Source organism: Ambystoma mexicanum, chromosome 2p (genome assembly GCF_040938575.1).
Source record: "Ambystoma mexicanum isolate Mex_15411 chromosome 2p, UKY_AmexF1_1, whole genome shotgun sequence".
Lineage (NCBI taxonomy): Eukaryota > Metazoa > Chordata > Amphibia > Caudata > Ambystomatidae > Ambystoma > Ambystoma mexicanum.
This window is the reverse complement of record NC_090923.1, coordinates 1,259,495,374-1,259,567,071: the sequence shown is the minus strand read 5'-3', so window position 1 is coordinate 1,259,567,071 and position 71,698 is coordinate 1,259,495,374. Positions and strand designations below refer to the sequence as shown.

Genomic DNA, 71,698 nt, shown 5'->3' with positions numbered 1-71,698 from the left:
GTTTTTTATGGCCCACATGCCTCATATCCCGTTGCTCTTGATAAACTCACATCATCTCCCACCAATACAAGCTGTAAAAGATGTCAAGGGCATAGCCAAGGAAACTAGACGTGGGCTGAAGGTTGAGCAATCCTTAAATCAGCAGCAAAAATAACATTGAAATCAGCCTCAGAATATCTTAAAGGATGGGCCAACACTGGTTGCTTGCAGGGCGCAATCGGGCAGCCTCTGGTGCTGACGCCTTAAGGCAAGCGCAAAGGGAGAGCCAACCAAACCATTGATTAGGACCTCCGGACTTTCTGCTCTTTGACATAAGGACATTTGTTATGGCAAACATTTGACCAAACCCCATTTAGATGTCGGATGTTATGGGATTAAGCGGCAAACAGCAATTCATCAGCATTCTTTGCTGCTGTATTGATCTGGTCCTAAAGGGTTTGGTTTAATGCCAATTATATTTAAAGATAAAAAGATTCATGCTCAAGGGTGCTTGCAAATCGACACCCCCTCCCCATCACGATGGCTGTGTGATGCAAGCGTAAGAGCATCACAGAAGACCCATAGACATGAGAAACACTCTGTACCTCTGAGTGTATGTGGGCCCATGGCTGGATCAAGGACAAGGCAAGAACAGGAGATGGCTTAAGGTGTCAGCACCCAGGCTGCCCCATTGCGCGCTGCCAGCAACAGATATTGGACCATCCTTTAAGAGATTCTGAGGCTGATTTCAATGTTAACTTTGCTGCTGATTAAAGGATTGCTCAACCTTCGACCCGCGTCTAGTTTGCTTGGCTAAGCCCTGAAAATCTTTTACAGCTTATATTGGTGAGAGATGATGTGAGTTTATCAAGAGCAACGGGATATGAGGCAAGTGTGCCACAGAATGCAGGTCTAGGATCTTTTATATGAAATCCACTTTGGAAAACCCTACTGAGAAAAAAAGGATTACACAAAAGGAAAGGGGGTCAGTGGGTCAAGGGATAGCACATCTAACTGTTAGTTAATTGTAAGTCCAAATCCTACCCGTTTCCACATTTTTCCAGGCTTTTTGTTTCATTTCTTAACAGATCCATTCCTATGTACCTCTGTGCTTTCAACAGAGTTTTCATTGTAATGGAGGGACATACAGTATGACTTAAACATGCCTGGGCAGGGAAGACTATGTAAAAGCAAGAGTAGCAGACAGCTTAATAAATCATCAGCAGGACCCTCTAGACCTTCCCCAAAAAAACATAACATGATTTCTATGCATGTATGTGCATTGAACAGCGCAAGTAATTTGGTTAATGTCAGTGGATAAATGTCACTTTCCCATAGCGCAGGACAACATCACTTGTACAGGCCCCTTCTGCAAAGGCATTACCGCTGTAGAAAGCAGTGAAAAAGTGAGGCAGTGTGCAGTCACCCCTGACCCTTCACTGCCCTGATCGGCCACGATCGGCCAAGGACCTCTCTATGAGAGCTGAGGGTGGAATTTTCTGGACCTCGGTAACTTACGGAGACATGGCTAGAGGGATCCTCAATCAATGGCTCAGCCTTTGCTTTGTGGCCTGTCCGTATATGTCTGTTCTCCAAATTACCTGCCACTGCCCAGGTGTCAGCTGGTGAGATGGAATGACCTCCCAGGAAGCATACTGGCAGATGATTTGCATAGGCACACCCCCTCTCCCTCTCTCTTAGCCCTGCTTACTCCACAGTAGCAAGTATCTGGGGAAAATATAGTGGTCGAGGTGGGGTAGCAGTAACTAGCAACTATGAGAAAGTAAATCTGGGGCACTTGGCGACCTGTGGGAAACAACTGCAGAGCTCAGTGCCCAGAACTTTGTGGCACAGGGAGGAGGTCTGTGGGATTTCAGTAACTTGGAGACATGCAACCTGATCGGGAGTGCTTCAGGTCTCCTTCCTTGCATGTTCCAAGCAACTCAACAAAGCATCAACAGGCTGAGATACCAGCCACAGAGCCCCTTTCCCCTTGATTAAAAGCCTAAAATCTTTTCCATGCAAATACATAGCCACCAAATACCATATTTTCTTTGTTTTCTCTCTCTCTGTCTCTCTCCTCCCTCCCTCCTTCCCTCCCTCCCTCCCTCGCCTCACTCACTCACTCCTTCCCACCCTCCCGCCCTCTCTCTTCCCCCCTCTCCCTCAATCCTCCCATTAATTTTAAGTTTTCATGCACTGCAGCACATTGTGACAATGGTATTTCACAATGGGACTGTTTGAAAGTTACAGAAATCAAAAAAGAAATCAACCAACTATAAGCAGCCACGTCCGGAGTACACTGCTCAGCTCCAATTAAAGATTAAGGCCCAGAAGCAAGTAAAGCTGTAGTTCAGAGCGATCTTTGCAAATATCACCTCAAAGCAGTTTACGCTGGAGTGCAGAACAAGGGGGAAAGTGATAATACTGAGTTTGGTAGAATGGGATAAAAAAAAACAAAAGAAGCATGCCACTTCTAAAAGTACAAGTCAAGAAATTCAAGGGGTCGTGGCTGTTCATTCAGTCAAGAGGATTCACAAGTAAAAGGCTCCTGAGGCATTAGTGTTGAATTTGGCGCAAAATGTATTGTGTTGTCGTGTAATATGAATGAACATACAATTTCAATCTTCATTAAAAAAGATCTATTAAAAAATAAAGACTTGCAAATTAAGAAAGTTTCTGTCCTGTCATGTGCCAAAAATAGTGAATGCTTTACGAATGTGCGTGTCATCCTTTAGAGCAGGGGCCAATTTAATTTTCCCATTATCATTCCAATATTAGTACATGTGTTGCAGAAGCAAGCGCAAAGGGAGAGTCAATCAAACCATTCATTAGGATCTCAGGTCAAAGGTTTGCCATTCCAAATGTCCTTATGTCAGAGGGCAGAAAGTCCAAACACCATTTAGATATCGGGTGGTATGAAATGAAGAGGCAAACAACAATGAATAAGCATTCGTTGCTGCTGTATTGATCTGGTCCTTAAGGGTTTTAGTTTAATGCCAATTATATTTAAAGATAGAAAGATTAATGCTCCCGGGTGCTTGCAAAATGACACCCCCTCCCCATCACAATGGCTGGGTGATGCAAGCCTGAGAGCATCACAATAGACCCATAGACATGAGAAAAACTCTGTACCTCTGAGTGTATGTGGGCCCATGGCTGTATCAAGGACAAGGCAAGAACAGGAGGTGGGTAAGGCGTCAGCACCAGAGGGTGTCCGATTGAGCCCTGTAAGCAACAGATGTTGGACCGTCCTTTAAAAGATTCTGAGGCTGATTTCAATTTTAACTTTGCTGCTGATTTAAGGATTGCTCAACCTTGACCCACGTCTAGTTTGTTTGGATAAGCCCTGGAATTCCTTTACAGCTTGTACTGGTGGGAGATGATGTGAGTTTATCAACTGCAACGGGATATGAGGCTTGTGTGCCACAAAAAGCAGGTCTAGTATTTTTTATAAGAAAGCCACTTTAAGAAGGGAACTTTGGACAACCCTACCGAGAGCAAAAGTATTACACAGGAGGTAAGGGGGTCAGTGGGTCAACTGATACAATAAACTGACTCACAGTCAAATGTGCTAAATCCAAACACTACCAGTTCCGACATGTTCCAGGCTTTCTGTTTCATTTTTTAACAGATCCATTCCTATGTACCCCTGTGCTTTCAACAGATTTTTCGTTGTAAGGGAGGGACATACAGTAGGCCGTAAAACATTCCTGGGCAGGAAAGACTCTATGTAAAAGCAAGAGTAGCAGACAGCTTAAAAGAATCATCAGCAGAACCCTCTACACCTTCCCCAAAAAATATAAAATTATTTCTCTGCATGTATGTGCATTGAACAGCGCAAGTAATTTGGTTAATGTCAGTGGATAAATGTCACTTTCCCATAGCGCAGGACAACATCACTTGTACAGGCCCCTTCTGCAAAGGCATTACCGCTGTAGAAAGCAGTGAAAAAGTGAGGCAGTGTGCAGTCACCCCTGACCCTTCACTGCCCTGATCAGCCACGATCGGCCAAGGACCTCTCTATAAGAGCTGAGGGTGGAATTTTTCTGGACCTCGGTAACTTAGGGAGACATGGCTAAATGGATCCTCAATCAACGGCCCAGCCTTTGCTCTGTGGCCTGTCCGAATATGTCTGTTCTCCAAATTACCTGCCACTGCCCAGGTGTCAGCTTGTGAGATGGAATGACCTCCCAGGAAGCATACTGGCAGATGATTTGCATAGGCACACCCCCTCTCCCTCTCTCTTAGCCCTGCTTACTCCACAGTAGCAAGTATCTGGGGAAAATATAGTGGTCGAGGTGGGGTAGCAGTAACTAGCAACTATGAGAAAGTAAATCTGGGGCACTTGGCGACCTGTGGGAAACAACTGCAGAGCTCAGTGCCCAGAACTTTGTGGCACAGGGAGGAGGTCTGTGGTATTTCAGTAACTTGGAGACATGCAACCTGGTCGGGAGTGCTTCAGGGCTCCTTCCTTGCATGTTCCAAGCAACTCAACAAAGCATCAACAGGCTGAGATACCAGCCACAGAGCCCCTTTCCACTTGATTAAAAGCCTAAAATCTTTTCCATGCCAACACATAGCCCCCGAATACCATATTTTCTTTGTTTTCTCTCTCTCTCTCTCTCCTCCCTCCCTCCCTCCCTCCTTTCCACCACCCACAACCCCCCTCCCTCTCCCTCGTCCTCTCCCTACCATTACTTTTAAGTTTCCCTGCACTGCAGCACATTGCGACAATGGTAATTCACAATGGGACTGTTTGAAAGTTACAGAAATCAAAAAAGAATCAACCAACTAAAAGCAGCCAAATCCGGAGTACACTGCTCAGCCACAATTAAAGATTAAGGCCTAGAAGCAAGTAAAGCTGTAGTTCAGAGCGATGTTTGCAAATAGCACCTTAAAGCAGTTTACGCTGGAGTGCACAACAAGGGGGAAAAGTGATAATACCGAGTTTGGTAGAATGGGATAAAAAAACAAAAGCAGCGTGCCACTTCTAAAAGTACAAGTCAAGAAATTGAAGGTGGTGGGGCTGTTCATTCAGTCAATAGGACTCACAAGTAAACGGCTCCCGAGGCATTAGTGTTGAATTTGGCACAAAATGTATTGTGTTGTCGTGTAATATGTATGAACATACAATTTCAATCTTCATTAAAAAAGATGTATTAAAAAATAAAGACTTATCGGCCGCCAGGGGGCGCACGGATGCAGAACTCCTCCGTGTGAGCTCCGCTCCCCTAACCCCCAAAAGTGCCTTGAGCCCCCACTTTTGGCCCCCCCACCCGAGCAACAACGACGGACGGAGCCCCCTGGACCTGGCCCCCGACTTCTGGGCGAAACTCCGACGAAAATCGGAGCGATTTCTCCTGCGAAATCGCCCCGACAAGAGCCGCCCCCTTCGGGCCTCCTACGCAGCACTTCCTCGGGCGCCGAAGTTGCGCGAACTCGCGTACGGCCTACTCGGCCTCCCGCACTCCGAAGCATCACCTCAGTCGACCGCTGCCCCCCCTCCAGATCGCAGGAGAGCTTTCGGGAACCTCGCGGACCGGCTATCGCCAGGTCGGGTGAGTGTCTCCCGCCCGCACTACACGCGCGCTTTCCAGGGCCCCCCGGAGGGCTCCCCCTTTTCTGAGTACAGAGACTGCCGGCAACGCCACCCCACCCCGTCAACGGAGGGGCATCCCGGACCTGCAGGACGCGAAATCTCTTACCACCCCCCATCCAGCAGAGAATCGTCCCCCCCGCGCTGCAGAGCTTGGCGCGGAACTCCCTCACCAGCCAGGCAACACTTCGGACGGGGCCCCGCACCTACAAGCCTGACCCGGGCCTCTCCTAGCCCCTGAAAGTTCACAGGCACAATCCAGACAGACTCCAAAGGCCACACCGGCGCAGGACAGTGGAACCCGAGTGGCTGAGGATATTGAACCAGAGGCCACCACCGGAGACGAACAGTACGAACGGAGGGTAGAGCCCCTGATCCCAGGGCGTGTGCCTCCTCCCGTCTCCCACCCCCGCTCCCTGGGACACCCGAGTCACGCTCCCGTCCCTCACGCCGACAAGCAATCGGGCCCTGGTGCTGAGGGAAAGGCCCCCATCATAGGGGCGTGTGCCTCCTCGCACCCACACACCGTATGAGCACCCGCAGCAAACTCGCCAGGTTTGCATACATCTCCCCAGATCTGGACCCCGATAACGATGGAACAATGGCGACTGAGCACCCCGAGGCGGGTACGGCGGCCACCAAAGGGGACATAGCCGCCCTCCTAAATGAGATCAGAAACATGGGCGCAAACTTAGGAGACAAGCTCGATAGAATGACCCAGCGGGTCGATAACATAGAACAGAGGCTTGAGGGGGTCGAAAACAACCAGGCCTCGACTGATGTAATGGAAACCCAACTGAACCTCAGAATGAGCAACATAGAGAGAAGAGAAGAAGACATCCGACTGAAAATTGACGATTTAGAGAACAGGGAGCGCCGTAATAACCTCCGCTTTTGTGGGATCCCGGAGCGCGAGGGTGAGACGGAATCAGATCTTAGACACACCATAAATGATATCATTAGGATACTAGTTGCCGATGAGAATGTGGACGAGCCCGCAATTGAGCGGGTACACAGAGCCGGTGGCCCAACAGGGGGCCCGAGATCCGTCCTTGCCAAGTTCCATAGATACCAAGACAGAACAAAGATTCTCACGAAGGCTCGATCCGCGGACTCCCTCACCCTCAGCGGGGCCAAGATAACTATCTTTCAAGATCTTTCCTCGCTCACGCTGGCTCTACGACGTCTCTGTAGCCCCCTCACGAAGTGGCTCACGGACCGAGGCACGAGGTACAGGTGGGGATACCCCTTCTCCCTCAACTTTGAGCACGAGGGCAGACGAATAGCGCTCCGATCCGAAGACGACATTCGGAACTGCATTGCGGAGCTCCTGGACCCGGACCCGCGGGAGGAAACACAGAACGACTCGGCACGGGATGGAGAGAGAAGGAGACCCCAGGGCCCGAAGCGGAATAAAGTCAGGGGAGCAAGAAAATATAGACGTCCCAATGACTCCCCGGACGTAAATGGATGAGACGGCACCCACCCGTCACTTGCCCTGAAGAATCTTACTCGGAACCCATGGGCCAGGGAGTTGGTACTCAGTGGTGGGTCGACGTCATGGGCCCGCTGGACACCCTATATTGTGCACTTTCTACTGTCATTTCTGAAGATCGACCAGCGAATGACGTCCATTGTACCCACACGTATCGTTGAATTTTCTTTTCTTTCTCTATTGTATACTTAAGATAACTGTTCTTGTTGCTTGTTATCCTGTGATTGATGTTCAGCAATCAAATGGGGGGGGAGGGGGGCTCAGAACTATGATACGCTACCATGGGGGGAGGGGGTTGCGAGGCTATAACCCTCACAGGCGGTCCGCCGAAAGACCGGCTGAGTGCGTCTGGTCCAACGCGGACGCCATCCACTTCGAGACTCAGTTTCACATGGGGTTGAAAGATGTAGTACTTAGATTGGAACCGAGAACACTGGGTATGATGAACAATACCCGAAAGGAGGGGGAGGGGGGTGGGTTGATCGCAAATTCGATGCCTCGTGAGGCACGAACCATTTATCGATGTACTTCCACTGTGGCAACTAACTTCCGAAGACGACGCGACACACACGATGAACACGCTACTTGCAACAATGACCACAAAAAGTAACGTAGCAGGTGACAGGTACGGCACCCTTAAAATCGGCACTCTCAACGTCAAGGGCCTCAACTCCCCCACCAAGAGGTCTCTTGTATCGCGGGAATTCAAGAGGGCAGGCTTGGACGTCCTCTTTCTACAAGAGACTCGATACTCCAGAGGAGAAGAACGGAGAGTGTTACATCCCAAACTAGGCTCCGAACACTGGGGTTCTGGCCCCCTAAAAAAGGCAGGGGTGGGCATCCTGATCAACAAGGCCTTACAATTCGAGCTCATGAGATCCTGGTCTGACGTGAGCGGAAGATCTATGGTCCTGGTGGGCAATATACAAGGCACCGCTGTCACGCTCGCATCCATCTACGCACCAAACACCGGCCAATCCCGGTTTCTTCATCAAACGATCCCTAAGGTTATGACTGAGGCACAAGGCGAAGTAATCCTGGGTGGGGATCTCAATACGTGGATGGATCCGGAACTCGACAGACAAGCTGGCGACCCCCTTGCAAACACTCCAGTCATCGGCGCACACTCGAGGGCGGCAGATTTGATGGAGGTATACAACTTAACAGATGCCTGGAGACACCGGAACCCGTCACGCGCAGGCTACACCTTCTATTCGACCCCACACGCCACGTACTCCAGGATTGACTATATATATCTAACGCCTGCGCTCACAACGGCAATGACAGACACCGATATATCTCCGGTCACCTGGTCGGATCACGATATGGTGACGGTCACACTGGATCAGATGGCCCTCCCCCGGAGGTCGGTCAAATGGCGCTGCAATGAATCGCTTTTCAGAGACTTGGCTTTTCGAGAACAACTCGAACAGGACATCACCCACTATTTTGAGGAAAATAACACAGGTGACATCTCCACGAACACAGTCTGGGAGGCGGGCAAAGCCACCTGGAGAGGGGTGCTCATCAGAGAAGGTGCGGCCAAAAAAAGGGAACGACAACTGATAGAGAATAGGTTACGGACTGAAATCACCCAACTGGATCAACTGGCACAAACCGCGACTACGGAGAGGCTACACAAGATAGAACAAGCCAATGCCAAAAGGGAGGAACTGCGCCAACTCGAAACTGGAGCCATTGAGCATCGACTCCGATGTCTAAAGCAGAGGCACTATGAACACGGTAATAAGGCGGGGGCACTACTCGCTACCAGACTCCGAGGCCAGCGTCGCGAGAGGTGGGTGCCCGCTATACAAGAAGAAGAACCACCCAGAGTCCGCTGCCCCCCCAATATCCCCGAAGCCTTTGCCACGTTCTATGAGAAGCTCTACACCTCACAAGATGCCCCCGGCCTGGAGGCAATTACGGAATACCTATCGGCGGTTAACATGCCTTCTCTCCCAGCCGATATTGCACAGGCATTGGACTCCCCCATTACAGCAGAGGAAGTTGAAGACGCTATTAAAAGACTCCCGACAGGAAAAGCCCCTGGGAATGACGGTTACACGGCAGGATTTTATAAGACCTTTCAAATTACCCTCCTCCCCTTCATGGTTGAACTCTTTAATAACATCCTTCATTCTGGAGTAGCCCCCGCGTCCTTCTCAGAGGCCCTGATAGCAGTAATCCCCAAAGAAGGAAAGGACCCGAGGCATTGTGCCTCATATCGTCCGATATCACTGCTAAACATCGACGCCAAAATATACACAAGAATCCTCACAGCCCGTCTAGAGACGCATATGCCCTCGATGATCCACAACGACCAAGTCGGCTTTATCCAGGGTCGACAAGGCGCTGACTCCACTCGTAAGACCCTCCATCTAATACATGAATCAAGAACATCTCCGGACATGCCAACATTGCTCTCAATCGACGCGGAAAAAGCATTTGACAGGGTCGAGTGGCACTTCTTGGAAGCCACGCTGAAGCATATAGGCCTCGGACCAGTCCTCCGTCGAGCGATCAAAGCGGTCTACTCGACCCCGAAAGCCTCAGTGATGGTGAACTCCCAATTTTCGCGCTGGTTCCCACTAACCAGAGGAACGAGACAAGGATGCCCCCTCTCGGCGATACTCTTTGCGCTGTCCCTAGAACCACTAGCCAGAGCTCTCCGGGCGGACTCTGCTGTGGAAGGTATCCGAGTGAACGGAAGGGAATACAAGTTGGCCCTGTATGCGGATGACATCCTGCTGCATGTACTCAACCCCCTGTCGTCAGTCCCGAGGGCGATCCAGCTCATCGAAGAATACGGAACACTATCTGGTTTCAAAATCAATAGGTCTAAGTCCATCCTCTTCCCGCTTAACGTACCCTCCCCTGAACAACAAAGGGAGTTGGCACACCTCGGCCTGACCATACAGGAATCAACGCTGCGCTATCTGGGGATCAATATAACAAGAGATCTTACGCAGCTCTACGAGGCGAACTTCCCCCAGCTCCTAGCTGCCCTAAAGACTGACCTACTGAAATGGAAGCCGCTCACAATCTCCTGGATGGGACGCTTGAACGCTATCAAGATGGTAAGCCTCCCACGCTTTCTGTATCCGTTTCAGGCCCTTCCAGTCACGATCCCAGAACACTTCTTCAGACAGGTTAAGAAAACCATACTCGACTTCCTCTGGGATGGCAGAAAACCACGAATAGCGTACGATGTCCTGATACTACCGAAGGAGCTCGGAGGCGTAGGTCTTCCAGATATAGAAATATATTATCAGGCAACACAATTGAGGATCCTGGTCCCACACCTAAGAGACAGGAAGGACCTCCAGTGGGTCCAGCTGGACAATGACTTTCTCCGCAATGTCACCCTCGCAGAATGGCTATGGGTCCCCAGGAACAAGCTCGTAAAACCATTACGTGAACACCCGATACTGGGCGCCATGTGGAACATCTGGAAGAAGGGTAAGGCTATGACAGGAGTTACAACATGGCCCTCACCCCTGAGCCACCTCTGGTCACCTGGCATCCGTGAGAAGATCCCTGAACACGCCAGGTATCAAGCCTGGTTTGACGCAGGCCTAGAAAGAGTCGGTCAGCTGTGGAGGAAAGAGAAATTCATACCAATTTCGGATCTGGAAGACGCCCTCCAAATTCACCCGATCCCGATCTTCCTGTACCTACGGCTGAAAGGGGTGCTGTCAAGGGAGGAATGGAAAGCCACCACGCGCAGAGACCTAACGCCCTTCGAAATAATCTTAGACACGACCACTGCGACCAAAGGGTTGATATCCAGGATGTATCGAGCTCTGATCACCAAAGACCATTCCCCGATCCTCCGCCTCAAAGGAAGGTGGGAAAAAGATTTCGGCAGAGAGTTCGACCAACAGGCCTGGGACAGGATATGCCACACGCCCGCCAGAGTGTCTATTGCTACTCAATACAAACTGCACGCTGTAAAGCTACTCCACCGTTGGCAGTATGATCCGCTTCGGCTTTCAAAGATGTTCCAAACCTCCGATCCCAGATGCTGGCGCCATTGCGGAGCGAAAGCAGACTATTGGCACATGTGGTGGGGGTGCCCTAAAGTGCGCATTTACTGGCAGGAGGTTCTAGGGTGGATCAAGCGACTAGATGGCATAGACAGAGAACCCTCCCCCCTACTCACGTTGTTCGGTCTTGAGGAGGACGATGACGAATTGATCCATGTGAAAGGTCTGGTATCCCCCCTCCTTCTAGCGGCTAGGGCGGCCCTAGTTATAAAATGGAAATCCCCACGGCTGCCAAACGAGACAGATTGGCTGAAAGTTGCCACCAATATCTACACAATGGAGAAGATAACGGCGGCCCTGCACGACAAGGCCGCGAAACACGAAGAAGCGTGGGGTGACTTCGCAAGCCATTACATGTCAAGACCGAACGCCCACCCAACACCTAGCCAATAAATGCATTCACCAACTGCCTTCCACGATGTATGAAAAATGAGATCCTTATCGTCCAGAGGTCCGTGCCTGTCACACATCCGATCATGCTACCAACGATTCATGATTCACAAAGACAACGACTATCAGATGTTGCCGCGTCGCAAGTTTCTTCAGACTATAGCAGCCATCACGCCACGGAAGTGTTATGAGCAACAAAAGGGGAGGGAGGGAGGGAGGGAAGGAAGGGGAGTTACATAGTTCACTCGTCCGGAGTGGACACACGCTTGACTGTATTGTCTTTGTAGTTACGCTATTTGAATCTGAGCTGGGAGAAGATGCAGTAGCGATATATGGTTCCTATGTATGTTTGAATTTGCTTCTTGCTCATGATTCACCTTTGCTGTTTAAAACCAATAAAGTTAAATTTAAAAAAAAAAAAAATAAAGACTTGCAGATTAAGAAAGTTTCTGTCCTGTCGTGTGCCAAAAATAGTGAATGCTTTACGAATGTGCGTGTCATCCTTTGAAGCAGGGGCCAATTCAATTTTCCCATTTTCATTCCAATATTAGTACATGTTTTGCTGAGGTACATAGGAAGTTAAGTTCAGTTAAGAAATGAAACAAAAAGCCTGGAAACATGTTGAAACAGGTAGGATTTGGACTTACAATAAACTGATTCACAGTCAGATGTGCTATCCCTTGACCCACTGACCCCCTACCTTTTGTGTAATCCTTTCGCTCTCAGCAGGGTTGTCCAAAGTTCCCTACTTAAAGAGACTTTCTTATAAAAATGATCCTAGACCTGTTTTTTATGGCCCACATGCCTCATATCCTGTTGCTCTTGATAAACTCACATCATCTCCCACCAATACAAGCTGTAAAAGATGTCAAGGGCATAGCCAAGGAAACTAGACATGGGCTGAAGGTTGAGCAATCCTTAAATCAGCAGCAAAAATAACATTGAAATCAGCCTCAGAATCTCTTAAAGGATGGGCCAACACTGGTTGCTTGCAGGGCGCAATCGGGCAGCCTCTGGTGCTGACGCCTTAAGGCAAGCGCAAAGGGAGAGCCAACCAAACCATTGATTAGGACCTCTGGACTTTCTGCTCTTTGACATAAGGACATTTGTTATGGCAAACATTTGACCAAACCCCATTTAGATGTCGGATGTTATGGGATTAAGCGGCAAACAGCAATTCATCAGCATTCTTTGCTGCTGTATTGATCTGGTCCTAAAGGGTTTGGTTTAATGCCAATTATATTTAAAGATAAAAAGATTCATGCTCAAGGGTGCTTGCAAATCGACACCCCCTCCCCATCACGATGGCTGTGTGATGCAAGCGTAAGAGCATCACAGAAGACCCATAGACATGAGAAACACTCTGTACCTCTGAGTGTATGTGGGCCCATGGCTGGATCAAGGACAAGGCAAGAACAGGAGATGGCTTAAGGTGTCAGCACCCAGGCTGCCCCATTGCGCGCTGCCAGCAACAGATATTGGACCATCCTTTAAGAGATTCTGAGGCTGATTTCAATGTTAACTTTGCTGCTGATTAAAGGATTGCTCAACCTTCGAACCGCGTCTAGTTTGCTTGGCTTAGCCCTGAAAATCTTTTACAGCTTATATTGGTGAGAGATGATGTGAGTTTATCGAGAGCAACGGGATATGAGGCATGTGTGCCACAGAATGCAGGTCTAGGATCTTTTATATGAAATCCACTTTGGAAAACCCTACTGAGAAAAAAAGGATTACACAAAAGGAAAGGGGGTCAGTGGGTCAAGGGATAGCACATCTAACTGTTAGTTAATTGTAAGTCCAAATCCTACCCGTTTCCACATTTTTCCAGGCTTTTTGTTTCATTTCTTAACAGATCCATTCCTATGTACCTCTGTGCTTTCAACAGAGTTTTCATTGTAATGGAGGGACATACAGTATGACTTAAACATGCCTGGGCAGGGAAGACTATGTAAAAGCAAGAGTAGCAGACAGCTTAATAAATCATCAGCAGGACCCTCTAGACCTTCCCCAAAAAAACATAACATGATTTCTATGCATGTATGTGCATTGAATAGCGCAAGTAATTTGGTTAATGTCAGTGGATAAATGTCACTTTCCCATAGCGCAGGACAACATCACTTGTACAGGCCCCTTCTGCAAAGGCATTACCGCTGTAGAAAGCAGTGAAAAAGTGAGGCAGTGTGCAGTCACCCCTGACCCTTCACGGCCCTGATCGGCCACGATCGGCCAAGGACCTCTCTATGAGAGCTGAGGGTGGAATTTTCTGGACCTCGGTAACTTACGGAGACATGGCTAGAGGGATCCTCAATCAACGGCTCAGCCTTTGCTCTGTGGCCTGTCCGTATATGTCTGTTCTCCAAATTACCTGCCACTGCCCAGGTGTCAGCTGGTGAGATGGAATGACCTCCCAGGAAGCATACTGGCAGATGATTTGCATAGGCACACCCCCTCTCCCTCTCTCTTAGCCCTGCTTACTCCACAGTAGCAAGTATCTGGGGAAAATATAGTGGTCGAGGTGGGGTAGCAGTAACTAGCAACTATGAGAAAGTAAATCTGGGGCACTTGGCGACCTGTGGGAAACAACTGCAGAGCTCAGTGCCCAGAACTTTGTGGCACAGGGAGGAGGTCTGTGGGATTTCAGTAACTTGGAGACATGCAACCTGGTCGGGAGTGCTTCAGGTCTCCTTCCTTGCATGTTCCAAGCAACTCAACAAAGCATCAACAGGCTGAGATACCAGCCACAGAGCCCCTTTCCCCTTGATTAAAAGCCTAAAATCTTTTCCATGCAAATACATAGCCACCAAATACCATATTTTCTTTGTTTTCTCTCTCTCTGTCTCTCTCCTCCCTCCCTCCTTCCCTCCCTCCCTCCCTCACTCACTCACTCCTTCCCACCCTCCCGCCCTCTCTCTTCCCCCTCTCCCTCTCCCTCAATCCTCCCATTAATTTTAAGTTTTCATGCACTGCAGCACATTGTGACAATGGTATTTCACAATGGGACTGTTTGAAAGTTACAGAAATCAAAAAAGAAATCAACCAACTATAAGCAGCCACGTCCGGAGTACTCTGCTCAGCTCCAATTAAAGATTAAGGCCCAGAAGCAAGTAAAGCTGTAGTTCAGAGCGATCTTTGCAAATATCACCTCAAAGCAGTTTACGCTGGAGTGCAGAACAAGGGGGAAAGTGATAATACTGAGTTTGGTAGAATGGGATAAAAAAAACAAAAGAAGCATGCCACTTCTAAAAGTACAAGTCAAGAAATTCAAGGGGACGTGGCTGTTCATTCAGTCAAGAGGATTCACAAGTAAAAGGCTCCTGAGGCATTAGTGTTGAATTTGGCGCAAAATGTATTGTGTTGTCGTGTAATATGAATGAACATACAATTTCAATCTTCATTAAAAAAGATCTATTAAAAAATAAAGACTTGCAAATTAAGAAAGTTTCTGTCCTGTCATGTGCCAAAAATAGTGAATGCTTTACGAATGTGCGTGTCATCCTTTAGAGCAGGGGCCAATTTAATTTTCCCATTATCATTCCAATATTAGTACATGTGTTGCAGAAGCAAGCGCAAAGGGAGAGTCAATCAAACCATTCATTAGGATCTCAGGTCAAAGGTTTGCCATTCCAAATGTCCTTATGTCAGAGGGCAGAAAGTCCAAACACCATTTAGATATCGGGTGGTATGAAATGAAGAGGCAAACAACAATGAATAAGCATTCTTTGCTGCTGTATTGATCTGGTCCTTAAGGGTTTTAGTTTAATGCCAATTATATTTAAAGATAGAAAGATTAATGCTCCCGGGTGCTTGTAAAAATTTCACCCCCTCCCCATCACAATGGCTGGGTGATGCAAGCCTGAGAGCATCACAATAGACCCATAGACATGAGAAAAACTCTGTACCTCTGAGTGTATGTGGGCCCATGGCTGTATCAAGGACAAGGCAAGAACAGGAGGTGGGTAAGGCGTCAGCACCAGAGGGTGTCCGATTGAGCCCTGTAAGCAACAGATGTTGGACCGTCCTTTAAAAGATTCTGAGGCTGATTTCAATTTTAACTTTGCTGCTGATTTAAGGATTGCTCAACCTTGACCCACGTCTAGTTTGTTTGGATAAGCCCTGGAATTCCTTTACAGCTTGTACTGGTGGGAGATGATGTGAGTTTATCAACTGCAACGGGATATGAGGCTTGTGTGCCACAAAAAGCAGGTCTAGTATTTTTTATAAGAAAGCCACTTTAAGAAGGGAACTTTGGACAACCCTACCGAGAGCAAAAGTATTACACAGGAGGTAAGGGGGTCAGTGGGTCAACTGATACAATAAACTGACTCACAGTCAAATGTGCTAAATCCAAACACTACCAGTTCCGACATGTTCCAGGCTTTCTGTTTCATTTTTTAACAGATCCATTCCTATGTACCCCTGTGCTTTCAACAGATTTTTCGTTGTAAGGGAGGGACATACAGTAGGCCGTAAAACATTCCTGGGCAGGAAAGACTCTATGTAAAAGCAAGAGTAGCAGACAGCTTAAAAGAATCATCAGCAGAACCCTCTACACCTTCCCCAAAAAATATAAAATTATTTCTCTGCATGTATGTGCGTTGAACAGCGCAAGTAATTTGGTTAATGTCAGTGGATAAATGTCACTTTCCCATAGCGCAGGACAACATCACTTGTACAGGCCCCTTCTGCAAAGGCATTACCGCTGTAGAAAGCAGTGAAAAAGTGAGGCAGTGTGCAGTCACCCCTGACCCTTCACTGCCCTGATCAGCCACGATCGGCCAAGGACCTCTCTATAAGAGCTGAGGGTGGAATTTTTCTGGACCTCGGTAACTTAGGGAGACATGGCTAAATGGATCCTCAATCAACGGCCCAGCCTTTGCTCTGTGGCCTGTCCGAATATGTCTGTTCTCCAAATTACCTGCCACTGCCCAGGTGTCAGCTTGTGAGATGGAATGACCTCCCAGGAAGCATACTGGCAGATGATTTGCATAGGCACACCCCCTCTCCCTCTCTCTTAGCCCTGCTTACTCCACAGTAGCAAGTATCTGGGGAAAATATAGTGGTCGAGGTGGGGTAGCAGTAACTAGCAACTATGAGAAAGTAAATCTGGGGCACTTGGCGACCTGTGGGAAACAACTGCAGAGCTCAGTGCCCAGAACTTTGTGGCACAGGGAGGAGGTCTGTGGTATTTCAGTAACTTGGAGACATGCAACCTGGTCGGGAGTGCTTCAGGGCTCCTTCCTTGCATGTTCCAAGCAACTCAACAAAGCATCAACAGGCTGAGATACCAGCCACAGACCCCCTTTCCACTTGATTAAAAGCCTAAAATCTTTTCCATGCAAACACATAGCCCCCGAATACCATATTTTCTTTGTTTTCTCTCTCTCTGTCTCTCTCTCCTCCCTCCCTCCCTCCCTTCCACCACCCACAACCCCCCTCCCTCTCCCTCGTCCTCTCCCTACCATTACTTTTAAATTTCCCTGCACTGCAGCACATTGCGACAATGGTAATTCACAATGGGACTGTTTGAAAGTTACAGAAATCAAAAAAGAATCAACCAACTAAAAGCAGCCAAATCCGGAGTACACTGCTCAGCCACAATTAAAGATTAAGGCCTAGAAGCAAGTAAAGCGGTAGTTCAGAGCGATGTTTGCAAATAGCACCTTAAAGCAGTTTACGCTGGAGTGCACAACAAGGGGGAAAAGTGATAATACCGAGTTTGGTAGAATGGGATAAAAAAACAAAAGCAGCGTGCCACTTCTAAAAGTACAAGTCAAGAAATTGAAGGTGGTGGGGCTGTTCATTCAGTCAATAGGACTCACAAGTAAACGGCTCCCGAGGCATTAGTGTTGAATTTGGCGCAAAATGTATTGTGTTGTCGTGTAATATGTATGAACATACAATTTCAATCTTCATTAAAAAAGATGTATTAAAAAATAAAGACTTGCAGATTAAGAAAGTTTCTGTCCTGTCGTGTGCCAAAAATAGTGAATGCTTTACGAATGTGCGTGTCATCCTTTGAAGCAGGGGCCAATTCAATTTTCCCATTTTCATTCCAATATTAGTACATGTTTTGCTGAGGTACATAGGAAGTTAAGTTCAGTTAAGAAATGAAACAAAAAGCCTGGAAACATGTTGAAACAGGTAGGATTTGGACTTACAATAAACTGATTCACAGTCAGATGTGCTATCCCTTGACCCACTGACCCCCCTACCTTTTGTGTAATCCTTTCGCTCTCAGCAGGGTTGTCCAAAGTTCCCTACTTAAAGAGACTTTCTTATAAAAATGATCCTAGACCTGTTTTTTATGGCCCACATGCCTCATATCCCGTTGCTCTTGATAAACTCACATCATCTCCCACCAATACAAGCTGTAAAAGATGTCAAGGGCATAGCCAAGGAAACTAGACGTGGGCTGAAGGTTGAGCAATCCTTAAATCAGCAGCAAAAATAACATTGAAATCAGCCTCAGAATCTCTTAAAGGATGGGCCAACACTGGTTGCTTGCAGGGCGCAATCGGGCAGCCTCTGGTGCTGACGCCTTAAGGCAAGCGCAAAGGGAGAGCCAACCAAACCATTGATTAGGACCTCTGGACTTTCTGCTCTTTGACATAAGGACATTTGTTATGGCAAACATTTGACCAAACCCCATTTAGATGTCGGATGTTATGGGATTAAGCGGCAAACAGCAATTCATCAGCATTCTTTGCTGCTGTATTGATCTGGTCCTAAAGGGTTTGGTTTAATGCCAATTATATTTAAAGATAAAAAGATTCATGCTCAAGGGTGCTTGCAAATCGACACCCCCTCCCCATCACGATGGCTGTGTGATGCAAGCGTAAGAGCATCACAGAAGACCCATAGACATGAGAAACACTCTGTACCTCTGAGTGTATGTGGGCCCATGGCTGGATCAAGGACAAGGCAAGAACAGGAGATGGCTTAAGGTGTCAGCACCCAGGCTGCCCCATTGCGCGCTGCCAGCAACAGATATTGGACCATCCTTTAAGAGATTCTGAGGCTGATTTCAATGTTAACTTTGCTGCTGATTAAAGGATTGCTCAACCTTCGACCCGCGTCTAGTTTGCTTGGCTAAGCCCTGAAAATCTTTTACAGCTTATATTGGTGAGAGATGATGTGAGTTTATCAAGAGCAACGAGATATGAGGCATGTGTGCCACAGAATGCAGGTCTAGGATCTTTTATATGAAATCCACTTTGGAAAACCCTACTGAGAAAAAAAGGATTACACAAAAGGAAAGGGGGTCAGTGGGTCAAGGGATAGCACATCTAACTGTTAGTTAATTGTAAGTCCAAATCCTACCCGTTTCCACATTTTTCCAGGCTTTTTGTTTCATTTCTTAACAGATCCATTCCTATGTACCTCTGTGCTTTCAACAGAGTTTTCATTGTAATGGAGGGACATACAGTATGACTTAAACATGCCTGGGCAGGGAAGACTCTGTAAAAGCAAGAGTAGCAGACAGCTTAATAAATCATCAGCAGGACCCTCTAGACCTTCCCCAAAAAAACATAACATGATTTCTATGCATGTATGTGCATTGAACAGCGCAAGTAATTTGGTTAATGTCAGTGGATAAATGTCACTTTCCCATAGCGCAGGACAACATCACTTGTACAGGCCCCTTCTGCAAAGGCATTACCGCTGTAGAAAGCAGTGAAAAAGTGAGGCAGTGTGCAGTCACCCCTGACCCTTCACTGCCCTGATCGGCCACGATCGGCCAAGGACCTCTCTATAAGAGCTGAGGGTGGAATTTTTCTGGACCACGGTAACTTAGGGAGACATGGCTAAATGGATCCTCAATCAACGGCCCAGCCTTTGCTCTGTGGCCTGTCCGAATCTGTCTGTTCTCCAAATTACCTGCCACTGCCCAGGTGTCAGCTGGTGAGATGGAATGACCTCCCAGGAAGCTTACTGGCAGATGTTTTGCATAGGCACACCCCCTCTCCCTCTCTCTTAGCCCTGCTTACTCCACAGTAGCAAGTATCTGGGGGAAATATAGTGGTTGAGGTGGGGTAGCAGTAACTAGCAACTATGAGAAAGTAAATCTGGGGCACTTGGCGACCTGTGGGAAACAACTGCAGAGCTCAGTGCCCAGAACTTTGTGGCACAGGGAGGAGGTCTGTGGGATTTCAGTAACTTGGAGACATGCAACCTGGTCGGGAGTGCTTCAGGTCTCCTTACTTGCATGTTCCAAGCAACTCAACAAAGCATCAACAGGCTGAGATACCAGCCACAGAGCCCCTTTCCCCTTGATTAAAAGCCTAAAATCTTTTCCATGCAAATACATAGCCACCAAATACCATATTTTCTTTGTTTTCTCTCTCTGTCTCTCTCCTCCTTCCCTCCTTCCCTCCCTCCCTCCCTCCCTCCCTCCCTCCCTCACTCACTCACTCCTTAACACCCTCCCGCCCTCTCTCTTCCCCCCTCTCCCTCTCCCTCAATCCTCCCATTAATTTTAAGTTTTCATGCACTGCAGCACATTGTGACAATGGTATTTCACAATGGGACTGTTTGAAAGTTACAGAAATCAAAAAAGAAATCAACCAACTATAAGCAGCCACGTCCGGAGTACACTGCTCAGCCCCAATTAAAGATTAAGGCCCAGAAGCAAGTAAAGCTGTAGTTCAGAGCGATCTTTGCAAATATCACCTCAAAGCAGTTTACGCTGGAGTGCAGAACAAGGGGGAAAGTGATAATACTGAGTTTGGTAGAATGGGATAAAAAAAAACAAAAGAAGCATGCCACTTCTAAATGTACAAGTCAAGAAATTCAAGGGGACGTGGCTGTTCATTCAGTCAAGAGGATTCACAAGTAAAAGGCTCCTGAGGCATTAGTGTTGAATTTGGCGCAAAATGTATTGTGTTGTCGTGTAATATGAATGAACATACAATTTCAATCTTCATTAAAAAAGATCTATTAAAAAATAAAGACTTGCAAATTAAGAAAGTTTCTGTCCTGTCATGTGCCAAAAATAGTGAATGCTTTACGAATGTGCGTGTCATCCTTTAGAGCAGGGGCCAATTTAATTTTCCCATTATCATTCCAATATTAGTACATGTGTTGCAGAAGCAAGCGCAAAGGGAGAGTCAATCAAACCATTCATTAGGATCTCAGGTCAAAGGTTTGCCATTCCAAATGTCCTTATGTCAGAGGGCAGAAAGTCCAAACACCATTTAGATATCGGGTGGTATGAAATGAAGAGGCAAACAACAATGAATAAGCATTCGTTGCTGCTGTATTGATCTGGTCCTTAAGGGTTTTAGTTTAATGGCAATTATATTTAAAGATAGAAAGATTAATGCTCCAGGGTGCTTGCAAAATGACACCCCCTCCCCATCACAATGGCTGGGTGATGCAAGCCTGAGAGCATCACAATAGACCCATAGACATGAGAAAAACTCTGTACCTCTGAGTGTATGTGGGCCCATGGCTGTATCAAGGACAAGGCAAGAACAGGAGGTGGGTAAGGCGTCAGCACCAGAGGGTGTCCGATTGAGCCCTGTAAGCAACAGATGTTGGACCGTCCTTTAAAAGATTCTGAGGCTGATTTCAATTTGAACTTTGCTGCTGATTTAAGGATTGCTCAACCTTGACCCACGTCTAGTTTGTTTGGATAAGCCCTGGAATTCCTTTACAGCTTGTACTGGTGGGAGATGATGTGAGTTTATCAACTGCAACGGGATATGAGGCTTGTGTGCCACAAAAAGCAGGTCTAGTATTTTTTATAAGAAAGCCACTTTAAGAAGGGAACTTTGGACAACCCTACCGAGAGCAAAAGTATTACACAGGAGGTAAGGGGGTCAGTGGGTCAACTGATACAATAAACTGACTCACAGTCAAATGTGCTAAGTCCAAACACTACCAGTTCCGACATGTTCCAGGCTTTCTGTTTCATTTTTTAACAGATCCATTCCTATGTACCTCTGTGCTTTCAACACATTTTTCGTTGTAAGGGAGGGACATACAGTAGGCCGTAAAACATTCCTGGGCAGGAAAGACTCTATGTAAAAGCAAGAGTAGCAGACAGCTTAAAAGAATCATCAGCAGAACCCTCTACACCTTCCCCAAAAAATATAAAATTATTTCTCTGCATGTATGTGCGTTGAACAGCGCAAGTAATTTGGTTAATGTCAGTGGATAAATGTCACTTTCCCATAGCGCAGGACAACATCACTTGTACAGGCCCCTTCTGCAAAGGCATTACCGCTGTAGAAAGCAGTGAAAAAGTGAGGCAGTGTGCAGTCACCCCTGACCCTTCACGGCCCTGATCGGCCACGATCGGCCAAGGACCTCTCTATGAGAGCTGAGGGTGGAATTTTCTGGACCTCGGTAACTTACGGAGACATGGCTAGAGGGATCCTCAATCAACGGCTCAGCCTTTGCTCTGTGGCCTGTCCGTATATGTCTGTTCTCCAAATTACCTGCCACTGCCCAGGTGTCAGCTGGTGAGATGGAATGACCTCCCAGGAAGCATACTGGCAGATGATTTGCATAGGCACACCCCCTCTCCCTCTCTCTTAGCCCTGCTTACTCCACAGTAGCAAGTATCTGGGGAAAATATAGTGGTCGAGGTGGGGTAGCAGTAACTAGCAACTATGAGAAAGTAAATCTGGGGCACTTGGCGACCTGTGGGAAACAACTGCAGAGCTCAGTGCCCAGAACTTTGTGGCACAGGGAGGAGGTCTGTGGTATTTCAGTAACTTGGAGACATGCAACCTGGTCGGGAGTGCTTCAGGTCTCCTTCCTTGCATGTTCCAAGCAACTCAACAAAGCATCAACAGGCTGAGATACCAGCCACAGAGCCCCTTTCCCCTTGATTAAAAGCCTAAAATCTTTTCCATGCAAATACATAGCCACCAAATACCATATTTTCTTTGTTTTCTCTCTCTCTGTCTCTCTCCTCCCTCCCTCCTTCCCTCCCTCCCTCCCTCACTCACTCACTCCTTCCCACCCTCCCGCCCTCTCTCTTCCCCCTCTCCCTCTCCCTCAATCCTCCCATTAATTTTAAGTTTTCATGCACTGCAGCACATTGTGACAATGGTATTTCACAATGGGACTGTTTGAAAGTTACAGAAATCAAAAAAGAAATCAACCAACTATAAGCAGCCACGTCCGGAGTACACTGCTCAGCTCCAATTAAAGATTAAGGCCCAGAAGCAAGTAAAGCTGTAGTTCAGAGCGATCTTTGCAAATATCACCTCAAAGCAGTTTACGCTGGAGTGCAGAACAAGGGGGAAAGTGATAATACTGAGTTTGGTAGAATGGGATAAAAAAAACAAAAGAAGCATGCCACTTCTAAAAGTACAAGTCAAGAAATTCAAGGGGACGTGGCTGTTCATTCAGTCAAGAGGATTCACAAGTAAAAGGCTCCTGAGGCATTAGTGTTGAATTTGGCGCAAAATGTATTGTGTTGTCGTGTAATATGAATGAACATACAATTTCAATCTTCATTAAAAAAGATCTATTAAAAAATAAAGACTTGCAAATTAAGAAAGTTTCTGTCCTGTCATGTGCCAAAAATAGTGAATGCTTTACGAATGTGCGTGTCATCCTTTAGAGCAGGGGCCAATTTAATTTTCCCATTATCATTCCAATATTACTACATGTGTTGCAGAAGCAAGCGCAAAGGGAGAGTCAATCAAACCATTCATTAGGATCTCAGGTCAAAGGTTTGCCATTCCAAATGTCCTTATGTCAGAGGGCAGAAAGTCCAAACACCATTTAGATATCGGGTGGTATGAAATGAAGAGGCAAACAACAATGAATAAGCATTCTTTGCTGCTGTATTGATCTGGTCCTTAAGGGTTTTAGTTTAATGCCAATTATATTTAAAGATAGAAAGATTAATGCTCCCGGGTGCTTGTAAAAATTTCACCCCCTCCCCATCACAATGGCTGGGTGATGCAAGCCTGAGAGCATCACAATAGACCCATAGACATGAGAAAAACTCTGTACCTCTGAGTGTATGTGGGCCCATGGCTGTATCAAGGACAAGGCAAGAACAGGAGGTGGGTAAGGCGTCAGCACCAGAGGGTGTCCGATTGAGCCCTGTAAGCAACAGATGTTGGACCGTCCTTTAAAAGATTCTGAGGCTGATTTCAATTTTAACTTTGCTGCTGATTTAAGGATTGCTCAACCTTGACCCACGTCTAGTTTGTTTGGATAAGCCCTGGAATTCCTTTACAGCTTGTACTGGTGGGAGATGATGTGAGTTTATCAACTGCAACGGGATATGAGGCTTGTGTGCCACAAAAAGCAGGTCTAGTATTTTTTATAAGAAAGCCACTTTAAGAAGGGAACTTTGGACAACCCTACCGAGAGCAAAAGTATTACACAGGAGGTAAGGGGGTCAGTGGGTCAACTGATACAATAAACTGACTCACAGTCAAATGTGCTAAATCCAAACACTACCAGTTCCGACATGTTCCAGGCTTTCTGTTTCATTTTTTAACAGATCCATTCCTATGTACCCCTGTGCTTTCAACAGATTTTTCGTTGTAAGGGAGGGACATACAGTAGGCCGTAAAACATTCCTGGGCAGGAAAGACTCTATGTAAAAGCAAGAGTAGCAGACAGCTTAAAAGAATCATCAGCAGAACCCTCTACACCTTCCCCAAAAAATATAAAATTATTTCTCTGCATGTATGTGCGTTGAACAGCGCAAGTAATTTGGTTAATGTCAGTGGATAAATGTCACTTTCCCATAGCGCAGGACAACATCACTTGTACAGGCCCCTTCTGCAAAGGCATTACCGCTGTAGAAAGCAGTGAAAAAGTGAGGCAGTGTGCAGTCACCCCTGACCCTTCACTGCCCTGATCAGCCACGATCGGCCAAGGACCTCTCTATAAGAGCTGAGGGTGGAATTTTTCTGGACCTCGGTAACTTAGGGAGACATGGCTAAATGGATCCTCAATCAACGGCCCAGCCTTTGCTCTGTGGCCTGTCCGAATATGTCTGTTCTCCAAATTACCTGCCACTGCCCAGGTGTCAGCTTGTGAGATGGAATGACCTCCCAGGAAGCATACTGGCAGATGATTTGCATAGGCACACCCCCTCTCCCTCTCTCTTAGCCCTGCTTACTCCACAGTAGCAAGTATCTGGGGAAAATATAGTGGTCGAGGTGGGGTAGCAGTAACTAGCAACTATGAGAAAGTAAATCTGGGGCACTTGGCGACCTGTGGGAAACAACTGCAGAGCTCAGTGCCCAGAACTTTGTGGCACAGGGAGGAGGTCTGTGGTATTTCAGTAACTTGGAGACATGCAACCTGGTCGGGAGTGCTTCAGGGCTCCTTCCTTGCATGTTCCAAGCAACTCAACAAAGCATCAACAGGCTGAGATACCAGCCACAGACCCCCTTTTCACTTGATTAAAAGCCTAAAATCTTTTCCATGCAAACACATAGCCCCCGAATACCATATTTTCTTTGTTTTCTCTCTCTCTGTCTCTCTCTCCTCCCTCCCTCCCTCCCTTCCACCACCCACAACCCCCCTCCCTCTCCCTCGTCCTCTCCCTACCATTACTTTTAAATTTCCCTGCACTGCAGCACATTGCGACAATGGTAATTCACAATGGGACTGTTTGAAAGTTACAGAAATCAAAAAAGAATCAACCAACTAAAAGCAGCCAAATCCGGAGTACACTGCTCAGCCACAATTAAAGATTAAGGCCTAGAAGCAAGTAAAGCGGTAGTTCAGAGCGATGTTTGCAAATAGCACCTTAAAGCAGTTTACGCTGGAGTGCACAACAAGGGGGAAAAGTGATAATACCGAGTTTGGTAGAATGGGATAAAAAAACAAAAGCAGCGTGCCACTTCTAAAAGTACAAGTCAAGAAATTGAAGGTGGTGGGGCTGTTCATTCAGTCAATAGGACTCACAAGTAAACGGCTCCCGAGGCATTAGTGTTGAATTTGGCGCAAAATGTATTGTGTTGTCGTGTAATATGTATGAACATACAATTTCAATCTTCATTAAAAAAGATGTATTAAAAAATAAAGACTTGCAGATTAAGAAAGTTTCTGTCCTGTCGTGTGCCAAAAATAGTGAATGCTTTACGAATGTGCGTGTCATCCTTTGAAGCAGGGGCCAATTCAATTTTCCCATTTTCATTCCAATATTAGTATATGTTTTGCTGAGGTACATAGGAAGTTAAGTTCAGTTAAGAAATGAAACAAAAAGCCTGGAAACATGTTGAAACAGGTAGGATTTGGATTTACAATAAACTGATTCACAGTCAGATGTGCTATCCCTTGACCCACTGACCCCCCTACCTTTTGTGTAATCCTTTCGCTCTCAGCAGGGTTGTCCAAAGTTCCCTACTTAAAGAGACTTTCTTATAAAAATGATCCTAGACCTGTTTTTTATGGCCCACATGCCTCATATCCCGTTGCTCTTGATAAACTCACATCATCTCCCACCAATACAAGCTGTAAAAGATGTCAAGGGCATAGCCAAGGAAACTAGACGTGGGCTGAAGGTTGAGCAATCCTTAAATCAGCAGCAAAAATAACATTGAAATCAGCCTCAGAATCTCTTAAAGGATGGGCCAACACTGGTTGCTTGCAGGGCGCAATCGGGCAGCCTCTGGTGCTGACGCCTTAAGGCAAGCGCAAAGGGAGAGCCAACCAAACCATTGATTAGGACCTCTGGACTTTCTGCTCTTTGACATAAGGACATTTGTTATGGCAAACATTTGACCAAACCCCATTTAGATGTCGGATGTTATGGGATTAAGCGGCAAACAGCAATTCATCAGCATTCTTTGCTGCTGTATTGATCTGGTCCTAAAGGGTTTGGTTTAATGCCAATTATATTTAAAGATAAAAAGATTCATGCTCAAGGGTGCTTGCAAATCGACACCCCCTCCCCATCACGATGGCTGTGTGATGCAAGCGTAAGAGCATCACAGAAGACCCATAGACATGAGAAACACTCTGTACCTCTGAGTGTATGTGGGCCCATGGCTGGATCAAGGACAAGGCAAGAACAGGAGATGGCTTAAGGTGTCAGCACCCAGGCTGCCCCATTGCGCGCTGCCAGCAACAGATATTGGACCATCCTTTAAGAGATTCTGAGGCTGATTTCAATGTTAACTTTGCTGCTGATTAAAGGATTGCTCAACCTTCGACCCGCGTCTAGTTTGCTTGGCTAAGCCCTGAAAATCTTTTACAGCTTATATTGGTGAGAGATGATGTAAGTTTATCAAGACCAACGAGATATGAGGCATGTGTGCCACAGAATGCAGGTCTAGGATCTTTTATATGAAATCCACTTTGGAAAACCCTACTGAGAAAAAAAGGATTACACAAAAGGAAAGGGGGTCAGTGGGTCAAGGGATAGCACATCTAACTGTTAGTTAATTGTAAGTCCAAATCCTACCCGTTTCCACATTTTTCCAGGCTTTTTGTTTCATTTCTTAACAGATCCATTCCTATGTACCTCTGTGCTTTCAACAGAGTTTTCATTGTAATGGAGGGACATACAGTATGACTTAAACATGCCTGGGCAGGGAAGACTCTGTAAAAGCAAGAGTAGCAGACAGCTTAATAAATCATCAGCAGGACCCTCTAGACCTTCCCCAAAAAAACATAACATGATTTCTATGCATGTATGTGCATTGAACAGCGCAAGTAATTTGGTTAATGTCAGTGGATAAATGTCACTTTCCCATAGCGCAGGACAACATCACTTGTACAGGCCCCTTCTGCAAAGGCATTACCGCTGTAGAAAGCAGTGAAAAAGTGAGGCAGTGTGCAGTCACCCCTGACCCTTCACTGCCCTGATCGGCCACGATCGGCCAAGGACCTCTCTATAAGAGCTGAGGGTGGAATTTTTCTGGACCACGGTAACTTAGGGAGACATGGCTAAATGGATCCTCAATCAACGGCCCAGCCTTTGCTCTGTGGCCTGTCCGAATATGTCTGTTCTCCAAATTACCTGCCACTGCCCAGGTGTCAGCTGGTGAGATGGAATGACCTCCCAGGAAGCTTACTGGCAGATGTTTTGCATAGGCACACCCCCTCTCCCTCTCTCTTAGCCCTGCTTACTCCACAGTAGCAAGTATCTGGGGGAAATATAGTGGTTGAGGTGGGGTAGCAGTAACTAGCAACTATGAGAAAGTAAATCTGGGGCACTTGGCGACCTGTGGGAAACAACTGCAGAGCTCAGTGCCCAGAACTTTGTGGCACAGGGAGGAGGTCTGTGGGATTTCAGTAACTTGGAGACATGCAACCTGGTCGGGAGTGCTTCAGGTCTCCTTACTTGCATGTTCCAAGCAACTCAACAAAGCATCAACAGGCTGAGATACCAGCCACAGAGCCCCTTTCCCCTTGATTAAAAGCCTAAAATCTTTTCCATGCAAATACATAGCCACCAAATACCATATTTTCTTTGTTTTCTCTCTCTGTCTCTCTCCTCCTTCCCTCCTTCCCTCCCTCCCTCCCTCCCTCCCTCCCTCACTCACTCACTCCTTAACACCCTCCCGCCCTCTCTCTTCCCCCCTCTCCCTCTCCCTCAATCCTCCCATTAATTTTAAGTTTTCATGCACTGCAGCACATTGTGACAATGGTATTTCACAATGGGACTGTTTGCAAGTTACAGAAATCAAAAAAGAAATCAACCAACTATAAGCAGCCACGTCCGGAGTACACTGCTCAGCCCCAATTAAAGATTAAGGCCCAGAAGCAAGTAAAGCTGTAGTTCAGAGCGATCTTTGCAAATATCACCTCAAAGCAGTTTACGCTGGAGTGCAGAACAAGGGGGAAAGTGATAATACTGAGTTTGGTAGAATGGGATAAAAAAAAACAAAAGAAGCATGCCACTTCTAAATGTACAAGTCAAGAAATTCAAGGGGACGTGGCTGTTCATTCAGTCAAGAGGATTCACAAGTAAAAGGCTCCTGAGGCATTAGTGTTGAATTTGGCGCAAAATGTATTGTGTTGTCGTGTAATATGAATGAACATACAATTTCAATCTTCATTAAAAAAGATCTATTAAAAAATAAAGACTTGCAAATTAAGAAAGTTTCTGTCCTGTCATGTGCCAAAAATAGTGAATGCTTTACGAATGTGCGTGTCATCCTTTAGAGCAGGGGCCAATTTAATTTTCCCATTATCATTCCAATATTAGTACATGTGTTGCAGAAGCAAGCGCAAAGGGAGAGTCAATCAAACCATTCATTAGGATCTCAGGTCAAAGGTTTGCCATTCCAAATGTCCTTATGTCAGAGGGCAGAAAGTCCAAACACCATTTAGATATCGGGTGGTATGAAATGAAGAGGCAAACAACAATGAATAAGCATTCGTTGCTGCTGTATTGATCTGGTCCTTAAGGGTTTTAGTTTAATGGCAATTATATTTAAAGATAGAAAGATTAATGCTCCAGGGTGCTTGCAAAATGACACCCCCTCCCCATCACAATGGCTGGGTGATGCAAGCCTGAGAGCATCACAATAGACCCATAGACATGAGAAAAACTCTGTACCTCTGAGTGTATGTGGGCCCATGGCTGTATCAAGGACAAGGCAAGAACAGGAGGTGGGTAAGGCGTCAGCACCAGAGGGTGTCCGATTGAGCCCTGTAAGCAACAGATGTTGGACCGTCCTTTAAAAGATTCTGAGGCTGATTTCAATTTGAACTTTGCTGCTGATTTAAGGATTGCTCAACCTTGACCCACGTCTAGTTTGTTTGGATAAGCCCTGGAATTCCTTTACAGCTTGTACTGGTGGGAGATGATGTGAGTTTATCAACTGCAACGGGATATGAGGCTTGTGTGCCACAAAAAGCAGGTCTAGTATTTTTTATAAGAAAGCCACTTTAAGAAGGGAACTTTGGACAACCCTACCGAGAGCAAAAGTATTACACAGGAGGTAAGGGGGTCAGTGGGTCAACTGATACAATAAACTGACTCACAGTCAAATGTGCTAAGTCCAAACACTACCAGTTCCGACATGTTCCAGGCTTTCTGTTTCATTTTTTAACAGATCCATTCCTATGTACCTCTGTGCTTTCAACACATTTTTCGTTGTAAGGGAGGGACATACAGTAGGCCGTAAAACATTCCTGGGCAGGAAAGACTCTATGTAAAAGCAAGAGTAGCAGACAGCTTAAAAGAATCATCAGCAGAACCCTCTACACCTTCCCCAAAAAATATAAAATTATTTCTCTGCATGTATGTGCGTTGAACAGCGCAAGTAATTTGGTTAATGTCAGTGGATAAATGTCACTTTCCCATAGCGCAGGACAACATCACTTGTACAGGCCCCTTCTGCAAAGGCATTACCGCTGTAGAAAGCAGTGAAAAAGTGAGGCAGTGTGCAGTCACCCCTGACCCTTCACGGCCCTGATCGGCCACGATCGGCCAAGGACCTCTCTATGAGAGCTGAGGGTGGAATTTTCTGGACCTCGGTAACTTACGGAGACATGGCTAGAGGGATCCTCAATCAACGGCTCAGCCTTTGCTCTGTGGCCTGTCCGTATATGTCTGTTCTCCAAATTACCTGCCACTGCCCAGGTGTCAGCTGGTGAGATGGAATGACCTCCCAGGAAGCATACTGGCAGATGATTTGCATAGGCACACCCCCTCTCCCTCTCTCTTAGCCCTGCTTACTCCACAGTAGCAAGTATCTGGGGAAAATATAGTGGTCGAGGTGGGGTAGCAGTAACTAGCAACTATGAGAAAGTAAATCTGGGGCACTTGGCGACCTGTGGGAAACAACTGCAGAGCTCAGTGCCCAGAACTTTGTGGCACAGGGAGGAGGTCTGTGGGATTTCAGTAACTTGGAGACATGCAACCTGGTCGGGAGTGCTTCAGGTCTCCTTCCTTGCATGTTCCAAGCAACTCAACAAAGCATCAACAGGCTGAGATACCAGCCACAGAGCCCCTTTCCCCTTGATTAAAAGCCTAAAATCTTTTCCATGCAAATACATAGCCACCAAATACCATATTTTCTTTGTTTTCTCTCTCTCTGTCTCTCTCCTCCCTCCCTCCTTCCCTCCCTCCCTCCCTCACTCCTTCCCACCCTCCCGCCCTCTCTCTTCCCCCTCTCCCTCTCCCTCAATCCTCCCATTAATTTTAAGTTTTCATGCACTGCAGCACATTGTGACAATGGTATTTCACAATGGGACTGTTTGAAAGTTACAGAAATCAAAAAAGAAATCAACCAACTATAAGCAGCCACGTCCGGAGTACACTGCTCAGCTCCAATTAAAGATTAAGGCCCAGAAGCAAGTAAAGCTGTAGTTCAGAGCGATCTTTGCAAATATCACCTCAAAGCAGTTTACGCTGGAGTGCAGAACAAGGGGGAAAGTGATAATACTGAGTTTGGTAGAATGGGATAAAAAAAACAAAAGAAGCATGCCACTTCTAAAAGTACAAGTCAAGAAATTCAAGGGGACGTGGCTGTTCATTCAGTCAAGAGGATTCACAAGTAAAAGGCTCCTGAGGCATTAGTGTTGAATTTGGCGCAAAATGTATTGTGTTGTCGTGTAATATGAATGAACATACAATTTCAATCTTCATTAAAAAAGATCTATTAAAAAATAAAGACTTGCAAATTAAGAAAGTTTCTGTCCTGTCATGTGCCAAAAATAGTGAATGCTTTACGAATGTGCGTGTCATCCTTTAGAGCAGGGGCCAATTTAATTTTCCCATTATCATTCCAATATTAGTACATGTGTTGCAGAAGCAAGCGCAAAGGGAGAGTCAATCAAACCATTCATTAGGATCTCAGGTCAAAGGTTTGCCATTCCAAATGTCCTTATGTCAGAGGGCAGAAAGTCCAAACACCATTTAGATATCGGGTGGTATGAAATGAAGAGGCAAACAACAATGAATAAGCATTCTTTGCTGCTGTATTGATCTGGTCCTTAAGGGTTTTAGTTTAATGCCAATTATATTTAAAGATAGAAAGATTAATGCTCCCGGGTGCTTGTAAAAATTTCACCCCCTCCCCATCACAATGGCTGGGTGATGCAAGCCTGAGAGCATCACAATAGACCCATAGACATGAGAAAAACTCTGTACCTCTGAGTGTATGTGGGCCCATGGCTGTATCAAGGACAAGGCAAGAACAGGAGGTGGGTAAGGCGTCAGCACCAGAGGGTGTCCGATTGAGCCCTGTAAGCAACAGATGTTGGACCGTCCTTTAAAAGATTCTGAGGCTGATTTCAATTTTAACTTTGCTGCTGATTTAAGGATTGCTCAACCTTGACCCACGTCTAGTTTGTTTGGATAAGCCCTGGAATTCCTTTACAGCTTGTACTGGTGGGAGATGATGTGAGTTTATCAACTGCAACGGGATATGAGGCTTGTGTGCCACAAAAAGCAGGTCTAGTATTTTTTATAAGAAAGCCACTTTAAGAAGGGAACTTTGGACAACCCTACCGAGAGCAAAAGTATTACACAGGAGGTAAGGGGGTCAGTGGGTCAACTGATACAATAAACTGACTCACAGTCAAATGTGCTAAATCCAAACACTACCAGTTCCGACATGTTCCAGGCTTTCTGTTTCATTTTTTAACAGATCCATTCCTATGTACCCCTGTGCTTTCAACAGATTTTTCGTTGTAAGGGAGGGACATACAGTAGGCCGTAAAACATTCCTGGGCAGGAAAGACTCTATGTAAAAGCAAGAGTAGCAGACAGCTTAAAAGAATCATCAGCAGAACCCTCTACACCTTCCCCAAAAAATATAAAATTATTTCTCTGCATGTATGTGCGTTGAACAGCGCAAGTAATTTGGTTAATGTCAGTGGATAAATGTCACTTTCCCATAGCGCAGGACAACATCACTTGTACAGGCCCCTTCTGCAAAGGCATTACCGCTGTAGAAAGCAGTGAAAAAGTGAGGCAGTGCAGTCACCCCTGACCCTTCACTGCCCTGATCGGCCACGATCGGCCAAGGACCTCTCTATAAGAGCTGAGGGTGGAATTTTTCTGGACCTCGGTAACTTAGGGAGACATGGCTAAATGGATCCTCAATCAACGGCCCAGCCTTTGCTCTGTGGCCTGTCCGAATATGTCTGTTCTCCAAATTACCTGCCACTGCCCAGGTGTCAGCTTGTGAGATGGAATGACCTCCCAGGAAGCATACTGGCAGATGATTTGCATAGGCACACCCCCTCTCCCTCTCTCTTAGCCCTGCTTACTCCACAGTAGCAAGTATCTGGGGAAAATATAGTGGTCGAGGTGGGGTAGCAGTAACTAGCAACTATGAGAAAGTAAATCTGGGGCACTTGGCGACCTGTGGGAAACAACTGCAGAGCTCAGTGCCCAGAACTTTGTGGCACAGGGAGGAGGTCTGTGGTATTTCAGTAACTTGGAGACATGCAACCTGGTCGGGAGTGCTTCAGGGCTCCTTCCTTGCATGTTCCAAGCAACTCAACAAAGCATCAACAGGCTGAGATACCAGCCACAGAGCCCCTTTCCACTTGATTAAAAGCCTAAAATCTTTTCCATGCCAACACATAGCCCCCGAATACCATATTTTCTTTGTTTTCTCTCTCTCTGTCTCTCTCTCCTCCCTCCCTCCCTCCCTCCTTTCCACCACCCACAACCCCCCTCCCTCTCCCTCGTCCTCTCCCTACCATTACTTTTAAGTTTCCCTGCACTGCAGCACATTGCGACAATGGTAATTCACAATGGGACTGTTTGAAAGTTACAGAAATCAAAAAAGAATCAACCAACTAAAAGCAGCCAAATCCGGAGTACACTGCTCAGCCACAATTAAAGATTAAGGCCTAGAAGCAAGTAAAGCTGTAGTTCAGAGCGATGTTTGCAAATAGCACCTTAAAGCAGTTTACGCTGGAGTGCACAACAAGGGGGAAAAGTGATAATACCGAGTTTGGTAGAATGGGATAAAAAAACAAAAGCAGCGTGCCACTTCTAAAAGTACAAGTCAAGAAATTGAAGGTGGTGGGGCTGTTCATTCAGTCAATAGGACTCACAAGTAAACGGCTCCCGAGGCATTAGTGTTGAATTTGGCACAAAATGTATTGTGTTGTCGTGTAATATGTATGAACATACAATTTCAATCTTCATTAAAAAAGATATATTAAAAAATAAAGACTTATCGGCCGCCAGGGGGCGCACGGATGCAGAACTCCTCCGTGTGAGCTCCGCTCCCCTAACCCCCAAAAGTGCCTTGAGCCCCCACTTTTGGCCCCCCCACCCGAGCAACAACGACGGACGGAGCCCCCTGGACCTGGCCCCCGACTTCTGGGCGAAACTCCGACGAAAATCGGAGCGATTTCTCCTGCGAAATCGCCCCGACAAGAGCCGCCCCCTTCGGGCCTCCTACGCAGCACTTCCTCGGGCGCCGAAGTTGCGCGAACTCGCGTACGGCCTACTCGGCCTCCCGCACTCCGAAGCATCACCTCAGTCGACCGCTGCCCCCCCTCCAGATCGCAGGAGAGCTTTCGGGAACCTCGCGGACCGGCTATCGCCAGGTCGGGTGAGTGTCTCCCGCCCGCACTACACGCGCGCTTTCCAGGGCCCCCCGGAGGGCTCCCCCTTTTCTGAGTACAGAGACTGCCGGCAACGCCACCCCACCCCGTCAACGGAGGGGCATCCCGGACCTGCAGGACGCGAAATCTCTTACCACCCCCCATCCAGCAGAGAATCGTCCCCCCCGCGCTGCAGAGCTTGGCGCGGAACTCCCTCACCAGCCAGGCAACACTTCGGACGGGGCCCCGCACCTACAAGCCTGACCCGGGCCTCTCCTAGCCCCTGAAAGTTCACAGGCACAATCCAGACAGACTCCAAAGGCCACACCGGCGCAGGACAGTGGAACCCGAGTGGCTGAGGATATTGAACCAGAGGCCACCACCGGAGACCAACAGTACGAACAGAGGGTAGAGCCCCGGATCCCAGGGCGTGTGCCTCCTCCCGTCTCCCACCCCCGCTCCCTGGGACACCCGAGTCACGCTCCCGTCCCTCACGCCGACAAGCAATCGGGCCCTGGTGCTGAGGGAAAGGCCCCCATCATAGGGGCGTGTGCCTCCTCGCACCCACACACCGTATGAGCACCCGCAGCAAACTCGCCAGGTTTGCATACATCTCCCCAGATCTGGACCCCGATAACGATGGAACAATGGCGACTGAGCACCCCGAGGCGGGTACGGCGGCCACCAAAGGGGACATAGCCGCCCTCCTAAATGAGATCAGAAACATGGGCGCAAACTTAGGAGACAAGCTCGATAGAATGACCCAGCGGGTCGATAACATAGAACAGAGGCTTGAGGGGGTCGAAAACAACCAGGCCTCGACTGATGTAATGGAAACCCAACTGAACCTCAGAATGAGCAACATAGAGAGAAGAGAAGAAGACATCCGACTGAAAATTGACGATTTAGAGAACAGGGAGCGCCGTAATAACCTCCGCTTTTGTGGGATCCCGGAGCGCGAGGGTGAGACGGAATCAGATCTTAGACACACCATAAATGATATCATTAGGATACTAGTTGCCGATGAGAATGTGGACGAGCCCGCAATTGAGCGGGTACACAGAGCCGGTGGCCCAACAGGGGGCCCGAGATCCGTCCTTGCCAAGTTCCATAGATACCAAGACAGAACAAAGATTCTCACGAAGGCTCGATCCGCGGACTCCCTCACCCTCAGCGGGGCCAAGATAACTATCTTTCAAGATCTTTCCTCGCTCACGCTGGCTCTACGACGTCTCTGTAGCCCCCTCACGAAGTGGCTCACGGACCGAGGCACGAGGTACAGGTGGGGATACCCCTTCTCCCTCAACTTTGAGCACGAGGGCAGACGAATAGCGCTCCGATCCGAAGACGACATTCGGAACTGCATTGCGGAGCTCCTGGACCCGGACCCGCGGGAGGAAACACAGAACGACTCGGCACGGGATGGAGAGAGAAGGAGACCCCAGGGCCCGAAGCGGAATAAAGTCAGGGGAGCAAGAAAATATAGACGTCCCAATGACTCCCCGGACGTAAATGGATGAGACGGCACCCACCCGTCACTTGCCCTGAAGAATCTTACTCGGAACCCATGGGCCAGGGAGTTGGTACTCAGTGGTGGGTCGACGTCATGGGCCCGCTGGACACCCTATATTGTGCACTTTCTACTGTCATTTCTGAAGATCGACCAGCGAATGACGTCCATTGTACCCACACGTATCGTTGAATTTTCTTTTCTTTCTCTATTGTATACTTAAGATAACTGTTCTTGTTGCTTGTTATCCTGTGATTGATGTTCAGCAATCAAATGGGGGGGGAGGGGGGCTCAGAACTATGATACGCTACCATGGGGGGAGGGGGTTGCGAGGCTATAACCCTCACAGGCGGTCCGCCGAAAGACCGGCTGAGTGCGTCTGGTCCAACGCGGACGCCATCCACTTCGAGACTCAGTTTCACATGGGGTTGAAAGATGTAGTACTTAGATTGGAACCGAGAACACTGGGTATGATGAACAATACCCGAAAGGAGGGGGAGGGGGGTGGGTTGATCGCAAATTCGATGCCTCGTGAGGCACGAACCATTTATCGATGTACTTCCACTGTGGCAACTAACTTCCGAAGACGACGCGACACACACGATGAACACGCTACTTGCAACAATGACCACAAAAAGTAACGTAGCAGGTGACAGGTACGGCACCCTTAAAATCGGCACTCTCAACGTCAAGGGCCTCAACTCCCCCACCAAGAGGTCTCTTGTATCGCGGGAATTCAAGAGGGCAGGCTTGGACGTCCTCTTTCTACAAGAGACTCGATACTCCAGAGGAGAAGAACGGAGAGTGTTACATCCCAAACTAGGCTCCGAACACTGGGGTTCTGGCCCCCTAAAAAAGGCAGGGGTGGGCATCCTGATCAACAAGGCCTTACAATTCGAGCTCATGAGATCCTGGTCTGACTTGAGCGGAAGATCTATGGTCCTGGTGGGCAATATACAAGGCACCGCTGTCACGCTCGCATCCATCTACGCACCAAACACCGGCCAATCCCGGTTTCTTCATCAAACGATCCCTAAGGTTATGACTGAGGCACAAGGCGAAGTAATCCTGGGTGGGGATCTCAATACGTGGATGGATCCGGAACTCGACAGACAAGCTGGCGACCCCCTTGCAAACACTCCAGTCATCGGCGCACACTCGAGGGCGGCAGATTTGATGGAGGTATACAACTTAACAGATGCCTGGAGACACCGGAACCCGTCACGCGCAGGCTACACCTTCTATTCGACCCCACACGCCACGTACTCCAGGATTGACTATATATATCTAACGCCTGCGCTCACAACGGCAATGACAGACACCGATATATCTCCGGTCACCTGGTCGGATCACGATATGGTGACGGTCACACTGGATCAGATGGCCCTCCCCCGGAGGTCGGTCAAATGGCGCTGCAATGAATCGCTTTTCAGAGACTTGGCTTTTCGAGAACAACTCGAACAGGACATCACCCACTATTTTGAGGAAAATAACACAGGTGACATCTCCACGAACACAGTCTGGGAGGCGGGCAAAGCCACCTGGAGAGGGGTGCTCATCAGAGAAGGTGCGGCCAAAAAAAGGGAACGACAACTGATAGAGAATAGGTTACGGACTGAAATCACCCAACTGGATCAACTGGCACAAACCGCGACTACGGAGAGGCTACACAAGATAGAACAAGCCAATGCCAAAAGGGAGGAACTGCGCCAACTCGAAACTGGAGCCATTGAGCATCGACTCCGATGTCTAAAGCAGAGGCACTATGAACACGGTAATAAGGCGGGGGCACTACTCGCTACCAGACTCCGAGGCCAGCGTCGCGAGAGGTGGGTGCCCGCTATACAAGAAGAAGAACCACCCAGAGTCCGCTGCCCCCCCAATATCCCCGAAGCCTTTGCCACGTTCTATGAGAAGCTCTACACCTCACAAGATGCCCCCGGCCTGGAGGCAATTACGGAATACCTATCGGCGGTTAACATGCCTTCTCTCCCAGCCGATATTGCACAGGCATTGGACTCCCCCATTACAGCAGAGGAAGTTGAAGACGCTATTAAAAGACTCCCGACAGGAAAAGCCCCTGGGAATGACGGTTACACGGCAGGATTTTATAAGACCTTTCAAAGTACCCTCCTCCCCTTCATGGTTGAACTCTTTAATAACATCCTTCATTCTGGAGTAGCCCCCGCGTCCTTCTCAGAGGCCCTGATAGCAGTAATCCCCAAAGAAGGAAAGGACCCGAGGCATTGTGCCTCATATCGTCCGATATCACTGCTAAACATCGACGCCAAAATATACACAAGAATCCTCACAGCCCGTCTAGAGACGCATATGCCCTCGATGATCCACAACGACCAAGTCGGCTTTATCAAGGGTCGACAAGGCGCTGACTCCACTCGTAAGACCCTCCATCTAATACATGAATCAAGAACATCTCCGGACATGCCAACATTGCTCTCAATCGACGCGGAAAAAGCATTTGACAGGGTCGAGTGGCACTTCTTGGAAGCCACGCTGAAGCATATAGGCCTCGGACCAGTCCTCCGTCGAGCGATCAAAGCGGTCTACTCGACCCCGAAAGCCTCAGTGATGGTGAACTCCCAATTTTCGCGCTGGTTCCCACTAACCAGAGGAACGAGACAAGGATGCCCCCTCTCGGCGATACTCTTTGCGCTGTCCCTAGAACCACTAGCCAGAGCTCTCCGGGCGGACTCTGCTGTGGAAGGTATCCGAGTGAACGGAAGGGAATACAAGTTGGCCCTGTATGCGGATGACATCCTGCTGCATGTACTCAACCCCCTGTCGTCAGTCCCGAGGGCGATCCAGCTCATCGAAGAATACGGAACACTATCTGGTTTCAAAATCAATAGGTCTAAGTCCATCCTCTTCCCGCTTAACGTACCCTCCCCTGAACAACAAAGGGAGTTGGCACACCTCGGCCTGACCATACAGGAATCAACGCTGCGCTATCTGGGGATCAATATAACAAGAGATCTTACGCAGCTCTACGAGGCGAACTTCCCCCAGCTCCTAGCTGCCCTAAAGACTGACCTACTGAAATGGAAGCCGCTCACAATCTCCTGGATGGGACGCTTGAACGCTATCAAGATGGTAAGCCTCCCACGCTTTCTGTATCCGTTTCAGGCCCTTCCAGTCACGATCCCAGAACACTTCTTCAGACAGGTTAAGAAAACCATACTCGACTTCCTCTGGGATGGCAGAAAACCACGAATAGCGTACGATGTCCTGATACTACCGAAGGAGCTCGGAGGCGTAGGTCTTCCAGATATAGAAATATATTATCAGGCAACACAATTGAGGATCCTGGTCCCACACCTAAGAGACAGGAAGGACCTCCAGTGGGTCCAGCTGGACAATGACTTTCTCCGCAATGTCACCCTCGCAGAATGGCTATGGGTCCCCAGGAACAAGCTCGTAAAACCATTACGTGAACACCCGATACTGGGCGCCATGTGGAACATCTGGAAGAAGGGTAAGGCTATGACAGGAGTTACAACATGGCCCTCACCCCTGAGCCACCTCTGGTCACCTGGCATCCGTGAGAAGATCCCTGAACACGCCAGGTATCAAGCCTGGTTTGACGCAGGCCTAGAAAGAGTCGGTCAGCTGTGGAGGAAAGAGAAATTCATACCAATTTCGGATCTGGAAGACGCCCTCCAAATTCACCCGATCCCGATCTTCCTGTACCTACGGCTGAAAGGGGTGCTGTCAAGGGAGGAATGTAAAGCCACCACGCGCAGAGACCTAACGCCCTTCGAAATAATCTTAGACACGACCACTGCGACCAAAGGGTGGATATCCAGGATGTATCGAGCTCTGATCACCAAAGACCATTCCCCGATCCTCCGCCTCAAAGGAAGGTGGGAAAAAGATTTCGGCAGAGAGTTCGACCAACAGGCCTGGGACAGGATATGCCACACGCCCGCCAGAGTGTCTATTGCTACTCAATACAAACTGCACGCTGTAAAGCTACTCCACCGTTGGCAGTATGATCCGCTTCGGCTTTCAAAGATGTTCCAAACCTCCGATCCCAGATGCTGGCGCCATTGCGGAGCGAAAGCAGACTATTGGCACATGTGGTGGGGGTGCCCTAAAGTGCGCATTTACTGGCAGGAGGTTCTAGGGTGGATCAAGCGACTAGATGGCATAGACAGAGAACCCTCCCCCCTACTCACGTTGTTCGGTCTTGAGGAGGACGATGACGAATTGATCCATGTGAAAGGTCTGGTATCCCCCCTCCTTCTAGCGGCTAGGGCGGCCCTAGTTATAAAATGGAAATCCCCACGGCTGCCAAACGAGACAGATTGGCTGAAAGTTGCCACCAATATCTACACAATGGAGAAGATAACGGCGGCCCTGCACGACAAGGCCGTGAAACACGAAGAAGCGTGGGGTGACTTCGCAAGCCATTACATGTCAAGACCGAACGCCCACCCAACACCTAGCCAATAAATGCATTCACCAACTGCCTTCCACGATGTATGAAAAATGAGATCCTTATCGTCCAGAGGTCCGTGCCTGTCACACATCCGATCATGCTACCAACGATTCATGATTCACAAAGACAACGACTATCAGATGTTGCCGCGTCGCAAGTTTCTTCAGACTATAGCAGCCATCACGCCACGGAAGTGTTATGAGCAACAAAAGGGGAGGGAGGGAGGGAGGGAAGGAAGGGGAGTTACATAGTTCACTCGTCCGGAGTGGACACACGCTTGACTGTATTGTCTTTGTAGTTACGCTATTTGAATCTGAGCTGGGAGAAGATGCAGTAGCGATATATGGTTCCTATGTATGTTTGAATTTGCTTCTTGCTCATGATTCACCTTTGCTGTTTAAAACCAATAAAGTTAAATTTAAAAAAAAAAAAAATAAAGACTTGCAGATTAAGAAAGTTTCTGTCCTGTCGTGTGCCAAAAATAGTGAATGCTTTACGAATGTGCGTGTCATCCTTTGAAGCAGGGGCCAATTCAATTTTCCCATTTTCATTCCAATATTAGTACATGTTTTGCTGAGGTACATAGGAAGTTAAGTTCAGTTAAGAAATGAAACAAAAAGCCTGGAAACATGTTGAAACAGGTAGGATTTGGACTTACAATAAACTGATTCACAGTCAGATGTGCTATCCCTTGACCCACTGACCCCCCTACCTTTTGTGTAATCCTTTCGCTCTCAGCAGGGTTGTCCAAAGTTCCCTACTTAAAGAGACTTTCTTATAAAAATGATCCTAGACCTGTTTTTTATGGCCCACATGCCTCATATCCTGTTGCTCTTGATAAACTCACATCATCTCCCACCAATACAAGCTGTAAAAGATGTCAAGGGCATAGCCAAGGAAACTAGACATGGGCTGAAGGTTGAGCAATCCTTAAATCAGCAGCAAAAATAACATTGAAATCAGCCTCAGAATCTCTTAAAGGATGGGCCAACACTGGTTGCTTGCAGGGCGCAATCGGGCAGCCTCTGGTGCTGACGCCTTAAGGCAAGCGCAAAGGGAGAGCCAACCAAACCATTGATTAGGACCTCTGGACTTTCTGCTCTTTGACATAAGGACATTTGTTATGGCAAACATTTGACCAAACCCCATTTAGATGTCGGATGTTATGGGATTAAGCGGCAAACAGCAATTCATCAGCATTCTTTGCTGCTGTATTGATCTGGTCCTAAAGGGTTTGGTTTAATGCCAATTATATTTAAAGATAAAAAGATTCATGCTCAAGGGTGCTTGCAAATCGACACCCCCTCCCCATCACGATGGCTGTGTGATGCAAGCGTAAGAGCATCACAGAAGACCCATAGACATGAGAAACACTCTGTACCTCTGAGTGTATGTGGGCCCATGGCTGGATCAAGGACAAGGCAAGAACAGGAGATGGCTTAAGGTGTCAGCACCCAGGCTGCCCCATTGCGCGCTGCCAGCAACAGATATTGGACCATCCTTTAAGAGATTCTGAGGCTGATTTCAATGTTAACTTTGCTGCTGATTAAAGGATTGCTCAACCTTCGAACCGCGTCTAGTTTGCTTGGCTTAGCCCTGAAAATCTTTTACAGCTTATATTGGTGAGAGATGATGTGAGTTTATCGAGAGCAACGGGATATGAGGCATGTGTGCCACAGAATGCAGGTCTAGGATCTTTTATATGAAATCCACTTTGGAAAACCCTACTGAGAAAAAAAGGATTACACAAAAGGAAAGGGGGTCAGTGGGTCAAGGGATAGCACATCTAACTGTTAGTTAATTGTAAGTCCAAATCCTACCCGTTTCCACATTTTTCCAGGCTTTTTGTTTCATTTCTTAACAGATCCATTCCTATGTACCTCTGTGCTTTCAACAGAGTTTTCATTGTAATGGAGGGACATACAGTATGACTTAAACATGCCTGGGCAGGGAAGACTATGTAAAAGCAAGAGTAGCAGACAGCTTAATAAATCATCAGCAGGACCCTCTAGACCTTCCCCAAAAAAACATAACATGATTTCTATGCATGTATGTGCATTGAATAGCGCAAGTAATTTGGTTAATGTCAGTGGATAAATGTCACTTTCCCATAGCGCAGGACAACATCACTTGTACAGGCCCCTTCTGCAAAGGCATTACCGCTGTAGAAAGCAGTGAAAAAGTGAGGCAGTGTGCAATCACCCCTGACCCTTCACTGCCCTGATCGGCCACGATCGGCCAAGGACCTCTCTATGAGAGCTGAGGGTGGAATTTTCTGGACCTCGGTAACTTACGGAGACATGGCTAGAGGGATCCTCAATCAATGGCTCAGCCTTTGCTTTGTGGCCTGTCCGTATATGTCTGTTCTCCAAATTACCTGCCACTGCCCAGGTGTCAGCTGGTGAGATGGAATGACCTCCCAGGAAGCATACTGGCAGATGATTTGCATAGGCACACCGCCTCTCCCTCTCTCTTAGCCCTGCTTACTCCACAGTAGCAAGTATCTGGGGAAAATATAGTGGTCGAGGTGGGGTAGCAGTAACTAGCAACTATGAGAAAGTAAATCTGGGGCACTTGGCGACCTGTGGGAAACAACTGCAGAGCTCAGTGCCCAGAACTTTGTGGCACAGGGAGGAGGTCTGTGGGATTTCAGTAACTTGGAGACATGCAACCTGGTCGGGAGTGCTTCAGGTCTCCTTCCTTGCATGTTCCAAGCAACTCAACAAAGATCCAACAGGCTGAGATACCAGCCACAGAGCCCCTTTCCCCTTGATTAAAAGCCTAAAATCTTTTCCATGCAAATACATAGCCACCAAATACCATATTTTCTTTGTTTTCTCTCTCTCTGTCTCTCTCCTCCCTCCCTCCTTCCCTACCTCCCTCCCTCCCTCACTCACTCACTCACTCCTTCCCACCCTCCCGCCCTCTCTCTTCCCCCCTCTCCCTCTCCCTCAATCCTCCCATTAATTTTAAGTTTTCATGCACTGCAGCACATTGTGACAATGGTATTTCACAATGGGACTGTTTGAAAGTTACAGAAATCAAAAAAGAAATCAACCAACTATAAGCAGCCACGTCCGGAGTACACTGCTCAGCTCCAATTAAAGATTAAGGCCCAGAAGCAAGTAAAGCTGTAGTTCAGAGCGATCTTTGCAAATATCACCTCAAAGCAGTTTACGCTGGAGTGCAGAACAAGGGGGAAAGTGATAATACTGAGTTTGGTAGAATGGGATAAAAAAAACAAAAGAAGCATGCCACTTCTAAAAGTACAAGTCAAGAAATTCAAGGGGACGTGGCTGTTCATTCAGTCAAGAGGATTCACAAGTAAAAGGCTCCTGAGGCATTAGTGTTGAATTTGGCGCAAAATGTATTGTGTTGTCGTGTAATATGAATGAACATACAATTTCAATCTTCATTAAAAAAAGATCTATTAAAAAATAAAGACTTGCAAATTAAGAAAGTTTCTGTCCTGTCATGTGCCAAAAATAGTGAATGCTTTACGAATGTGCGTGTCATCCTTTAGAGCAGGGGCCAATTTAATTTTCCCATTATCATTCCAATATTAGTACATGTGTTGCAGAAGCAAGCGCAAAGGGAGAGTCAATCAAACCATTCATTAGGATCTCAGGTCAAAGGTTTGCCATTCCAAATGTCCTTATGTCAGAGGGCAGAAAGTCCAAACACCATTTAGATATCGGGTGGTATGAAATGAAGAGGCAAACAACAATGAATAAGCATTCGTTGCTGCTGTATTGATCTGGTCCTTAAGGGTTTTAGTTTAATGCCAATTATATTTAAAGATAGAAAGATTAATGCTCCAGGGTGCTTGCAAAATGACACCCCCTCCCCATCACAATGGCTGGGTGATGCAAGCCTGAGAGCATCACAATAGACCCATAGACATGAGAAAAACTCTGTACCTCTGAGTGTATGTGGGCCCATGGCTGTATCAAGGACAAGGCAAGAACAGGAGGTGGGTAAGGCGTCAGCACCAGAGGGTGTCCGATTGAGCCCTGTAAGCAACAGATGTTGGACCGTCCTTTAAAAGATTCTGAGGCTGATTTCAATTTTAACTTTGCTGCTGATTTAAGGATTGCTCAACCTTGACCCACGTCTAGTTTGTTTGGATAAGCCCTGGAATTCCTTTACAGCTTGTACTGGTGGGAGATGATGTGAGTTTATCAACTGCAACGGGATATGAGGCTTGTGTGCCACAAAAAGCAGGTCTAGTATTTTTTATAAGAAAGCCACTTTAAGAAGGGAACTTTGGACAACCCTACCGAGAGCAAAAGTATTACACAGGAGGTAAGGGGGTCAGTGGGTCAACTGATACAATAAACTGACTCACAGTCAAATGTGCTAAATCCAAACACTACCAGTTCCGACATGTTCCAGGCTTTCTGTTTCATTTTTTAACAGATCCATTCCTATGTACCCCTGTGCTTTCAACAGATTTTTCATTGTAAGGGAGGGACATACAGTAGGCCGTAAAACATTCCTGGGCAGGAAAGACTCTATGTAAAAGCAAGAGTAGCAGACAGCTTAAAAGAATCATCAGCAGAACCCTCTACACCTTCCCCAAAAAATATAAAATTATTTCTCTGCATGTATGTGCGTTGAACAGCGCAAGTAATTTGGTTAATGTCAGTGGATAAATGTCACTTTCCCATAGCGCAGGACAACATCACTTGTACAGGCCCCTTCTGCAAAGGCATTACCGCTGTAGAAAGCAGTGAAAAAGTGAGGCAGTGTGCAGTCACCCCTGACCCTTCACTGCCCTGATCGGCCACGATCGGCCAAAGACCTCTCTATAAGATCTGAGGGTGGAATTTTTCTGGACCTCGGTAACTTAGGGAGACATGGCTAAATGGATCCTCAATCAACGGCCCAGCCTTTGCTCTGTGGCCTGTCCGAATATGTCTGTTCTCCAAATTACCTGCCACTGCCCAGGTGTCAGCTTGTAAGATGGAATGACCTCCCAGGAAGCATACTGGCAGATGATTTGCACAGGCACACCCCCTCTCCCTCTCTCTTAGCCCTGCTTACTCCACAGTAGCAAGTATCTGGGGAAAATATAGTGGTCGAGGTGGGGTAGCAGTAACTAGCAACTATGAGAAAGTAAATCTGGGGCACTTGGCGACCTGTGGGAAACAACTGCAGAGCTCAGTGCCCAGAACTTTGTGGCACAGGGAGGAGGTCTGTGGGATTTCAGTAACTTGGAGACATGCAACCTGGTCGGGAGTGCTTCAGGTCTCCTTCCTTGCATGTTCCAAGCAACTCAACAAAGCATCAACAGGCTGAGATACCAGGCACAGAGCCCTTTTCCACTTGATTAAAAGCCTAAAATCTTTTCCATGCAAACACATAGGCCCCGAATACCATATTTTCTTTGTTTTCTCTCTCCTCCCTCCCTCCCTCCCTCCCTCCCTCCCTCCCTCCCTCCTTTCCACCACCCACAACCCCCCTCCCTCTCCCTCGTCCTCTCCCTACCATTACTTTTAAGTTTCCCTGCACTGCAGCACATTGCGACAATGGTAATTCACAATGGGACTGTTTGAAAGTTACAGAAATCAAAAAAGAATCAACCAACTAAAAGCAGCCAAATCCGGAGTACACTGCTCAGCCACAATTAAAGATTAAGGCCTAGAAGCAAGTAAAGCTGTAGTTCAGAGCGATGTTTGCAAATAGCACCTTAAAGCAGTTTACGCTGGAGTGCACAACAAGGGGGAAAAGTGATAATACCGAGTTTGGTAGAATGGGATAAAAAAACAAAAGCAGCGTGCCACTTCTAAAAGTACAAGTCAAGAAATTGAAGGTGGTGGGGCTGTTCATTCAGTCAATAGGACTTACAAGTAAACGGCTCCCGAGGCATTATTGTTGAATTTGGCGCAAAATGTATTGTGTTGTCGTGTAATATGTATGAACATACAATTTCAATCTTCATTAAAAAAGATGTATTAAAAAATAAAGACTTGCAGATTAAGAAAGTTTCTGTCCTGTCGTGTGCCAAAAATAGTGAATGCTTTACGAATGTGCGTGTCATCCTTTGAAGCAGGGGCCAATTCAATTTTCCCATTTTCATTCCAATATTAGTACATGTTTTGCTGAGGTACATAGGAAGTTAAGTTCAGTTAAGAAATGAAACAAAAAGCCTGGAAACATTTTAAAATAGGTAGGATTTGGACTTACAATAAACTGATTCACAGTCAGATGTGCTATCCCTTGACCCACTGACCCCCCTACCTTTTGTGTAATCCTTTCGCTCTCAGCAGGGTTGTCCAAAGTTCCCTACTTAAAGAGACTTTCTTATAAAAATGATCCTAGACCTGTTTTTTATGGCCCACATGCCTCATATCCCGTTGCTCTTGATAAACTCACATCAAGTTAAGAAATGAAACAAAAAGCCTGGAAACATTTTAAAATAGGTAGGATTTGGACTTACAATAAACTGATTCACAGTCAGATGTGCTATCCCTTGACCCACTGACCCCCCTACCTTTTGTGTAATCCTTTCGCTCTCAGCAGGGTTGTCCAAAGTTCCCTACTTAAAGAGACTTTCTTATAAAAATGATCCTAGACCTGTTTTTTATGGCCCACATGCCTCATATCCCGTTGCTCTTGATAAACTCACATCATCTCCCACCAATACAAGCTGTAAAAGATGTCAAGGGCATAGCCAAGGAAACTAGACGTGGGCTGAAGGTTGAGCAATCCTTAAATCAGCAGCAAAAATAACATTGAAATCAGCCTCAGAATATCTTAAAGGATGGGCCAACACTGGTTGCTTGCAGGGCGCAATCGGGCAGCCTCTGGTGCTGACGCCTTAAGGCAAGCGCAAAGGGAGAGCCAACCAAACCATTGATTAGGACCTCCGGACTTTCTGCTCTTTGACATAAGGACATTTGTTATGGCAAACATTTGACCAAACCCCATTTAGATGTCGGATGTTATGGGATTAAGCGGCAAACAGCAATTCATCAGCATTCTTTGCTGCTGTATTGATCTGGTCCTAAAGGGTTTGGTTTAATGCCAATTATATTTAAAGATAAAAAGATTCATGCTCAAGGGTGCTTGCAAATCGACACCCCCTCCCCATCACGATGGCTGTGTGATGCAAGCGTAAGAGCATCACAGAAGACCCATAGACATGAGAAACACTCTGTACCTCTGAGTGTATGTGGGCCCATGGCTGGATCAAGGACAAGGCAAGAACAGGAGATGGCTTAAGGTGTCAGCACCCAGGCTGCCCCATTGCGCGCTGCCAGCAACAGATATTGGACCATCCTTTAAGAGATTCTGAGGCTGATTTCAATGTTAACTTTGCTGCTGATTAAAGGATTGCTCAACCTTCGACCCGCGTCTAGTTTGCTTGGCTAAGCCCTGAAAATCTTTTACAGCTTATATTGGTGAGAGATGATGTGAGTTTATCAAGAGCAACGGGATATGAGGCAAGTGTGCCACAGAATGCAGGTCTAGGATCTTTTATATGAAATCCACTTTGGAAAACCCTACTGAGAAAAAAAGGATTACACAAAAGGAAAGGGGGTCAGTGGGTCAAGGGATAGCACATCTAACTGTTAGTTAATTGTAAGTCCAAATCCTACCCGTTTCCACATTTTTCCAGGCTTTTTGTTTCATTTCTTAACAGATCCATTCCTATGTACCTCTGTGCTTTCAACAGAGTTTTCATTGTAATGGAGGGACATACAGTATGACTTAAACATGCCTGGGCAGGGAAGACTATGTAAAAGCAAGAGTAGCAGACAGCTTAATAAATCATCAGCAGGACCCTCTAGACCTTCCCCAAAAAAACATAACATGATTTCTATGCATGTATGTGCATTGAACAGCGCAAGTAATTTGGTTAATGTCAGTGGATAAATGTCACTTTCCCATAGCGCAGGACAACATCACTTGTACAGGCCCCTTCTGCAAAGGCATTACCGCTGTAGAAAGCAGTGAAAAAGTGAGGCAGTGTGCAGTCACCCCTGACCCTTCACTGCCCTGATCGGCCACGATCGGCCAAGGACCTCTCTATGAGAGCTGAGGGTGGAATTTTCTGGACCTCGGTAACTTACGGAGACATGGCTAGAGGGATCCTCAATCAATGGCTCAGCCTTTGCTTTGTGGCCTGTCCGTATATGTCTGTTCTCCAAATTACCTGCCACTGCCCAGGTGTCAGCTGGTGAGATGGAATGACCTCCCAGGAAGCATACTGGCAGATGATTTGCATAGGCACACCCCCTCTCCCTCTCTCTTAGCCCTGCTTACTCCACAGTAGCAAGTATCTGGGGAAAATATAGTGGTCGAGGTGGGGTAGCAGTAACTAGCAACTATGAGAAAGTAAATCTGGGGCACTTGGCGACCTGTGGGAAACAACTGCAGAGCTCAGTGCCCAGAACTTTGTGGCACAGGGAGGAGGTCTGTGGGATTTCAGTAACTTGGAGACATGCAACCTGATCGGGAGTGCTTCAGGTCTCCTTCCTTGCATGTTCCAAGCAACTCAACAAAGCATCAACAGGCTGAGATACCAGCCACAGAGCCCCTTTCCCCTTGATTAAAAGCCTAAAATCTTTTCCATGCAAATACATAGCCACCAAATACCATATTTTCTTTGTTTTCTCTCTCTCTGTCTCTCTCCTCCCTCCCTCCTTCCCTCCCTCCCTCCCTCGCCTCACTCACTCACTCCTTCCCACCCTCCCGCCCTCTCTCTTCCCCCCTCTCCCTCAATCCTCCCATTAATTTTAAGTTTTCATGCACTGCAGCACATTGTGACAATGGTATTTCACAATGGGACTGTTTGAAAGTTACAGAAATCAAAAAAGAAATCAACCAACTATAAGCAGCCACGTCCGGAGTACACTGCTCAGCTCCAATTAAAGATTAAGGCCCAGAAGCAAGTAAAGCTGTAGTTCAGAGCGATCTTTGCAAATATCACCTCAAAGCAGTTTACGCTGGAGTGCAGAACAAGGGGGAAAGTGATAATACTGAGTTTGGTAGAATGGGATAAAAAAAAACAAAAGAAGCATGCCACTTCTAAAAGTACAAGTCAAGAAATTCAAGGGGTCGTGGCTGTTCATTCAGTCAAGAGGATTCACAAGTAAAAGGCTCCTGAGGCATTAGTGTTGAATTTGGCGCAAAATGTATTGTGTTGTCGTGTAATATGAATGAACATACAATTTCAATCTTCATTAAAAAAGATCTATTAAAAAATAAAGACTTGCAAATTAAGAAAGTTTCTGTCCTGTCATGTGCCAAAAATAGTGAATGCTTTACGAATGTGCGTGTCATCCTTTAGAGCAGGGGCCAATTTAATTTTCCCATTATCATTCCAATATTAGTACATGTGTTGCAGAAGCAAGCGCAAAGGGAGAGTCAATCAAACCATTCATTAGGATCTCAGGTCAAAGGTTTGCCATTCCAAATGTCCTTATGTCAGAGGGCAGAAAGTCCAAACACCATTTAGATATCGGGTGGTATGAAATGAAGAGGCAAACAACAATGAATAAGCATTCGTTGCTGCTGTATTGATCTGGTCCTTAAGGGTTTTAGTTTAATGCCAATTATATTTAAAGATAGAAAGATTAATGCTCCAGGGTGCTTGCAAAATGACACCCCCTCCCCATCACAATGGCTGGGTGATGCAAGCCTGAGAGCATCACAATAGACCCATAGACATGAGAAAAACTCTGTACCTCTGAGTGTATGTGGGCCCATGGCTGTATCAAGGACAAGGCAAGAACAGGAGGTGGGTAAGGCGTCAGCACCAGAGGGTGTCCGATTGAGCCCTGTAAGCAACAGATGTTGGACCGTCCTTTAAAAGATTCTGAGGCTGATTTCAATTTTAACTTTGCTGCTGATTTAAGGATTGCTCAACCTTGACCCACGTCTAGTTTGTTTGGATAAGCCCTGGAATTCCTTTACAGCTTGTACTGGTGGGAGATGATGTGAGTTTATCAACTGCAACGGGATATGAGGCTTGTGTGCCACAAAAAGCAGGTCTAGTATTTTTTATAAGAAAGCCACTTTAAGAAGGGAACTTTGGACAACCCTACCGAGAGCAAAAGTATTACACAGGAGGTAAGGGGGTCAGTGGGTCAACTGATACAATAAACTGACTCACAGTCAAATGTGCTAAGTCCAAACACTACCAGTTCCGACATGTTCCAGGCTTTCTGTTTCATTTTTTAACAGATCCATTCCTATGTACCTCTGTGCTTTCAACAGATTTTTCGTTGTAAGGGAGGGACATACAGTAGGCCGTAAAACATTCCTGGGCAGGAAAGACTCTATGTAAAAGCAAGAGTAGCAGACAGCTTAAATGAATCATCAGCAGAACCCTCTACACCTTCCCCAAAAAAACATAACATGATTTCTATGCATGTATGTGCATTGAACAGCGCAAGTAATTTGGTTAATGTCAGTGGATAAATGTCACTTTCCCATAGCGCAGGACAACATCACTTGTACAGGCCCCTTCTGCAAAGGCATTACCGCTGTAGAAAGCAGTGAAAAAGTGAGGCAGTGTGCAGTCACCCCTGACCCTTCACTGCCCTGATCGGCCACGATCGGCCAAGGACCTCTCTATAAGAGCTGAGGGTGGAATTTTTCTGGACCTCGGTAACTTAGGGAGACATGGCTAAATGGATCCTCAATCAACGGCCCAGCCTTTGCTCTGTGGCCTGTCCGAATATGTCTGTTCTCCAAATTACCTGCCACTGCCCAGGTGTCAGCTTGTGAGATGGAATGACCTCCCAGGAAGCATACTGGCAGATGATTTGCATAGGCACACCCCCTCTCCCTCTCTCTTAGCCCTGCTTACTCCACAGTAGCAAGTATCTGGGGAAAATATAGTGGTCGAGGTGGGGTAGCAGTAACTAGCAACTATGAGAAAGTAAATCTGGGGCACTTGGCGACCTGTGGGAAACAACTGCAGAGCTCAGTGCCCAGAACTTTGTGGCACAGGGAGGAGGTCTGTGGTATTTCAGTAACTTGGAGACATGCAACCTGGTCGGGAGTGCTTCAGGTCTCCTTCCTTGCATGTTCCAAGCAACTCAACAAAGCATCAACAGGCTGAGATACCAGCCACAGAGCCCCTTTCCACTTGATTAAAAGCCTAAAATCTTTTCCATGCAAACACATAGACCCCGAATACCATATTTTCTTTGTTTTCTCTCTCTCTGTCTCTCTCTCCTCCCTCCCTCCCTCCCTCCTTTCCACCACCCACAACCCCCCTCCCTCTCCCTCGTCCTCTCCCTACCATTACTTTTAAGTTTCCCTGCACTGCAGCACATTGCGACAATGGTAATTCACAATGGGACTGTTTGAAAGTTACAGAAATCAAAAAAGAATCAACCAACTAAAAGCAGCCAAATCCGGAGTACACTGCTCAGCCACAATTAAAGATTAAGGCCTAGAAGCAAGTAAAGCTGTAGTTCAGAGCGATGTTTGCAAATAGCACCTTAAAGCAGTTTACGCTGGAGTGCACAACAAGGGGGAAAAGTGATAATACCGAGTTTGGTAGAATGGGATAAAAAAACAAAAGCAGCGTGCCACTTCTAAAAGTACAAGTCAAGAAATTGAAGGTGGTGGGGCTGTTCATTCAGTCAATAGGACTCACAAGTAAACGGCTCCCGAGGCATTAGTGTTGAATTTGGCACAAAATGTATTGTGTTGTCGTGTAATATGTATGAACATACAATTTCAATCTTCATTAAAAAAGATGTATTAAAAAATAAAGACTTATCGGCCGCCAGGGGGCGCACGGATGCAGAACTCCTCCGTGTGAGCTCCGCTCCCCTAACCCCCAAAAGTGCCTTGAGCCCCCACTTTTGGCCCCCCCACCCGAGCAACAACGACGGACGGAGCCCCCTGGACCTGGCCCCCGACTTCTGGGCGAAACTCCGACGAAAATCGGAGCGATTTCTCCTGCGAAATCGCCCCGACAAGAGCCGCCCCCTTCGGGCCTCCTACGCAGCACTTCCTCGGGCGCCGAAGTTGCGCGAACTCGCGTACGGCCTACTCGGCCTCCCGCACTCCGAAGCATCACCTCAGTCGACCGCTGCCCCCCCTCCAGATCGCAGGAGAGCTTTCGGGAACCTCGCGGACCGGCTATCGCCAGGTCGGGTGAGTGTCTCCCGCCCGCACTACACGCGCGCTTTCCAGGGCCCCCCGGAGGGCGCCCCCTTTTCTGAGTACAGAGACTGCCGGCAACGCCACCCCACCCCGTCAACGGAGGGGCATCCCGGACCTGCAGGACGCGAAATCTCTTACCACCCCCCATCCAGCAGAGAATCGTCCCCCCCGCGCTGCAGAGCTTGGCGCGGAACTCCCTCACCAGCCAGGCAACACTTCGGACGGGGCCCCGCACCTACAAGCCTGACCCGGGCCTCTCCTAGCCCCTGAAAGTTCACAGGCACAATCCAGACAGACTCCAAAGGCCACACCGGCGCAGGACAGTGGAACCCGAGTGGCTGAGGATATTGAACCAGAGGCCACCACCGGAGACGAACAGTACGAACGGAGGGTAGAGCCCCTGATCCCAGGGCGTGTGCCTCCTCCCGTCTCCCACCCCCGCTCCCTGGGACACCCGAGTCACGCTCCCGTCCCTCACGCCGACAAGCAATCGGGCCCTGGTGCTGAGGGAAAGGCCCCCATCATAGGGGCGTGTGCCTCCTCGCACCCACACACCGTATGAGCACCCGCAGCAAACTCGCCAGGTTTGCATACATCTCCCCAGATCTGGACCCCGATAACGACGGAACAATGGCGACTGAGCACCCCGAGGCGGGTACGGCGGCCACCAAAGGGGACATAGCCGCCCTCCTAAATGAGATCAGAAACATGGGCGCAAACTTAGGAGACAAGCTCGATAGAATGACCCAGCGGGTCGATAACATAGAACAGAGGCTTGAGGGGGTCGAAAACAACCAGGCCTCGACTGATGTAATGGAAACCCAACTGAACCTCAGAATGAGCAACATAGAGAGAAGAGAAGAAGACATCCGACTGAAAATTGACGATTTAGAGAACAGGGAGCGCCGTAATAACCTCCGCTTTTGTGGGATCCCGGAGCGCGAGGGTGAGACGGAATCAGATCTTAGACACACCATAAATGATATCATTAGGATACTAGTTGCCGATGAGAATGTGGACGAGCCCGCAATTGAGCGGGTACACAGAGCCGGTGGCCCAACAGGGGGCCCGAGATCCGTCCTTGCCAAGTTCCATAGATACCAAGACAGAACAAAGATTCTCACGAAGGCTCGATCCGCGGACTCCCTCACCCTCAGCGGGGCCAAGATAACTATCTTTCAAGATCTTTCCTCGCTCACGCTGGCTCTACGACGTCTCTGTAGCCCCCTCACGAAGTGGCTCACGGACCGAGGCACGAGGTACAGGTGGGGATACCCCTTCTCCCTCAACTTTGAGCACGAGGGCAGACGAATAGCGCTCCGATCCGAAGACGACATTCGGAACTGCATTGCGGAGCTCCTGGACCCGGACCCGCGGGAGGAAACACAGAACGACTCGGCACGGGATGGAGAGAGAAGGAGACCCCAGGGCCCGAAGCGGAATAAAGTCAGGGGAGCAAGAAAATATAGACGTCCCAATGACTCCCCGGACGTAAATGGATGAGACGGCACCCACCCGTCACTTGCCCTGAAGAATCTTACTCGGAACCCATGGGCCAGGGAGTTGGTACTCAGTGGTGGGTCGACGTCATGGGCCCGCTGGACACCCTATATTGTGCACTTTCTACTGTCATTTCTGAAGATCGACCAGCGAATGACGTCCATTGTACCCACACGTATCGTTGAATTTTCTTTTCTTTCTCTATTGTATACTTAAGATAACTGTTCTTGTTGCTTGTTATCCTGTGATTGATGTTCAGCAATCAAATGGGGGGGGAGGGGGGCTCAGAACTATGATACGCTACCATGGGGGGAGGGGGTTGCGAGGCTATTACCCTCACAGGCGGTCCGCCGAAAGACCGGCTGAGTGCGTCTGGTCCAACGCGGACGCCATCCACTTCGAGACTCAGTTTCACATGGGGTTGAAAGATGTAGTACTTAGATTGGAACCGAGAACACTGGGTATGATGAACAATACCCGAAAGGAGGGGGAGGGGGGTGGGTTGATCGCAAATTCGATGCCTCGTGAGGCACGAACCATTTATCGATGTACTTCCACTGTGGCAACTAACTTCCGAAGACGACGCGACACACACGATGAACACGCTACTTGCAACAATGACCACAAAAAGTAACGTAGCAGGTGACAGGTACGGCACCCTTAAAATCGGCACTCTCAACGTCAAGGGCCTCAACTCCCCCACCAAGAGGTCTCTTGTATCGCGGGAATTCAAGAGGGCAGGCTTGGACGTCCTCTTTCTACAAGAGACTCGATACTCCAGAGGAGAAGAACGGAGAGTGTTACATCCCAAACTAGGCTCCGAACACTGGGGTTCTGGCCCCCTAAAAAAGGCAGGGGTGGGCATCCTGATCAACAAGGCCTTACAATTCGAGCTCATGAGATCCTGGTCTGACGTGAGCGGAAGATCTATGGTCCTGGTGGGCAATATACAAGGCACCGCTGTCACGCTCGCATCCATCTACGCACCAAACACCGGCCAATCCCGGTTTCTTCATCAAACGATCCCTAAGGTTATGACTGAGGCACAAGGCAAAGTAATCCTGGGTGGGGATCTCAATACGTGGATGGATCCGGAACTCGACAGACAAGCTGGCGACCCCCTTGCAAACACTCCAGTCATCGGCGCACACTCGAGGGCGGCAGATTTGATGGAGGTATACAACTTAACAGATGCCTGGAGACACCGGAACCCGTCACGCGCAGGCTACACCTTCTATTCGACCCCACACGCCACGTACTCCAGGATTGACTATATATATCTAACGCCTGCGCTCACAACGGCAATGACAGACACCGATATATCTCCGGTCACCTGGTCGGATCACGATATGGTGACGGTCACACTGGATCAGATGGCCCTCCCCCGGAGGTCGGTCAAATGGCGCTGCAATGAATCGCTTTTCAGAGACTTGGCTTTTCGAGAACAACTCGAACAGGACATCACCCACTATTTTGAGGAAAATAAGGTGACATCTCCACGAACACAGTCTGGGAGGCGGGCAAAGCCACCTGGAGAGGGGTGCTCATCAGAGACGGTGCGGCCAAAAAAAGGGAACGACAACTGATAGAGAATAGGTTACGGACTGAAATCACCCAACTGGATCAACTGGCACAAACCGCGACTACGGAGAGGCTACACAAGATAGAACAAGCCAATGCCAAAAGGGAGGAACTGCGCCAACTCGAAACTGGAGCCATTGAGCATCGACTCCGATGTCTAAAGCAGAGGCACTATGAACACGGTAATAAGGCGGGGGCACTACTCGCTACCAGACTCCGAGGCCAGCGTCGCGAGAGGTGGGTGCCCGCTATACAAGAAGAAGAACCACCCAGAGTCCGCTGCCCCCCCAATATCCCCGAAGCCTTTGCCACGTTCTATGAGAAGCTCTACACCTCACAAGATGCCCCCGGCCTGGAGGCAATTACGGAATACCTATCGGCGGTTAACATGCCTTCTCTCCCAGCCGATATTGCACAGGCATTGGACTCCCCCATTACAGCAGAGGAAGTTGAAGACGCTATTAAAAGACTCCCGACAGGAAAAGCCCCTGGGAATGACGGTTACACGGCAGGATTTTATAAGACCTTTCAAAGTACCCTCCTCCCCTTCATGGTTGAACTCTTTAATAACATCCTTCATTCTGGAGTAGCCCCCGCGTCCTTCTCAGAGGCCCTGATAGCAGTAATCCCCAAAGAAGGAAAGGACCCGAGGCATTGTGCCTCATATCGTCCGATATCACTGCTAAACATCGACGCCAAAATATACACAAGAATCCTCACAGCCCGTCTAGAGACGCATATGCCCTCGATGATCCACAACGACCAAGTCGGCTTTATCCAGGGTCGACAAGGCGCTGACTCCACTCGTAAGACCCTCCATCTAATACATGAATCAAGAACATCTCCGGACATGCCAACATTGCTCTCAATCGACGCGGAAAAAGCATTTGACAGGGTCGAGTGGCACTTCTTGGAAGCCACGCTGAAGCATATAGGCCTCGGACCAGTCCTCCGTCGAGCGATCAAAGCGGTCTACTCGACCCCGAAAGCCTCAGTGATGGTGAACTCCCAATTTTCGCGCTGGTTCCCACTAACCAGAGGAACGAGACAAGGATGCCCCCTCTCGGCGATACTCTTTGCGCTGTCCCTAGAACCACTAGCCAGAGCTCTCCGGGCGGACTCTGCTGTGGAAGGTATCCGAGTGAACGGAAGGGAATACAAGTTGGCCCTGTATGCGGATGACATCCTGCTGCATGTACTCAACCCCCTGTCGTCAGTCCCGAGGGCGATCCAGCTCATCGAAGAATACGGAACACTATCTGGTTTCAAAATCAATAGGTCTAAGTCCATCCTCTTCCCGCTTAACGTACCCTCCCCTGAACAACAAAGGGAGTTGGCACACCTCGGCCTGACCATACAGGAATCAACGCTGCGCTATCTGGGGATCAATATAACAAGAGATCTTACGCAGCTCTACGAGGCGAACTTCCCCCAGCTCCTAGCTGCCCTAAAGACTGACCTACTGAAATGGAAGCCGCTCACAATCTCCTGGATGGGACGCTTGAACGCTATCAAGATGGTAAGCCTCCCACGCTTTCTGTATCCGTTTCAGGCCCTTCCAGTCACGATCCCAGAACACTTCTTCAGACAGGTTAAGAAAACCATACTCGACTTCCTCTGGGATGGCAGAAAACCACGAATAGCGTACGATGTCCTGATACTACCGAAGGAGCTCGGAGGCGTAGGTCTTCCAGATATAGAAATATATTATCAGGCAACACAATTGAGGATCCTGGTCCCACACCTAAGAGACAGGAAGGACCTCCAGTGGGTCCAGCTGGACAATGACTTTCTCCGCAATGTCACCCTCGCAGAATGGCTATGGGTCCCCAGGAACAAGCTCGTAAAACCATTACGTGAACACCCGATACTGGGCGCCATGTGGAACATCTGGAAGAAGGGTAAGGCTATGACAGGAGTTACAACATGGCCCTCACCCCTGAGCCACCTCTGGTCACCTGGCATCCGTGAGAAGATCCCTGAACACGCCAGGTATCAAGCCTGGTTTGACGCAGGCCTAGAAAGAGTCGGTCAGCTGTGGAGGAAAGAGAAATTCATACCAATTTCGGATCTGGAAGACGCCCTCCAAATTCACCCGATCCCGATCTTCCTGTACCTACGGCTGAAAGGGGTGCTGTCAAGGGAGGAATGGAAAGCCACCACGCGCAGAGACCTAACGCCCTTCGAAATAATCTTAGACACGACCACTGCGACCAAAGGGTTGATATCCAGGATGTATCGAGCTCTGATCACCAAAGACCATTCCCCGATCCTCCGCCTCAAAGGAAGGTGGGAAAAAGATTTCGGCAGAGAGTTCGACCAACAGGCCTGGGACAGGATATGCCACACGCCCGCCAGAGTGTCTATTGCTACTCAATACAAACTGCACGCTGTAAAGCTACTCCACCGTTGGCAGTATGATCCGCTTCGGCTTTCAAAGATGTTCCAAACCTCCGATCCCAGATGCTGGCGCCATTGCGGAGCGAAAGCAGACTATTGGCACATGTGGTGGGGGTGCCCTAAAGTGCGCATTTACTGGCAGGAGGTTCTAGGGTGGATCAAGCGACTAGATGGCATAGACAGAGAACCCTCCCCCCTACTCACGTTGTTCGGTCTTGAGGAGGACGATGACGAATTGATCCATGTGAAAGGTCTGGTATCCCCCCTCCTTCTAGCGGCTAGGGCGGCCCTAGTTATAAAATGGAAATCCCCACGGCTGCCAAACGAGACAGATTGGCTGAAAGTTGCCACCAATATCTACACAATGGAGAAGATAACGGCGGCCCTGCACGACAAGGCCGCGAAACACGAAGAAGCGTGGGGTGACTTCGCAAGCCATTACATGTCAAGACCGAACGCCCACCCAACACCTAGCCAATAAATGCATTCACCAACTGCCTTCCACGATGTATGAAAAATGAGATCCTTATCGTCCAGAGGTCCGTGCCTGTCACACATCCGATCATGCTACCAACGATTCATGATTCACAAAGACAACGACTATCAGATGTTGCCGCGTCGCAAGTTTCTTCAGACTATAGCAGCCATCACGCCACGGAAGTGTTATGAGCAACAAAAGGGGAGGGAGGGAGGGAGGGAAGGGGAGTTACATAGTTCACTCGTCCGGAGTGGACACACGCTTGACTGTATTGTCTTTGTAGTTACGCTATTTGAATCTGAGCTGGGAGAAGATGCAGTAGCGATGTATGGTTCCTATGTATGTTTGAATTTGCTTCTTGCTCATGATTCACCTTTGCTGTTTAAAACCAATAAAGTTAAATTTAAAAAAAAAAAAAAATAAAGACTTGCAGATTAAGAAAGTTTCTGTCCTGTCGTGTGCCAAAAATAGTGAATGCTTTACGAATGTGCGTGTCATCCTTTGAAGCAGGGGCCAATTCAATTTTCCCATTTTCATTCCAATATTAGTACATGTTTTGCTGAGGTACATAGGAAGTTAAGTTCAGTTAAGAAATGAAACAAAAAGCCTGGAAACATGTTGAAACAGGTAGGATTTGGACTTACAATAAACTGATTCACAGTCAGATGTGCTATCCCTTGACCCACTGACCCCCCTACCTTTTGTGTAATCCTTTCGCCCTCAGCAGGGTTGTCCAAAGTTCCTTACTTAAAGAGACTTTCTTATAAAAATGATCCTAGACCTGTTTTTTATGGCCCACATGCCTCATATCCCGTTGCTCTTGATAAACTCACATCATCTCCCACCAATACAAGCTGTAAAAGATGTCAAGGGCATAGCCAAGGAAACTAGACGTGGGCTGAAGGTTGAGCAATCCTTAAATCAGCAGCAAAAATAACATTGAAATCAGCCTCAGAATCTCTTAAAGGATGGGCCAACACTGGTTGCTTGCAGGGCGCAATCGGGCAGCCTCTGGTGCTGACGCCTTAAGGCAAGCGCAAAGGGAGAGCCAACCAAACCATTGATTAGGACCTCTGGACTTTCTGCTCTTTGACATAAGGACATTTGTTATGGCAAACATTTGACCAAACCCCATTTAGATGTCGGATGTTATGGGATTAAGCGGCAAACAGCAATTCATCAGCATTCTTTGCTGCTGTATTGATCTGGTCCTAAAGGGTTTGGTTTAATGCCAATTATATTTAAAGATAAAAAGATTCATGCTCAAGGGTGCTTGCAAATCGACACCCCCTCCCCATCACGATGGCTGTGTGATGCAAGCGTAAGAGCATCACAGAAGACCCATAGACATGAGAAACACTCTGTACCTCTGAGTGTATGTGGGCCCATGGCTGGATCAAGGACAAGGCAAGAACAGGAGATGGCTTAAGGTGTCAGCACCCAGGCTGCCCCATTGCGCGCTGCCAGCAACAGATATTGGACCATCCTTTAAGAGATTCTGAGGCTGATTTCAATGTTAACTTTGCTGCTGATTAAAGGATTGCTCAACCTTCGACCCGCGTCTAGTTTGCTTGGCTTAGCCCTGAAAATCTTTTACAGCTTATATTGGTGAGAGATGATGTGAGTTTATCGAGAGCAACGGGATATGAGGCATGTGTGCCACAGAATGCAGGTCTAGGATCTTTTATATGAAATCCACTTTGGAAAACCCTACTGAGAAAAAAAGGATTACACAAAAGGAAAGGGGGTCAGTGGGTCAAGGGATAGCACATCTAACTGTTAGTTAATTGTAAGTCCAAATCCTACCCGTTTCCACATTTTTCCAGGCTTTTTGTTTCATTTCTTAACAGATCCATTCCTATGTACCTCTGTGCTTTCAACAGAGTTTTCATTGTAATGGAGGGACATACAGTATGACTTAAACATGCCTGGGCAGGGAAGACTATGTAAAAGCAAGAGTAGCAGACAGCTTAATAAATCATCAGCAGGACCCTCTAGACCTTCCCCAAAAAAACATAACATGATTTCTATGCATGTATGTGCATTGAACAGCGCAAGTAATTTGGTTAATGTCAGTGGATAAATGTCACTTTCCCATAGCGCAGGACAACATCACTTGTACAGGCCCCTTCTGCAAAGGCATTACCGCTGTAGAAAGCAGTGAAAAAGTGAGGCAGTGTGCAATCACCCCTGACCCTTCACTGCCCTGATCGGCCACGATCGGCCAAGGACCTCTCTATGAGAGCTGAGGGTGGAATTTTCTGGACCTCGGTAACTTACGGAGACATGGCTAGAGGGATCCTCAATCAATGGCTCAGCCTTTGCTTTGTGGCCTGTCCGTATATGTCTGTTCTCCAAATTACCTGCCACTGCCCAGGTGTCAGCTGGTGAGATGGAATGACCTCCCAGGAAGCATACTGGCAGATGATTTGCATAGGCACACCGCCTCTCCCTCTCTCTTAGCCCTGCTTACTCCACAGTAGCAAGTATCTGGGGAAAATATAGTGGTCGAGGTGGGGTAGCAGTAACTAGCAACTATGAGAAAGTAAATCTGGGGCACTTGGCGACCTGTGGGAAACAACTGCAGAGCTCAGTGCCCAGAACTTTGTGGCACAGGGAGGAGGTCTGTGGGATTTCAGTAACTTGGAGACATGCAACCTGGTCGGGAGTGCTTCAGGTCTCCTTCCTTGCATGTTCCAAGCAACTCAACAAAGCATCAACAGGCTGAGATACCAGCCACAGAGCCCCTTTCCCCTTGATTAAAAGCCTAAAATCTTTTCCATGCAAATACATAGCCACCAAATACCATATTTTCTTTGTTTTCTCTCTCTCTGTCTCTCTCCTCCCTCCCTCCTTCCCTACCTCCCTCCCTCACTCACTCACTCCTTCCCACCCTCCCGCCCTCTCTCTTCCCCCCTCTCCCTCTCCCTCAATCCTCCCATTAATTTTAAGTTTTCATGCACTGCAGCACATTGTGACAATGGTATTTCACAATGGGACTGTTTGAAAGTTACAGAAATCAAAAAAGAAATCAACCAACTATAAGCAGCCACGTCCGGAGTACACTGCTCAGCTCCAATTAAAGATTAAGGCCCAGAAGCAAGTAAAGCTGTAGTTCAGAGCGATCTTTGCAAATATCACCTCAAAGCAGTTTACGCTGGAGTGCAGAACAAGGGGGAAAGTGATAATACTGAGTTTGGTAGAATGGGATAAAAAAAACAAAAGAAGCATGCCACTTCTAAAAGTACAAGTCAAGAAATTCAAGGGGACGTGGCTGTTCATTCAGTCAAGAGGATTCACAAGTAAAAGGCTCCTGAGGCATTAGTGTTGAATTTGGCGCAAAATGTATTGTGTTGTCGTGTAATATGAATGAACATACAATTTCAATCTTCATTAAAAAAAGATCTATTAAAAAATAAAGACTTGCAAATTAAGAAAGTTTCTGTCCTGTCATGTGCCAAAAATAGTGAATGCTTTACGAATGTGCGTGTCATCCTTTAGAGCAGGGGCCAATTTAATTTTCCCATTATCATTCCAATATTAGTACATGTGTTGCAGAAGCAAGCGCAAAGGGAGAGTCAATCAAACCATTCATTAGGATCTCAGGTCAAAGGTTTGCCATTCCAAATGTCCTTATGTCAGAGGGCAGAAAGTCCAAACACCATTTAGATATCGGGTGGTATGAAATGAAGAGGCAAACAACAATGAATAAGCATTCGTTGCTGCTGTATTGATCTGGTCCTTAAGGGTTTTAGTTTAATGCCAATTATATTTAAAGATAGAAAGATTAATGCTCCAGGGTGCTTGCAAAATGACACCCCCTCCCCATCACAATGGCTGGGTGATGCAAGCCTGAGAGCATCACAATAGACCCATAGACATGAGAAAAACTCTGTACCTCTGAGTGTATGTGGGCCCATGGCTGTATCAAGGACAAGGCAAGAACAGGAGGTGGGTAAGGCGTCAGCACCAGAGGGTGTCCGATTGAGCCCTGTAAGCAACAGATGTTGGACCGTCCTTTAAAAGATTCTGAGGCTGATTTCAATTTTAACTTTGCTGCTGATTTAAGGATTGCTCAACCTTGACCCACGTCTAGTTTGTTTGGATAAGCCCTGGAATTCCTTTACAGCTTGTACTGGTGGGAGATGATGTGAGTTTATCAACTGCAACGGGATATGAGGCTTGTGTGCCACAAAAAGCAGGTCTAGTATTTTTTATAAGAAAGCCACTTTAAGAAGGGAACTTTGGACAACCCTACCGAGAGCAAAAGTATTACACAGGAGGTAAGGGGGTCAGTGGGTCAACTGATACAATAAACTGACTCACAGTCAAATGTGCTAAATCCAAACACTACCAGTTCCGACATGTTCCAGGCTTTCTGTTTCATTTTTTAACAGATCCATTCCTATGTACCTCTGTGCTTTCAACAGATTTTTCGTTGTAAGGGAGGGACATACAGTAGGCCGTAAAACATTCCTGGGCAGGAAAGACTCTATGTAAAAGCAAGAGTAGCAGACAGCTTAAAAGAATCATCAGCAGAACCCTCTACACCTTCCCCAAAAAATATAAAATTATTTCTCTGCATGTATGTGCGTTGAACAGCGCAAGTAATTTGGTTAATGTCAGTGGATAAATGTCACTTTCCCATAGCGCAGGACAACATCACTTGTACAGGCCCCTTCTGCAAAGGCATTACCGCTGTAGAAAGCAGTGAAAAAGTGAGGCAGTGTGCAGTCACCCCTGACCCTTCACTGCCCTGATCGGCCACGATCGGCCAAAGACCTCTCTATAAGATCTGACGGTGGAATTTTTCTGGACCTCGGTAACTTAGGGAGACATGGCTAAATGGATCCTCAATCAACGGCCCAGCCTTTGCTCTGTGGCCTGTCCGAATATGTCTGTTCTCCAAATTACCTGCCACTGCCCAGGTGTCAGCTTGTGAGATGGAATGACCTCCCAGGAAGCATACTGGCAGATGATTTGCACAGGCACACCCCCTCTCCCTCTCTCTTAGCCCTGCTTACTCCACAGTAGCAAGTATCTGGGGAAAATATAGTGGTCGAGGTGGGGTAGCAGTAACTAGCAACTATGAGAAAGTAAATCTGGGGCACTTGGCGACCTGTGGGAAACAACTGCAGAGCTCAGTGCCCAGAACTTTGTGGCACAGGGAGGAGGTCTGTGGGATTTCAGTAATTTGGAGACATGCAACCTGGTCGGGAGTGCTTCAGGTCTCCTTCCTTGCATGTTCCAAGCAACTCAACAAAGCATCAACAGGCTGAGATACCAGGCACAGAGCCCCTTTCCACTTGATTAAAAGCCTAAAATCTTTTCCATGCAAACACATAGCCCCCGAATACCATATTTTCTTTGTTTTCTCTCTCTCTGTCTCTCTCTCCTCCCTCCCTCCCTCCCTCCCTTCTTTCCACCACCCACAACCCCCCTCCCTCTCCCTCGTCCTCTCCCTACCATTACTTTTAAGTTTCCCTGCACTGCAGCACATTGCGACAATGGTAATTCACAATGGGACTGTTTGAAAGTTACAGAAATCAAAAAAGAATCAACCAACTAAAAGCAGCCAAATCCGGAGTACACTGCTCAGCCACAATTAAAGATTAAGGCCTAGAAGCAAGTAAAGCTGTAGTTCAGAGCGATGTTTGCAAATAGCACCTTAAAGCAGTTTACGCTGGAGTGCACAACAAGGGGGAAAAGTGATAATACCGAGTTTGGTAGAATGGGATAAAAAAAGAAAAGCAGCGTGCCACTTCTAAAAGTACAAGTCAAGAAATTGAAGGTGGTGGGGCTGTTCATTCAGTCAATAGGACTTACAAGTAAACGGCTCCCGAGGCATTAGTGTTGAATTTGGCGCAAAATGTATTGTGTTGTCGTGTAATATGTATGAACATACAATTTCAATCTTCATTAAAAAAGATGTATTAAAAAATAAAGACTTGCAGATTAAGAAAGTTTCTGTCCTGTCGTGTGCCAAAAATAGTGAATGCTTTACGAATGTGCGTGTCATCCTTTGAAGCAGGGGCCAATTCAATTTTCCCATTTTCATTCCAATATTAGTACATGTTTTGCTGAGGTACATAGGAAGTTAAGTTCAGTTAAGAAATGAAACAAAAGCCTGGAAACATTTTAAAATAGGTAGGATTTGGACTTACAATAAACTGATTCACAGTCAGATGTGCTATCCCTTGACCCACTGACCCCCCTACCTTTTGTGTAATCCTTTCGCTCTCAGCAGGGTTGTCCAAAGTTCCCTACTTAAAGAGACTTTCTTATAAAAATGATCCTAGACCTGTTTTTTATGGCCCACATGCCTCATATCCCGTTGCTCTTGATAAACTCACATCAAGTTAAGAAATGAAACAAAAAGCCTGGAAACATTTTAAAATAGGTAGGATTTGGACTTACAATAAACTGATTCACAGTCAGATGTGCTATCCCGTGACCCACTGACCCCCCTACCTTTTGTGTAATCCTTTCGCTCTCAGCAGGGTTGTCCAAAGTTCCCTACTTAAAGAGACTTTCTTATAAAAATGATCCTAGACCTGTTTTTTATGGCCCACATGCCTCATATCCCGTTGCTCTTGATAAACTCACATCATCTCCCACCAATACAAGCTGTAAAAGATGTCAAGGGCATAGCCAAGGAACATAGACGTGGGCTGAAGGTTGAGCAATCCTTAAATCAGCAGCAAAAATAACATTGAAATCAGCCTCAGAATATCTTAAAGGATGGGCCAACACTGGTTGCTTGCAGGGCGCAATCGGGCAGCCTCTGGTGCTGACGCCTTAAGGCAAGCGCAAAGGGAGAGCCAACCAAACCATTGATTAGGACCTCCGGACTTTCTGCTCTTTGACATAAGGACATTTGTTATGGCAAACATTTGACCAAACCCCATTTAGATGTCGGATGTTATGGGATTAAGCGGCAAACAGCAATTCATCAGCATTCTTTGCTGCTGTATTGATCTGGTCCTAAAGGGTTTGGTTTAATGCCAATTATATTTAAAGATAAAAAGATTCATGCTCAAGGGTGCTTGCAAATCGACACCCCCTCCCCATCACGATGGCTGTGTGATGCAAGCGTAAGAGCATCACAGAAGACCCATAGACATGAGAAACACTCTGTACCTCTGAGTGTATGTGGGCCCATGGCTGGATCAAGGACAAGGCAAGAACAGGAGATGGCTTAAGGTGTCAGCACCCAGGCTGCCCCATTGCGCGCTGCCAGCAACAGATATTGGACCATCCTTTAAGAGATTCTGAGGCTGATTTCAATGTTAACTTTGCTGCTGATTAAAGGATTGCTCAACCTTCGACCCGCGTCTAGTTTGCTTGGCTAAGCCCTGAAAATCTTTTACAGCTTATATTGGTGAGAGATGATGTGAGTTTATCAAGAGCAACGGGATATGAGGCAAGTGTGCCACAGAATGCAGGTCTAGGATCTTTTATATGAAATCCACTTTGGAAAACCCTACTGAGAAAAAAAGGATTACACAAAAGGAAAGGGGGTCAGTGGGTCAAGGGATAGCACATCTAACAGTTAGTTAATTGTAAGTCCAAATCCTACCCGTTTCCACATTTTTCCAGGCTTTTTGTTTCATTTCTTAACAGATCCATTCCTATGTACCTCTGTGCTTTCAACAGAGTTTTCATTGTAATGGAGGGACATACAGTATGACTTAAACATGCCTGGGCAGGGAAGACTATGTAAAAGCAAGAGTAGCAGACAGCTTAATAAATCATCAGCAGGACCCTCTAGACCTTCCCCAAAAAAACATAACATGATTTCTATGCATGTATGTGCATTGAACAGCGCAAGTAATTTGGTTAATGTCAGTGGATAAATGTCACTTTCCCATAGCGCAGGACAACATCACTTGTACAGGCCCCTTCTGCAAAGGCATTACCGCTGTAGAAAGCAGTGAAAAAGTGAGGCAGTGTGCAGTCACCCCTGACCCTTCACTGCCCTGATCGGCCACGATCGGCCAAGGACCTCTCTATGAGAGCTGAGGGTGGAATTTTCTGGACCTCGGTAACTTACGGAGACATGGCTAGAGGGATCCTCAATCAATGGCTCAGCCTTTGCTTTGTGGCCTGTCCGTATATGTCTGTTCTCCAAATTACCTGCCACTGCCCAGGTGTCAGCTGGTGAGATGGAATGACCTCCCAGGAAGCATACTGGCAGATGATTTGCATAGGCACACCCCCTCTCCCTCTCTCTTAGCCCTGCTTACTCCACAGTAGCAAGTATCTGGGGAAAATATAGTGGTCGAGGTGGGGTAGCAGTAACTAGCAACTATGAGAAAGTAAATCTGGGGCACTTGGCGACCTGTGGGAAACAACTGCAGAGCTCAGTGCCCAGAACTTTGTGGCACAGGGAGGAGGTCTGTGGGATTTCAGTAACTTGGAGACATGCAACCTGGTCGGGAGTGCTTCAGGTCTCCTTCCTTGCATGTTCCAAGCAACTCAACAAAGCATCAACAGGCTGAGATACCAGCCACAGAGCCCCTTTCCCCTTGATTAAAAGCCTAAAATCTTTTCCATGCAAATACATAGCCACCAAATACCATATTTTCTTTGTTTTCTCTCTCTCTGTCTCTCTCCTCCCTCCCTCCTTCCCTCCCTCCCTCCCTCGCCTCACTCACTCACTCCTTCCCACCCTCCCGCCCTCTCTCTTCCCCCCTCTCCCTCAATCCTCCCATTAATTTTAAGTTTTCATGCACTGCAGCACATTGTGACAATGGTATTTCACAATGGGACTGTTTGAAAGTTACAGAAATCAAAAAAGAAATCAACCAACTATAAGCAGCCACGTCCGGAGTACACTGCTCAGCCCCAATTAAAGATTAAGGCCCAGAAGCAAGTACAGCTGTAGTTCAGAGCGATCTTTGCAAATATCACCTCAAAGCAGTTTACGCTGGAGTGCAGAACAAGGGGGAAAGTGATAATACTGAGTTTGGTAGAATGGGATAAAAAAAAACAAAAGAAGCATGCCACTTCTAAAAGTACAAGTCAAGAAATTCAAGGGGTCGTGGCTGTTCATTCAGTCAAGAGGATTCACAAGTAAAAGGCTCCTGAGGCATTAGTGTTGAATTTGGCGCAAAATGTATTGTGTTGTCGTGTAATATGAATGAACATACAATTTCAATCTTCATTAAAAAAGATCTATTAAAAAATAAAGACTTGCAAATTAAGAAAGTTTCTGTCCTGTCATGTGCCAAAAATAGTGAATGCTTTACGAATGTGCGTGTCATCCTTTAGAGCAGGGGCCAATTTAATTTTCCCATTATCATTCCAATATTAGTACATGTGTTGCAGAAGCAAGCGCAAAGGGAGAGTCAATCAAACCATTCATTAGGATCTCAGGTCAAAGGTTTGCCATTCCAAATGTCCTTATGTCAGAGGACAGAAAGTCCAAACACCATTTAGATATCGGGTGGTATGAAATGAAGAGGCAAACAACAATGAATAAGCATTCGTTGCTGCTGTATTGATCTGGTCCTTAAGGGTTTTAGTTTAATGCCAATTATATTTAAAGATAGAAAGATTAATGCTCCAGGGTGCTTGCAAAATGACACCCCCTCCCCATCACAATGGCTGGGTGATGCAAGCCTGAGAGCATCACAATAGACACATAGACATGAGAAAAACTCTGTACCTCTGAGTGTATGTGGGCTCATGGCTGTATCAAGGACAAGGCAAGAACAGGAGGTGGGTAAGGCGTCAGCACCAGAGGATGTCCGATTGAGCTCTGTAAGCAACAGATGTTGGACCGTCCTTTAAAAGATTATGAGGCTGATTTCAATTTTAACTTTGCTGCTGATTTAAGGATTGCTCAACCTTGACCCACGTCTAGTTTGTTTGGATAAGCCCTGGAATTCCTTTACAGCTTGTACTGGTGGGAGATGATGTGAGTTTATCAACTGCAACGGGATATGAGGCTTGTGTGCCACAAAAAGCAGGTCTAGTATTTTTTATAAGAAAGCCACTTTAAGAAGGGAACTTTGGACAACCCTACCGAGAGCAAAAGTATTACACAGGAGGTAAGGGGGTCAGTGGGTCAACTGATACAATAAACTGACTCACAGTCAAATGTGCTAAATCCAAACACTACCAGTTCCGACATGTTCCAGGATTTCTGTTTCATTTTTTAACAGATCCATTCCTATGTACCTCTGTGCTTTCAACAGATTTTTCGTTGTAAGGGAGGGACATACAGTAGGCCGTAAAACATTCCTGGGCAGGAAAGACTCTATGTAAAAGCAAGAGTAGCAGACAGCTTAAAAGAATCATCAGCAGAACCCTCTACACCTTCCCCAAAAAATATAAAATTATTTCTCTGCATGTATGTGCGTTGAACAGCGCAAGTAATTTGGTTAATGTCAGTGGATAAATGTCACTTTCCCATAGCGCAGGACAACATCACTTGTACAGGCCCCTTCTGCAAAGGCATTACCGCTGTAGAAAGCAGTGAAAAAGTGAGGCAGTGTGCAGTCACCCCTGACCCTTCACTGCCCTGATCGGCCACGATCGGCCAAAGACCTCTCTATAAAATCTGAGGGTGGAATTTTTCTGGACCTCGGTAACTTAGGGAGACATGGCTAAATGGATCCTCAATCAACGGCCCAGCCTTTGCTCTGTGGCCTGTCCGAATATGTCTGTTCTCCAAATTACCTGCCACTGCCCAGGTGTCAGCTTGTGAGATGGAATGACCTCCCAGGAAGCATACTGGCAGATGATTTGCATAGGCACACCCCGTCTCCCTCTCTCTTAGCCCTGCTTACTCCACAGTAGCAAGTATCTGGGGAAAATATAGTGGTCGAGGTGGGGTAGCAGTAACTAGCAACTATAAGAAAGTAAATCTGGGGCACTTGGCGACCTGTGGGAAACAACTGCAGAGCTCAGTGCCCAGAACTTTGTGGCACAGGGACGAGGTCTGTGGGATTTCAGTAACTTGGAGACATGCAACCTGGTCGGGAGTGCTTCAGGTCTCCTTCCTTGCATGTTCCAAGCAACTCAACAAAGCATCAACAGGCTGAGATACCAGCCACAGAGCCCCTTTCCACTTGATTAAAAGCCTAAAATCTTTTCCATGCAAACACATAGCCCCCGAATACCATATTTTCTTTGTTTTCTCTCTCCTCCCTCCCTCCCTCCCTCCCTCCCTCCCTCCTTTCCACCACCCACAACCCCCCTCCCTCTCCCTCGTCCTCTCCCTACCATTACTTTTAAGTTTCCCTGCACTGCAGCACATTGCGACAATGGTAATTCACAATGGGACTGTTTGAAAGTTACAGAAATCAAAAAAGAATCAACCAACTAAAAGCAGCCAAATCCGGAGTACACTGCTCAGCCACAATTAAAGATTAAGGCCTAGAAGCAAGTAAAGCTGTAGTTCAGAGCGATGTTTGCAAATAGCACCTTAAAGCAGTTTACGCTGGAGTGCACAACAAGGGGGAAAAGTGATAATACCGAGTTTGGTAGAATGGGATAAAAAAACAAAAGCAGCGTGCCACTTCTAAAAGTACAAGTCAAGAAATTGAAGGTGGTGGGGCTGTTCATTCAGTCAATAGGACTTACAAGTAAACGGCTCCCGAGGCATTAGTGTTGAATTTGGCGCAAAATGTATTGTGTTGTCGTGTAATATGTATGAACATACAATTTCAATCTTTATTAAAAAAGATGTATTAAAAAATAAAGACTTGCAGATTAAGAAAGTTTCTGTCCTTTCGTGTGCCAAAAATAGTGAATGCTTTACGAATGTGCGTGTCATCCTTTGAAGCAGGGGCCAATTCAATTTTCCCATTTTCATTCCAATATTAGTACATGTTTTGCTGAGGTACATAGGAAGTTAAGTTCAGTTAAGAAATGAAACAAAAAGCCTGGAAACATGTTGAAACAGGTAGGATTTGGACTTACAATAAACTGATTCACAGTCAGATGTGCTATCCCTTGACCCACTGACCCCCCTACCTTTTGTGTAATCCTTTCGCTCTCAGCAGGGCTGTCCAAAGTTCCCTACTTAAAGAAACTTTCTTATAAAATGATCCTAGACCTGTTTTTTATGGCCCACATGCCTCCTATCCCGTTGCTCTTGATAAACTCACATCATCTCCCACCAATCAGTGCTCCAATTGTGACCAATTTGTACTGACCAAACATTTGCACTACGTTTCTTAAAAATATTTAGCTCGATATCCTGAACCCACTGGTAATGTTTATTTAATCCTTGACTGGTCATATCTGCCTGACAAATGTCCTACTGACCACAACCAATGTATGGCATTAGGTTTTGTGTAAAATATTTTTTGAACCGAGAAAAGAGGTTCCAAATCCTTCTGAATTTTCTTTTTATATTCCTAACTACTTTTTCACCAATGTAACATGCCCCAGGTGCTTTACAATTAACTATTTGCCATTACATGCCAAAATAATTCTTAAGAGTTAGGATCCAAAGCCCTGTTGAAGTGATCTGTAAATCCAACCATGTAATGACCAGTATAAATCAATATTATGTCATCGTATTTCTCCATTAAGTTAGCAACATTTGAAAATATGTATCATATTTAAAAAAAATTCAGAGAGAACAAGTCTAAAACAAAAAACTTCTTTTGCATATTCAAACAAGCTATATATATAAAGACCTGATAATTACAATAAATGATATAAACATAGCATCCATGCATGTCCACACAGGAAATTAACAAAATCTTCATTGACTCTCATTTTGCAGGCATACATTGTGCTTCCTCATGCACAACTTCTTCATTCATTGAGGGGTGGGTAAATGTAAACGTGATATTTTATCAGCCTCCAGCATTCGGGGGATCCCATTTCACAGACATCTTCTTGCCTTCTAATATGTGTACGGAGGTCTTCATACAAAACTGAAGAGGGCAGCTTATGTGTATTTTGGACATCTGCCTCTCTCCCTATCGGACAAACCCTTACTTTAAGAGGTATAATGACTTAATGTGGCAAATTTAGTTACCTCACACCCCACTATCCACATGGGCAGTGCCGTACATCCCCCCATCCTAACCCCCATTAACACAAGTATTTCTCTTTAGCAGGGGAGGCCGAAATCGGGCTTACACTGAAATTCAATTTATGATTAGCAGACAATCACTGATGCGTTTTTAAAACATAAGTACAAAATCTTAACTTGGCTGACACCTTCAAACTGAACACCTCTGATTTAGCTAATAAGGAGATACCAGGTTTACCTTGAGCGAGGAACAGGATTTTATATTGCACCTGAACATGGCACAGGAAATTATTTTGCACCTGTACTCTTGGCACAGGAATTTTTTTTGCAACCCCTCCAGGAAATGACCGTTTGAACAACCCCAGATTTCGCTGCCATATAAAATTATGGAACAGACGCTTGCCTTACATAACTCCGGGGCACTTCTCCAATATGAATGCCCCAAACTTAAAATAAATGAAATCTTAAAAAGCCCTTGAAACCTTAAAGATGGCCTTCCAGCTGTCTTCATAAAATGATAGACCCAGACTACCTCCTCATCTCTATATTCATTTAAAAAACAGCTACAATGTTTCCGGAACAACATCATTTTTGTTTTTTTGTTTTTATCATATTTCATTTGAAACAACAGTTCCGAAACTAGTAATTTGTGTATAGCAGGC

The 71,698-nt window shown here is 46.9% G+C and overlaps 10 non-coding genes across 10 annotated transcripts; all 10 read right to left on the bottom strand.

The window, feature by feature from the left end:
- Positions 1-2,675: 2,675 nt before the first annotated feature.
- LOC138568588 (U6 spliceosomal RNA) lies at positions 2,676-2,782 on the bottom strand. The gene has a single exon (XR_011302910.1). It is a non-coding gene; the product is annotated as a U6 spliceosomal RNA (small nuclear RNA).
- Positions 2,783-14,971: 12,189 nt separating this feature from the next.
- Positions 14,972-15,078, bottom strand: LOC138568587 (U6 spliceosomal RNA). The gene has a single exon (XR_011302909.1). It is a non-coding gene; the product is annotated as a U6 spliceosomal RNA (small nuclear RNA).
- Positions 15,079-20,500: 5,422 nt separating this feature from the next.
- On the bottom strand, positions 20,501-20,607 carry LOC138568586 (U6 spliceosomal RNA). The gene has a single exon (XR_011302908.1). It is a non-coding gene; the product is annotated as a U6 spliceosomal RNA (small nuclear RNA).
- Positions 20,608-23,048: 2,441 nt separating this feature from the next.
- Positions 23,049-23,155, bottom strand: LOC138568577 (U6 spliceosomal RNA). Its single transcript, XR_011302901.1, has one exon. It is a non-coding gene; the product is annotated as a U6 spliceosomal RNA (small nuclear RNA).
- A 5,418-nt stretch (positions 23,156-28,573) lies between these two features.
- LOC138568585 (U6 spliceosomal RNA) lies at positions 28,574-28,680 on the bottom strand. The gene has a single exon (XR_011302907.1). It is a non-coding gene; the product is annotated as a U6 spliceosomal RNA (small nuclear RNA).
- Positions 28,681-31,113: 2,433 nt separating this feature from the next.
- LOC138568582 (U6 spliceosomal RNA) lies at positions 31,114-31,220 on the bottom strand. Its single transcript, XR_011302906.1, has one exon. It is a non-coding gene; the product is annotated as a U6 spliceosomal RNA (small nuclear RNA).
- Positions 31,221-43,423: 12,203 nt separating this feature from the next.
- LOC138568581 (U6 spliceosomal RNA) lies at positions 43,424-43,530 on the bottom strand. The gene has a single exon (XR_011302905.1). It is a non-coding gene; the product is annotated as a U6 spliceosomal RNA (small nuclear RNA).
- A 5,668-nt stretch (positions 43,531-49,198) lies between these two features.
- LOC138568580 (U6 spliceosomal RNA) lies at positions 49,199-49,305 on the bottom strand. Its single transcript, XR_011302904.1, has one exon. It is a non-coding gene; the product is annotated as a U6 spliceosomal RNA (small nuclear RNA).
- Positions 49,306-61,495: 12,190 nt separating this feature from the next.
- On the bottom strand, positions 61,496-61,602 carry LOC138568579 (U6 spliceosomal RNA). Its single transcript, XR_011302903.1, has one exon. It is a non-coding gene; the product is annotated as a U6 spliceosomal RNA (small nuclear RNA).
- Positions 61,603-67,267: 5,665 nt separating this feature from the next.
- Positions 67,268-67,374, bottom strand: LOC138568578 (U6 spliceosomal RNA). Its single transcript, XR_011302902.1, has one exon. It is a non-coding gene; the product is annotated as a U6 spliceosomal RNA (small nuclear RNA).
- Positions 67,375-71,698: the final 4,324 nt, after the last annotated feature.